The sequence below is a fragment of the Hibiscus syriacus genome, unplaced genomic scaffold (genome assembly GCF_006381635.1).
Source record: "Hibiscus syriacus cultivar Baekdansim isolate YM2019G1 unplaced genomic scaffold, ASM638163v2 tig00116937_pilon, whole genome shotgun sequence".
Lineage (NCBI taxonomy): Eukaryota > Viridiplantae > Streptophyta > Magnoliopsida > Malvales > Malvaceae > Hibiscus > Hibiscus syriacus.
The window spans coordinates 81093-153181 of record NW_024063475.1 but is presented as its reverse complement, the minus strand read 5'-3'; the positions used below and the strand labels follow the sequence as shown (position 1 = coordinate 153181).

Sequence of the window (72089 nt, the reverse complement as noted above, 5' to 3'; positions counted from 1 at the left end):
TTTGGAGTTTGAGACCATGAACTCCAAATACAAGAAAATGATTTCAAAACTTAAAGTCAAAAACGATTTTCTTTTGAAAGCAAAAGTTGATTTTGAAAAACAAAATGAAATTTTGAAAAATGATTTAAATCTTTCAATAATGAAAATTGAAAATTTTGAAAAAGAAAGTTTTGATTTAAAGGTTAAGCTTGAATGCTTAACAAAACAAAAGGAAATCATTTTAAATAATTCATCTAATTTTATAATGACAAAATGCTCACATTGTCATTATCATGGTCAAAAGGAACATACTTGTCATTTAAAGAAAGGAAAACGTTTTAAAACTAAACAAGTATGAATTCCTAAGGGAACAAGGGGCATTCAAACTAACGTTCAAGGATCTAAAGCAATTTGGATACCAAAATCCACATAAATGTCTCTTGTAGGTGTGTGGGAGCAATGGTGATGAAAGTGAAGATACTCAAATGCTCTAGCCACACTTGATATGGAATGGGTAACCTCTAAGCTTATTTTGATTATCTTGCACAATTGGTTGCTCATTTAGTTTAAGCATGCATGAATTTTGATTTAAATAATTTTATGTTTTTCTATCTCATGTATGTTAAAAAGTGTTGTGATGAACATTATCAAAAGTTTTAATGATTTTTCATAAATGTTTGTTCATCAGAATGAATTTTGGTCAAAATTGGTTTTAGTGCTTTATTTTTACAAATTTTAATTTTTGAACTTAATTTAAATTTTTATGCATGTGATTTATTGCAAATGATATCTCTCTAATAATTGATATGAATTTTTCAAATGCATAACATTTTTGGATAGCTTTATGTACACGCACTTAAATACAACAATCAGAATTGCATAAATTATATTAGACTTGGATATATTGAATTTCTTGTGCTACTAACTTGTTTGTTCATATTTGTTGAAATTCAATGTCTTTTAAGTTTCAAGCTTTTAAAGTCCAATTTTTGTTTGGAATGCATTTGTTGAGGGGGAGCTTTGATTTTTCAAATGATTTTATGCTAAAATTCTTACTTACTCTCCATTATTGTTTTGAACCATTAAATTTGAATTATTTTTTATATAACAAAAAGGGAGAAGTATAGGTATGAAAAATCTAATTTATCAATGAAAAAGGGGGAGCTTTAGGGTTTTCCAAATATTTATATTTTTCATGAAATATTTTATTAAAGGGGAGTTTTGCCAAAACAATTTTTCAAATGTCTTGTTATATCAAAAAGGGGGAGATTGTTGAACCATGATTTATAATATTTTGATATAAAAAATGAAGGCAAAATGTTTTTGGACTTGATTGAATTTGTTCAAAGTTTTCAAAAATAATTCAAAGTCCATTAAACTAGAATTTGAGCATAAAACAATTTTATGCGTACGTTGTATTGATATTGTTCTTACAATATCGATACTTCATGAACAATAGTGATACTTTTCATGTGGTATCAATACCAAAGGTAAGAGAAGTATCGATACTTTCTAGGTAGTATCGATACTACAAAGTATCGATACTTCCAGTTGTTTTCCAAATGGCTCAAATTTCAGAATGCAAAATAGGTACCGATACTCAAGGGGTTCCAATACTACTTTACATAGTGGTATCGATACCATGAAGCATAGTATCGATACTGGTCAAGCCCAACGGTCTTCAACGTCTAGTTTATTTAATTATTACAAAGGTAGTACCAATACTCATTAAATGGGCACTGATACTCCCTTTCTAGGCAGTTTAGTAGAAAATTAATCCACAACGGCTCCAAAACACCCCCAACAGCTAGAAACGGTCACAAACTAATTCCAACATATAAAAACAAGTTGAGGACACTTGAATAAGGTTATACAACTCCTATCAAAGCAATCAAACACAAGAGAAGAGTTTTTCATTCTTATTTTCCTTTATCTTGTAAATATTAGTGTTTTAGTGAGCTTAAATTTTGTAAACACCTTCCTTTAATAGGTTTTCTTGTTTACATATTTTATTCCTTTTGTAAAGGGGATTGGTTCTATCTTAGCCTTTGAAAAGCTAGGAACTTGTAAATGTCATCTCTTTGTCTTGAAAAAAGAACAAATTAGTGAATTTGTTAGAAAATCCTAAGTGAGAAGCTTAGGTAGTGGGTGTAGACTTGGTTGAGAAGTTGAACCACTATACATCCTTGTGAAAATTGTTTCATCTTTATACTCCTTACTCCCTAAACTCAAAAAGCCAATTCACCCCCTCTTGTAAAATTATTCGGTTAATCAATTTGAGCTTCATCAATCCCAACAAAATCCATACTTGTCAAGATGCTCAATATAACCTTTCATCTTTAGCACATGTGTACTAACTGAAGAACCCTTAACCATCTTACAATAATACAATTCACTCCCTCTTGGCAAATTATTCAATTAATCAATTTGAGCTTCATCAATCCTGACAATTGGTATTAGATCTTAACTCATTATAAGGTCTAAAAACCTTGAGACAATCCTTAAAGAAGTTGTATCCATTTCCTACACAACCTAGAAGATGGCTTCCACCTCCAGCTTGTTCTACATGAAAGACTCCAAATCGATCGACAATCCTCCATACTTCAATGGAGCCAACTACCATTATTGAAATAAATTAATGAAGCTATTCATCCAATCCAATGATCTTGATGCGTAGGAGATGATCGAGAACGGTTACTCTTCTCTAAAGAAAAAGACAAAGGAGTGGAGTGCCCAAGAACGGAAGAAAGCTCAACAAAATGTCAAGGCCATGCACATTTTTGTGTGCATTTGGTCTCGATTTCTATGAAGATGTTTCTTCTTGTTAAAATGCCAAGGATATTTGGAATAAGCTCGAGAAACTTCATGGTGACAAGAAAGAAGAACCACCAAAGGTAGTGTTCTTAATGGCTCTTAAAGAGCCCAAGGTATATTCTAACTCTAATGAATCCGAATCATATTCTTTTGATGAGTTACAAGATGCATATGTTGAATTATTTTTGGAGTTTGAGACCATGAACTCCAAATACAAGAAAATGATTTCAAAACTTAAAGTCAAAAACGATTTTCTTTTGAAAGCAAACGTTGATTTTGAAAAACAAAATGAAATTTTGAAAAAGGATTTAAATCTTTCAATAATGAAAATTGAAAATTTTGAAAAAGAAAGTTTTGATTTAAAGGTTAAGCTTGAATTCTTAACAAAAGAAAAGGAAATCATTTTAAATAATTCATCTAATTTCATAATGACAAAAGGCTCACATTGTCATTATCATGGTCACAAGGAATATACTTGTCATTTAAAGAAAGGAAAACGTTTTAAAACTAAACAAGTATGAATTCCTAAGGGAACAAGGGGCATTCAAACTAACGTTCAAGGATCCAAAGCAAATTAGATACCAAAATCCACATAAATGTCTCTTGTAGGTGTGTGGGAGCAATGGTGATGAAAGTGAAGATACTCAAATGCTCTAGCCACACTTGATATGGAATGGGTCACCTCTAAGCTTATTTTGATTATCTTGCATAATTGGTTGCTCATTTAGTTTAAGCATGCATGAATTTTGATTTTAAATAATTTTATGTTTTTCTATCTCATGTATGTTAAAAAGTGTTATGATGAACATTATCAAAAGTTTTAATGATTTTTCATAAATGTTTGTTCATCAGAATGAATTTTGGTCAAAATTGGTTTTAATGCTTTATTTTTACAAATTTTAATTTTTGAACTTAATTTAAATGTTTATGCATGTGATTTATTGCAAATGATATCTCTCTAATAATTGATATGAATTTTTCAAATGCATAACATTTTTGGATAGCTTTATGTACATACACTTAAATACAACAATCGGAATTGCATAAATTATATTAGACTTGGATATATTGATATTCTTGTGCTACTAACTTGTTTGTTCATATTTGTTGAAATTTAATGTATTTTATGTTTCAAGCTTTTAAAGTCAATTTTTTGTTTGGAATGCATTTGCTGAGGGGGAGCTTTGATTTTTCAAATGATTTTATGCAAAAATTCTTACTTACTCTCCATTATTGTTTTAAACCATTAAATTTGAATTTTTTTTATATAACAAAAAGGGGAAGTATAAGTTTGAAAAATCTAATTTGTCAATGAAAAGGGGGAGCTTTAGGGTTTTCCAAATATTTATCTATTTCATGAAATATTTTATTAAGGGGGAGTTTTGCCAAAACAATTTTTCAAATGTCTTGTTATATAAAAAAGGGGAGATTGTTGAACCATGCTTTATAATATTTTGATATAAAAAATTAAGGCAAAATGTTTTTGGACTTGATTGAATTTGTTCAAAGTTTTCAAAAATAATTCAAAGTCCATTAACCTAGAATTTGAGCACAAAACTGTTTTTTGGGTACGTAGTACCGATACTGTTCTTACAATATCGATACTACATGTACAATAGTGATACTTTTCATGTGGTATCGATAACAAAGGTAAGAGAAGTATCGATACTTTCTAGGTAGTATCGATGCTACCAGTTGTTTTCCAAATGGCTCAAATTTCAGAATGCAAAATAGGTACCGATACTGAAGGGGTACCAATACTACTTTACATAGTGGTATCGATACCATGAAGCATAGTATTGATACTGGTCAAGCCCAACGGTCTTCAACGTCTAGTTTATTTAATTATTACAAATGTAGTACCAATACTCTTTAGATGGGCACTGATACTCCCTATTCTAGGCAGTTTATTTTGCAGAAAATTAATCCACAACGGTTCCAAAACACCCCCAACGGCTAGAAACGGTCACAAACTAATTCCAACATATAAAAACGAGTTGAGGACACTTGAATAATGTTATACAACTCCTATCAAAGCAATCAAACACAAGAGAAGAGTTTTTCATTCTTATTTTCCTTTATCTTGTAAATATTAGTGTTTTAGTGAGCTTAAATTTTGTAAACACCTTCCTTTAAGAGGGTTTTCTTGTTTACATATTTCATTCCTTTTGTAAAGGGGATTTGTTCTATCTTAGACTTTGAAAAGCTAGGGAGTTGTAAATTTTATCTCTTTGTCCTGGAAAAAGAACAAATTAGTGAATTTGTTAGAAAATCCTAAGTGAGGAGCTTAGGTAGTGGGTGTAGACTTGGTTGAGAAGTCGAACCACTATTCATCCTTGTGAAAATTGTTTCATCTTTATACTCCTTACTCCCTAAACTCAAAAATCCAATTCACCCCCTCTTGTAAAATTATTCGGTTAATCAATTTGAGCTTCATCAATCCCAACAAAATACATACTTGTCAAGATGCTCAATATAACCTTTCATGTTTAGCACATGTGTACTAACTGAAGAACCCTTAACCATCTTACAATAATACAATGCTTTGATAAACTCATACCTTTTTTGTCTTGCCTGTTACTGGAAAATTTTCCTTAAAATTGGCAATCATTTCATAAGATATCATATGTTCAACATCCTTCTAAAGTTCGCAATATCAATAATGCAACAACATCAATAGAGTAATTTGTTGCTTCACGTAAGCATTCTTTTAAGTTTTAGTATTATTCTATGCTAGTTCCTTAAGGTAATGTTCATCTAGGACATAAAGCTTCCTTCTTTTTCTTGAAAAAAAATCTCAAATTTTGATATTGGATATGAAAATCTCATACTAAATTAATATACCTCAAGGATAATCATATTAATTTAGTAAGATAAGATCTATATTTCACTCAACTTTATTTTAGTGATAGCATGACACTAAAATTAAGTTATTTAGGTAGGTAACTCTTACAAATTACATGTCATGCAACTCTTAAATGTTTATGAGATTTTCTACATCATATGTCCTGACATACTTAAATCTTATCTCATGTCATTAGGCCTAAAACCATTTTGATAGCCTAATTTAAGTTAAATAATTTTAAACATATTACCAACACCATTACTCATTTTGTCTCACTAATGTACTTGTACTTTTGTATAATGCATATTAAGGTAGATAAAAGTTTTGACAAGTGTTTTCAAGTAGATGGTATGTAACATGCCTTAGCTGAATGGAATTTATCATTATCTCTTCGTTCTGAAAATATGAGTTTCCCCCTTTATTAATCACAAAATGTTGAGATGTTTCCACCCCAAAAGTGTCGAGATGTTTCCACCCCAAAAGTGTCGAGATGCCTTCACATATTTTCATAATATTTCTCTAGGGGATGTAGAGTTGTCTCGCACTCTAACTGCTACAGCTTAAAGAACCCTCCAACGAATGTTGAGAGGCCTTTTCTCTAGAAATAAGAGTCTCTTCATTACTATTATGAGTGTCGAAATGCCTTTTCTCTAACAAGAGGAAACTAGAAATCCACCATTTTTTTACCAAGGCAAATATGTCTCCGCCTATCCTCTGTATTTCTTCAAGGGCATCAAGTTACCTCTTTTTTGGCTGAGAGTGTAGAAACGCCTCCACTTCACCATAAATATAGTGAATTCACCATAATCATTTTTATGACTGATCAAAGAGAGTCAAGATGTTTCCACTACAACTATAATATTCATCCTTGTCCTTAGGGAGCATCGAGATGTTGTTGTTCTTTATTGTCTCACTTGAACGTCAAGAATCTTCTATTTGATATATAGGCAATGAAATCACTCCAAAATAAAAATTACCTCCTTACTCCCCACAAAAATTAAGATAATAATAGATATAACTATTAGAAAATTTGGACTTAAGTAATTTTCTAAAAGAACTTTGAGGTCCTATACTAAATGCCCAGCATAGAGACACCTCTATTCCAACAACAATTTAAACACTTTAAGGATAAAAAATATCTAGAGCTCATTTGATCAACAAAGAATACAAATAAAAGCATCTACTAGCAGTAATTCAAAAGCAAAAATTAGAAAAGAATCAAAATTTCATTTAAACAAAGATTATTTACAAAAATCCTAACGTCTATTACAAAACAAGGATAAGCCAAAGAATTATAATTAGAAGTCTTTGAACTAGCAGTTAGATCACTGTCCGCGAATTATGACTACAATATATGGTCGAAAACATATGTGCAAGTATACACAATCAAACGAGTAATACAATGATGAGTGAGTATCGTACCCATAGGGATTGGAGGAAATTTATAAGTTCAATCAAAGCAATTTACTATTTCACCTAAGTATAGTTAGTGATGGTTTGTACAAATGAGAATGTTTTGGCAAAATGAATTGGATGTTGGTAGGAATGGAATGATGGTGTAATGTAATATGGTAGCAAATAGAGATGTCGTGGCAAAATGGATGGAAATATCGTGACAAATTATATAGTGTTCAGTGCAATCAAATGAGAATGTAAAGGCAAAACAAAATGTAAATATTGTATTTGATTATCAGGACTTTAGATTCCTCACACAACAAGCTACTACGGGAATGAATGATATGAGTCACTTAGGAAACTTAAGTCTACTTCTCAAGATGATCTTACTTCTATGCCTTATTTTCCTGACAGAGTTTACTAATGGTGCCCTATGCTATCTTTAGTCAAGGAACTCGACAAGTTCAAGATGCCATGGCAAACCTATTGGCGTTAGCAAGTGCAGGGATCCTATAGGTTCAGGTAACAGGATATGTCATGATAATACCCTTTTAGCGGCAACACTAACATCTAACCTCTCGATCAAGCACTACTCATTTTAGTCGATTGAAATCCTAGACTTATTTATAAGGTTGGATTAGGCCAATTACTACCTAGAACCCCTTGCTTATGTGGATCTTCCCTAGTTTCTCTCGAACACTAAGGACATGCTACTTTGTAATACCCCAATATCATATTAGTGACCTTATTGAAAGGATTTAAAAGTTTAAGACTCATTAGTATAAATGATAAAAAGATAAAAAATGATTAAAATAGTGTTTATGACTAATTTGTATAAATGAATGAATAGATAGGCCATTTTAGTCTTTTAAAGGGGAAATGAATTTTATAGTCATTTTTAATAAGGTATTAAAGTGGGAAAATGGGGAAAACCTAAGTTATTTTTCTCTCATTCTTTCCCGTGGAATAGCTATCCTCCATAGCCAAATGTAAGGTTTTATTTGGCTAGTTTCTTCTTTCATTTTTGGTTGGTGTTTGAAGCATTGAGTATTATGGATGCTTAAGGAAGGATTAAATAGGATCAAAACTAAGATATTGATGAAATATGGAAGATTTAAGAAAATGGGTTTTTGAGTGTTATATTAGAATATGAGTTTTTACTGATGTTTATAGTATATTTGACTTGTCAAATAAGTAATTAAGAGATTAGAAGCTTTAGATATGAGTAAAAACATACTAGAAAAAGTGATAGAATTCTTGATTTGAGATGTTCTATAAAGATTGTAGATATTACAAGAGGTTAAATGAAGTAAAGTTAGTCGGGTTAAGTAAAGAAGAGTTTAATAGCATTGTTGGAGGTAAAAGTAAGAGATAAGAGGGAAAATTTAGAAAAAATCAGGTTGAAAATGGTAAATCTAGGTAAGGGTATTGGTACTGATAGAACAATACCGATACTATAGGCTTAAATGGGTGGAAATATGACGAACATTATCGGTACCAATACAAGTAGTATCGATACTGATGGGGTATCGATACTAAAAGGGAAAGTATCGATACCATGGATAACAGAAACCCAAAATGGTATCGATGCAGAAAATGAGTATTAGAACTATAGTGTAGTATTATCGATGGTGAGAGAAAGGTATTGGTACCATAGTATAGAAGTATCGATACCATGGTAAGGGTATCGATACTATTGAGCCTGGAAAAATAAAATAGGTTGAAATTGTTGTAGAAACTGAAATAATAGTACTTTTGAGTATTATTAAAGTATAAATGTTAGGGAATATACTGACATTTGGTATGGTATTTGTCTTTAATGGATGCTTGTGTAGATCATAACCAAGCTCCTGAATCTAACAAGAAAAAAGACAAAGATAAAGTTACTGAATAGTCAGACATCTCTATATCTTATTTGCGAGGATTACGAGGTGAGTGCATTCATTATGTACTTATTTGTTATGATAGTTATGAATGAATGTTGCTTACTATATGTATGGTGATTACCAAATGGCACTATGTGTGCAAAACTAATAAATTCATAATAAGTTTATGAATTTCCATATGGGCACTTTATGTATAAAAAATAATAAATTCATAATAAGTTTATGAATTTCTGTATTGGTAGAGTGTGTGCAACCCACGAAAATTATAATAAGACTATGAATTTCTGTATTGATACTATATGTACAAACTATAGCATTTATAATGAATTAAAAGAGTTAATTGATAATACAAATAATTATTAGAGTAAAACATGTTCTAAAATAAAAGATTAATGGCCTAGCCGTGCATTTGGCAGAAATGTGCCAATTATGCTAGTTAGATGAAAGGTTAAATACCTTTGAGTAAAAGATAAATGGCCTAGCTGTGCATTTGACAGAAATGTGTCAATTATGTAAGTTACATGAAAGGATAAATACATTTGAGTAAAAGATTAATGGCCTAGCTGTGTATTTGACAGAAAGGTGTCAATTATGCCAGTTAGATGAAAGGTTAAATACCTTTGAGTAAAATATTAATGGCCTAGTTGTGCATTTGGCAGAAAGGTGTCAATTATGCCAGTTAGATGAAAGGTTAAATACCTTTGAGTAAAATATTAATTGCCTAGCTGTGCATTTGGCAGAAAGGTGTCAATTATTCCAGTTAGATGAAAGGTTAAATATCTTTGAGTAAAAGATTAATGGCCTAGCTGTGCATTTGGCAGAAAGGTGTCATTATGTCAGTTAGATGAAAGGTTAAATACCTTTGAGTAAAAGATTAATGGCCTACCTATGCATTTGGTAGAAAGGTGTCAATTATGCCAGTTAGATGAAATGTTAAATACCTTTGAGTAAAATATTAATAGCCTAACTGTGCATTTGGCAGAAGGTGTCAATTATGCCAGTTAGATGAAAGTTTAAATACCTTTGAGTAAAAGATTAATGGCCTAGCTGTGCTTTTGCCAGAAATGTGTTAAATATGTCGGTTAGATGAAATGTTAAATACCTTTGAGTAAAAGACTAAAAGCATAAATGTGCCTTTGGCAGAAATGTGTCAATCAAGCCAGTTAGATGAAAGGTTAAATACCTTTGGGTAAAAGACTAAATGTCTAACGGTGCATTTGGCATAAAGATGCCAATAATGCAAGTTGGATGAAGGATTAATTGTTGAATCGTGCTAATTGATATGAAAGATGCCATAAACGGAAATGTATAACCACGCATAATTGGTATTGAAGAAACATTACATAATTGTCATAAAAGGATGCCACAAGTGAAAATACATAACGGTATATTAATGGTGTATAAGGTGTCATTCTTGATAATTATAAAAATTAAGGGACTAATTGGCAGTTTGGTGCAATACATGTGCATTACTTTCTCATTTAACGTACAGAGGGAAAATAAAGAATAATTGGGAAGATTATACGGAAGGATAGGTAGGTTGAACCTACTAAGAATAATTTTGATGAGTGTATAAAAGAAATCTGGTCAAACTGAGAAGGATTTATTTGATCCTTATGGAATATGCGAATTAATTTGTCATTTAATAGTCATGAGATATGTATGTAAAATTTCAGTTTCTTTATAATATTATGTCTCACTAAGTAAATACTTAACGTGTGTTGATTTCACGCGTAGGTAAAAGCAAAGACTAGTCGAATAAGTGGTGCAGTAGCAGCTATCATAAAGCTAAGGTTGACTCTCATCAGTAACGGTAGGACAATCATGTTTATTTTGAACATTTCTGGCATGTAATCAAAAATAATAAAAATGCTTTGGAAATTATATAAAGTAGGGATTTTGGTAGTATATTTCAACAATTGTTTTATGATGGTACTAAATTTTTTTAGTTTAAAATTTCGAAAGAAAATTTTACAGTTTTATAAATGAAAAACTATTTTAAAAGTGGTGTGACATCTATATCTCGTGTACTAAAAGGTATACGAGAGATAGTTGTTACATTTATTGGTATCAGAGCTATAAGTTTAGCCAATTCTCGCTCAAAATCGGGTTTAATTGAATTGAGCAAAAGGATTACATGCCATTAAGATTGTCAAAGTTACTGGTATGTTGTCAATTAAAGTGTGATTGATGTCAATCTTTATTAACTTGAATGTTATTCTTATGTATATCCTAATAGATGTCGAAAACTAAGGACAATGGTAAGAAAGTATATGCTATTGAAAATAAGGTCGAGATCAAAATCGACCCAAGAGAATCCGACATGATTTTAGTATCATGTCGTAGAAGGGTAGAAGCTGCTAGGGATTTTCCTCCATTCTATGGAAGGAATGCCCCAACATTTAACGATGTTTCTGCATTTGAAGAATCTATTAAAAAGTTTGAACCATTTACAAGAGAAGTTGAATCGGAAGAGGATCTAGAGGAGATTTTTGAATCTAGTGATGATTCCGATATTTCTTCGGGTAAGCTTAAATAATTGAGAAATATTTAAGTGAAGCATTAAATTGTTCAAAGTATTGTTAAATTGAGTAAGAGGAAATGAGTAAGCGGTAAATACATTGACCGCTAAAAAATTATAGAAATATGAGCTATTAGTGGATCAACTGATTATGAGTTTGTTTAAGAATAAATGTTAAGTTTTATAGACATAATAGAGTTATTGTTAGAAGGTGATTTGTGGAAATGGATTTTCTACCATTTTATACTTCAATGAATTATTATTTAAAAAGCGATATTAATTCTTGGGAACTTAGAAAAGTGTCAAGTTCGTAATGATAGGAAAATGAGTAAATTTCATTACTAGTGTAATTTTTTCATTAACTGCTATAAAGTTATTGCTACAAAGTTGTCAAGTCTTCTTATTAAATGATGTGGATAATTAGACTTTCATAGTTGAGAGAGAAAATGTTTCAATTGTTCGGGAATATTTTAAATGGATCCAAAAAAAGTTACGCAGATTTCCTCAAGAAGGAAATGAAAGATTATTTTAAAAATAAAAGTATTATATTCAATTTAATCTCGAGTGAGATGATAGTGGTAAACCCTAGTGGGTTATAGTGCAAGAGTGAGCGGGACATGTAGTAAACATTTGATAAAGATTCCAAGGGCTATGATCCTGGTGAACCTAATGGAATTATCATTTGATGAGTAAGATCATATTGGGTATAGGTTGTTTATCTCTAAAGACGATTAATTCCGAAAAATGCAGAGGGTATAGAAATTATAGTTTTTGGTGAGAAAGTAAAATCATCGCTCAAAGTGATATCGATAATGATTATGAAGTAAATGATGTCAGAATTATATATAGCGTTTTATGGCTAATGTGATAGATACTCAATTAATTAAAGTATAATTGTCTGTAAACTTCACAAAATTGGGAATTTATAGATGTCTTTTCAGATAAATTCTTGGGGTTACCTCCAGATCGAGAGGTGAAAATTTAAGGTGATGATTATTAAGGTATTGAACATGTTTTTATGATTTAATATCTAATGATTTAAGTGAGTCAAGAGAATTAGGGGCTCAATTATAAGAGTTGGTTGATCAAAGTTTTATCAGCCTGAGTATTTCATCTTGGGAAAAATAGTTACATTTAGAAGAATTGCTTTCAATAACAATTATTAATCGAACATCAAGATGGTTGTATACGAAGTATGGGAGAAAGGGTTAAACACCATTAGATTAGTTTGAGTTAAAAGATCGAAATCTAGTTGGCTCTAATTTAATTAAAGAAATGGATTATAAAATGAAATTTACATAATATAATATTTTTAAGATCGCTTCCGATTGACAAAAGTCTTATGCTGATCTAAAGAGAAAAGAGATTAAATAGCAAGAAGGTGATAAAGTTTTTCTGAAAGTATCACATTGGGAGGAAGTATTGCAGTTTGGACGGAGTCCGAGAATTTATGAACCTTAAGAGATTTTATCAGTTAGCTTTTGCCTTCCGAAATGGGCAATACCTATAATGTTTTCATGTTCCTTTGCTTATTAATTATTGAACATATTTGAATTATGAAAAAGAACCAATGCAGATCTGGACTCGAGAAATCCAGAAACCGTGTAACAAAACGATTATTCTAGTTGAAGTGTTGTGGTAAAAGCATATAGTCTTTAAATTTGAGGACAAATTTTCTTAGGGGGGGAATTGTAATACCCCAAATATCATATTAGTGATCTTATTGAAAGCATTTAAAAATTTAAGACTCATTAGTATAAATGATAAAAAGATAGGGAAATGATTGGAATAGTGTTTATGACCAATTTGTATAAATGAATGAATAGATAGGGCATTTTAGTCCTTTAAATTGGAAATGAATTTTATATCATTTTTAATAAGGTATTAAAGTGGGAAAATGGGGAAAACCTAAGTTATTTTTCTCTCCTTCTTTCCTGTGGAATAGTTATCCTCCATAGCCAAAGGTAAGGTTTTATTTGGCTAGTTTCTTCTTTCGTTTTTGGTTGGTGTTTGAAGCATTGAGTATTATGGATGCTTAAGGAATGATTAAATAGGACCAAAACTAAGAGATTAATGAAATATGGAAGATTTAAGAAAATGAGTTTTTAAGTGTTATGTTAGAATATGAGTTTTTATTGATGTTTATTAGTATATTTGACTTGTCAAATAAGTAATTAAGAGATTAGAAGCTTTAGATATGAGTAAAAACATACTAGAAAAAGTGATACAATTCTTGAGTTGACATGTTCTATGAAGATTTTAGAAGTTATAAGAGGTTAAATGAAGTAAAGTTAGTTGGGTTAAGTAAATAAGAGTTTAATAGTATTGTTAGAGATAAAAGTAAGAGATTAGAGGGGAAAATTTAGTAAAAATCAGGTTAAAAAATGGTAAATCTAGGTAAGGGTATCGGTACTGATAGAATAGTACCGATACTATAGGCTTAATTGGGTGGAAATATGATGAACTATATCGGTACCGATGCAAGTAGCATCGATCCTGATGGGGTATCAATACTAAAAGGGAAAGTATGGATACCATGGATAACAGAATGCCAAAATGGTATCTATACAAAAAAGGAGTATCGGTACTATAGTGTAGTAGTATCAATACTAAGAGAAAGGTATTGGAACCATAGTATAGAACTATCGATACTAAAGTAGGGGTATCGATACTATTGAACCTGAAAAAATAAGATAGGTTGAAATTGTTATAGAAATTGAAATAATAGTATTTTTTAGTATTATTAAAGTATAAATGTTAGGGAATATGCTAACATTTGATATGGTATATATCTTTAATGGATGCTTGTGTAGATCATAACCAAGATCCTGAATCTACCAAGAAAAAGGACAAAGATAAAGTTATTGTATAGTCAAACATCTCTACATCTTATTTGCAATGATTACCAGGAGAGTGCATTCATTATCTACTTATGTGTTATGAAAGTTATAAATGCATGTTGCTTACTATATGTATGGTGATTACAAAATGGAAATATGTGTGCAAAACTAATAAATTCATAATAAGTTTATGAATTGAAAGAGTTAGTTGATATTACGAATAATTATTAGAGTAAAAAATGTTCTAAAATAAATGATTAATGGCCTAACTGTGCATTTGGCAGAAAGGTGTCAATTATGGCAGTTAGATGAAAGGTTAAATACCTTTGAGTAAAAGATTAATGGCCTAGTTGTGCATTTGGTAGATAGGTGTCAATTATGCCAGTTAGATGAAAGATTAAATACCTTTGAGTAAAAGACTAATGGCCTAGCTGTGCATTTGGCAGAAATGTGTCAATTATGGCAGTTAGATGAAAGGTTAAATACCTTTGAGTAAAATATTAATGGCCTAGTTGTGCATTTGGTAGATAGGTGTCAATTATGCCAGTTAGATGAAAGATTAAATACCTTTGAGTAAAAGACTAATGGCCTAGCTGTGCATTTGGCAGAAAGGTGTCAATTATGCCAGTTAGATGAAAGGTTAAATACCTTTGAGTAAAAGATTAATGACATAGTTGTGCATTTGGCAGAAAGGTGTTAATAATGCTAGTTAAATGAAAGGTTAAATACCTTTGAGTAAAAGATTAATGGTATAGTTGTGCATTTGGCATAAATGTGTCAATTATGCGAGTTAGATGAAAGGTTAAATACCTTTGAGTTAAAGATTAATGGCCTAGATGTGCATTTGGAAGAAAGATGTCAATGATGTCAGTTAGATGAAAGGCTAAATACCTTTGAGTAAAAGATTAATGGCATAGCTATGCATTTGGCAGAAAGATGTCAATTATGCCAGTTAGATGAAAGTTTAAATACCTTTGAGTAAAAGATTAATGGTCTATCTATGCATTTGGCAGAAATGTGTTAATTATGCCAGTTAGATGAAAGGTTAAATACCTTTGATTAAAAGATTAATGGCCTAGCTGTGCATTTGGTAGAAATGTGTCAATTATGCTAGTTAGATGAAAGGTTAAATACCTCTGAGTAAAAGATTAATTGCATAGCTTTGCATTTGAAAGAAAGGTGTCAATTATGCCAGTTAGATGAAAGGTTAAATACCTTTGAGTAAAAGATTAATAGCCTAGCTGTGCATTTGGCAGAAATGTGTCAAATATGATAGTTAGATGAAAGGTTAAATACCATTGAGTAAAAGACTAAAAGTCTAACTGTTCCTTTGGCAGAAAGGTGTCAATCATGCCAGTTAGACGAAAGGTTAAATACCTTTAGGTAAAAGAATAAATGTCTAACGGTGCATTTGGCAGAAAGATGCCAATAATGCAAGTTGGATGAAGGACTAATTATTGAATCATGTTAATTTATATGAAATGATGCCATAAATAGAAATGTAGAACCACACATAATTGGTATGGAAGAATTCCATAAAGGAATATATATATATATATATATATATATATATATATATAGCAGTGCATAATTGGCATGAAAGAATGCAACAAATGAAAATACATAACAATATAATAATGGTGTATAGATGCCATTCATGATAATTATAAAAGTTAAAGGACTAATTGACACTTTGGTGCAATACATGTGCATTATTTTTCATTTAACGTACATAGGGAAAATAAAGAATAATTGAGAAGAATATACGGAAGGATCGATAGGCTGGACCTACTAAAAATAATTTCGATGAGTGTATAAAAAATATGGTCGAACTGAGAAGGATTTATTTGATCCTTATGGAATATACGAATTAATTTGTCATTTAATAGTCATGAGATATGTATGTATAAATTTCAGTTTCTTTATAATATTATGCCTTACTAAGTAAATACTTAACGTGTGTTGATTTCACGCGTAGGTAAAAGCAAAGACTAGTCGGATAAGGGGTGCAGTAGCAGCTATCATAAAGCTAAGGTTGACTCTCATCAGTAACGGTAGGACAATCATGTTTATTCTGAACATTGCTGGCATGTAATCAGAATTAAGAAAAATGCTTTGGAAATTATATAAAGTGGGGATTTTGAAGTATATTTCAACAACTGTTTTATAATGGTACTAAAATGTTTTCGTTTAAAATTTTTTACGGGTTTATAAATGAAAAATTGTTTTAAAAGTGATGTGACATCTATATATCGTGTATATAAAAGTATACGGAATATGGGTGTTACATACTTAGTCATTCTCTCGAACACTAAGCAATTTCCTAAGGAATGGCTACTCTCATAGCTCCTACAACCTTAAGGCATTAAACATCATAAACAAAATAAAAACAACCATCCATTAAAGTAAAACTTAAATATCCATAAGGAACTCCCACCAAATAAGACTAGTTCATGGTGGGGTTCGAATGTTCCAATATACAAAGCAAGAAGTTAATTCATTTTGTACAACCCAAATAAGATAAATGAAAGGAAACAGTAAATGGAAGGAGGAAAATGTTAGGACCGTCGGCGCACCCCATGGCGCAGCGGAAACAAAACTCGACGGTCTCACCAGCGATCCAAGTACTAAAAATGAAATCGGGAGGAAGAGATGCGAATACTTACAGTGGGTTCCTTGAAAAACAGCAAGGAAAGCAATGAATTCTGGTGGTGTAGATCGGTTCGAATTGTAAGCCTCAACGAAATCACGTCTCGGCCTCTACTCAGTTCACCCGATTTAGAGCAATTTTGTTTTCCCCCAAAACAGTTTTGAGAGAAAGTGGCTGAAGGTTTTGTGTGTGTTCTCCCCAAAACGACTGCTAGACCTAACACACCCTTTTATAGCCAAGTTACCCTAGTCATATTAGGGTTTTTATTATTTCAAATTAATTAAATCTATATTTAATTAATTAGAATTTAATAATCCTTTTATATCCAAGTTACCCTAATCATATCAGTGATTTTATTATTTCAAATTAATTAAATCTATATTTAATTAATTGAAATTAAATATTGGGGATTATTAAAATATATATACTTAATTAACTCTAGATATATTTTAGTAACGTACAACAAATTGTACATTTTTGCTCGTTTCAATCTTAGGGTTTGACCTTGTAGGTTCTTGTAACATTAGAAGTAATTATTAGAACAATTCTAATATTACATACAATGAGTGACATCTAGCGATATATCATTGTCACCTAAGTTACAAGAAAATATGATTCGATATATCATCTTGGTGATTAACTCTTTTATGTATTATATCCTTATGTCCTTTATATCTAGAATAGGCACAAGTCTTGGAATAGTCACACTTGTATAGCCCATCTATTGTTTCTTGATTTCTAGAGTAGACTTTAATTAACGAATAGTTTATGATATCTCATATCAACTTAATCGAGCATGGCCATGCGTTTCTAGTCTTACTCAATCAAGTGGCCTATGATATATTTCCTATTATGTAGGAAGGACATATCCTATCTTAATCATACACACCCACTACATATATTGAGATATATTCAATAACAGTCTTTATAGAGCAACCAGTTACGGAGCTTGTTTAGCTGCATCAAAACATACAACAATATATGTTGGGATAGTATTGATCTCAAGTCTGATGATCATACATATATTCATCACCATGAGTAATGTTATGACTGTCACATAATAATCCAAGACATATACTCATGGTGGGTCAATCCAATACATTGTTCTCTAACAATATAATCATGTATTAATTCTGACATCTCTATGTCAATGACAACTCGTTGTCATCAATCAATAACATGTTAGTCTTGAGCGTATTATTATTGTCCATGCCCATAATAATACTTGACTAGGGATCTTTTAATAATAATAATTATGTCATTATATGGACTTTATTATCTTCCAGTTTATGTTAAACACATATATATAACTGAAAATAATAGCGGCAATGCCTTTATTCAATAAAATCGGTAAATAAAAGTATTATTGCAATCATCATATGATTGGTCTTTGGGCATACTCTAACAGAAAAGCCTTCAACGTGCTATGCTGGAGCTCCCCTCGGCCACCATGAACTACCGCAGCTCGCTAGCTCCTCTCGGATGCCTAGCTCGCCACTCCCTCTAGCTTGTTAATGGAGGAACGCCACGAAAAATATGATTGACGAAAAAAGTAGAGACTTTTTTCTCTCTGAATTTTAGCTCAAGGCGGCGTGTTTAAAGTCTCTTTCTCTTGGTGGCTTCATCTCCTATTTATAAGGGGATAATAACCTAGGAATTTATGTTAAAATTCCTTGGATACCATGATCAGTCTCCTTTCACGTGAGGGTTGAGACATATGTGGCAGTGGTCTCCTCTTGGGTAGCTGGGCGTGGACCAGATAGGATCAGCTTGTAGCTCGGCGTGGTCCCCTCCTAGACAGCTTGCAGCTAGGCGTGGTCTTGACATAATCAGCTTGCAACTGGGCATGGTCCCGACAGAATCAGGCGAATCAGGTGGAAGATGTCTTCTACCAGGTGACTACGGTTGAGGACACGTGAAGACAAAGACAGATGGATCATAAAAATATCATATTTCATCCTTTCCACTTCCAAAATGCAGACCGATCTGGTATTTGTATTCTGCTCAGCAGTTTCATCATGTCACGACAATTCCCTTTTACTTATCCTTGCTCCCAAATCCTGCTTATCATCAAACAAAACACCTTCCCCCATAACGCAACAATGTTTACAAAATAAAATGTCGTTACAAAATATATTTCCACCACATGCAACTATATGCTCCTAAATGCATCTATATGATCCTATATGATCCCTTAGATAGTCAATAACTTAAGTGAAAATTCCCTAAATATGGCCTTTTTACAGAGTTATCAATCACCTAAAGTAGTCTCCAAAGGAGTAGGGTTACATGTTGGAAAGCCCTCTACATCAAAACTAGAAGTAAAAAATGTGTCAGTCTCGTCCAAGACATAAGATTTCACACGCTCCTTGAAGTCTTTCCAAACATCCATAGAAGGGTTATAAGGGTTTAAAGACAACTCCTCTTGGGAAATATCCCAGCATCATCAAAGGTTCCACTTCGATATAACTAGGGGTCCAAGAGTTGTTTGAGATGCATAGGCCAAGTTACGCTCACACTTATTCACAAAGCTCTTGAAGCCTCGAAGATTCCCCAAGTCCTCATTCCCCAATTTATCAGCATCAACCTTTGTAGAGAGCAATTGTTGAATCTTTAGATGTTTCTTTCTATTGACGACTCTTTACCCTTTTTGCAAAGGCCTTCTTCATTGTGCTAAAAATGTAGTTTGAAGAAAAAAGAAGAAAACTTTGCAAAAATCTCACATAAAAAACTATGACATACTAAAATCAAGAGAAAAAAAAAGAATTTGAGATTTGGCACTAAATCCTCCTTTAAATAGTCGAAGAACGCAATTCCTTCCCAACGGTCATAACTAATTCCAACAAATTACATTAATAATACAATGACATAGGTATGAGGCTCGAGCTGTTAGAAAGCAACCATCACAACGGTTTCCAAGAAATGACTCATTAAATGCAAAAAAAAAACTTTTGTACATGAGTCTTAGTTCGAGCCACTTTATGCCATTCTATCAATTAAGAGGGGACACATGTTGTACCTCCTCTGGATCTCCTCCACAAAATGTACCTCCACTGCCACTTCTCTGCATATCAAATCCTCCTGAGGAAATCCTCTGTAGATCGATGGCTCTAGAGATTGAAGCTTGAGAATGAAATCCTCTACTGATCAAAGCCTCTAGAGATCTATAGTCTCTGGCCAACATCAATCTCTTAACGTGACCACTAACAGACTCATGTGATCTGCTACAACCAAATATGATATATGACAGTAATATCTACAATCTCTACCAGCCTACAAATAATAATCATGACCTTAAGTCTGACATCATCAATAATGGTCAATATATAAATCTTCATGCATGACTGGAGATAGGAGATTCTCTTTCTCTCTCTAGATATCTGTCACTACATTGTATATCTTCTTTGTGAGATTTGAACTACTTACCATAACTCTTCGTCCAAACTAAAAGGGATTAACCACTAAAAGTTGTACCAACCAGCATTTTCCCCTAAACAATATGAAATAAGGTTAACAATCGTAGTGTAAGCAATCATAGCTTTCAAGTAACAGAAAATCTATTTTAATAATTAATTATTCTACCATCCAAGCTTGAAAATTTGTCTAGTTGAATGCTTGATAGCATGAACTGAATGAATAAAAGATACCACCCACCCTTCATTTAAAGAAAACGAACAAGTAAAAAGAAAAAAATGTATTTAAACTAAAAGATGTCTCAGGTTTCGTTCATAAACTAAAATATATATATAAAGTAAATTTGTTAAAAAAAATAAGAAACCTTTGGATTCGAAGCTAGTAAAGCAAGCCTTCATAATACACAACAAACTGAATGGACCAACTGGGAAGCATCCCACTTGAAAGTTCAATTAATAATAAAATACTAAACCCCCAAAAGAAGAAAGAAGATAATAGAAAGATGTTTAATTGAAGCAACCTTGTTGAGCACCTTATGGGTTTCATTATTATATAGATTTATATTTTTAGTGATCTTATATTAAAATTTTAAAAGAATATTAATAGTAAATTTATTAATATGATTTAATTTTGAAGGAAATAGTTTTAGGTTAGGTTTATAAAGTTCAAAGTATTTTTTATAAAGCGAATATCATATTTGTGTTCAAGATGATAAAAAGTGTGAATTGAAAATTTTGGGAATAACCATCGTCGACGATAATGACTGATGGCGGTCAACAACGATCAACGATGGTGGTGAGCAGTGACCGACGACATATGACTTTGATAAGTTTTGTGGGTTAAATTGATATTTTATTTAAAGTTTAAGGGTTGAATTAGTACTTTATCAAAAGTTTAAGGATTAAATTAGTATTTATCTAAACTTTAGAGGTTAAATTAAAAAGTAATCATTTAACTAACATGTCATATCATCAAACTAACAACATTTGATGTAAATCGATAGCGTAAGTGACAATATTATAAAATAATAATATAAGTTGTCAAAATATTAATTTATTAAAATTTAATGATCAAAAGTGAATACATGTAAAATGAAAAATACCATTCAAAAAATTTACCCTATAACTTATGGAGATATGGAAGAATAAATTAATTAGTGGGAGATGTGGTTGTGTATCGTTTGGTGTATTTGTGGAACCCAATTTCCGCAACAGACAAACAAGGCTTGGATTTGCAAAGACAAGTTGGTTGCTTTATCCAATCTATTTGAGCAGCATGATTGATTTTGGTAATTGTGATTTTTTCCCTCCCAGTTTCAAGGGCCTACTCTTTAATTAATCTGAATCGATTCGTGTTATATATCTACTTTTAGTGTGTGACAAGATGAGTCTCTCAAAATCTTTTTTAAACGATATTAAATTACTCATTACTTAAATCAACATCCGGTAATTTGATAATTGTGCTTTTAAAACATATTTATTTATTTATTTATATTTTCCGTTTAAGGTCATGCTTCCCCTATCCACCCATTATATAGTTTTATGTTTAGTATATTTGTAGTTCATACAATAAATAATACGTTTGAGGGTAAACTAATTATTTAGTCACTCAATTATTCGTACAGTTCTGTTTTAGTCACTCAATTATTATTTTTTTAAACTTATATTTAACATTAAGTTTTGGTTTCATTTTGGCCATCTGTCGATAAAAAATTAACAGAACTGTTGATGTCACATTTTTTTTTGTTTTTCTTAACGATGATGTGATATTACCTTATGGTGATACATCAACATTACCGTTAATTTTTTAACAGCCAATGATCAAAACAAAAGCAAAACAAAACTTTTGATATGATTTTTTTTTTAAAAAGAGTATACTACTCAAATGACCACTTGGCTATGGGATTGGTGTCGATATGACCACCATACTTTTAATTTTGGCAATATGACCATATAATTATTTAAGTAGTTTCAATCAAACCATATGTCGTTAACATTTAACGGAAGAGTTGGCATGATAGTTAATAAAATTATCATAATTATATATTTAGTCCTCAATACTTCCATATTCTATCAATTTAGTCCTAATTTTAATTTAATTTAAAAAATTAACTCTTCAATTAAGAGGTGCCCGCATTTCACTTACCACGGGGAATTAATCCAAGGACCTCTAGTGAGGTTGGTGGCATGCCTCTCCCACTATGGTAAACCTAACATTTGTTTTTAGTTTGTAATTTTTTTGTTTATCTTGTTTTAAATTATGACATAAAAAGAAAATAATAAAAATGTAATAAATAAAGTATATTTCGTGTGTATATATATATATTAAATTATAGGCAATGCAAGGTTTAAAAATAAAAATGATTTAAGTTGTTCTTATTTCTTTGGATTCTCTAAATTATTTTTTTAATATAATTCATGTATAATAATTTAAAAATATTTGTAAAAAAGAAAAAAATAATTTAATTTTAAAATATAACAATATTAAACTAATTTTTATTTTTAAAATCTTGTATTAACTACAATATTATATATATATATATATATATATAATATGATTTATCTATTATATTTTTATTAATTTTCTTTTTATGTCATAATTTAAAATAAGTAAATAAAACATTTTACAAACTAAAAACATATGTTGGGTTTACTTTAGTGGCAGAGGCGTGTCCTGCCCCACCTGGTAGCGAACTTTTCATCTTATTTGTTTTCCCTTTAAACAGGTGGTGACACATGTCACCACTTATTGGTTGAAAAAAAATCAATTAATTAAAATATTATAATTAATTTTTAAAAAAAAATCTCTAATAAGATGTTACACTTTATGATTAGAGAGCTAATTTTTTGAATTAAATTAAACTTAGGATTATATTGATAGAATATGTAAGTATTGAGGAATAAATATATAATTATGCCAATTATGTTAACTACCATATCAACATTTCTATTAAATGTTAACAACATGTGGACGGATTGAAATCACTTAAATAATTATGTGGTCATATCACAAGATTTAAAGTATGGTGGTAATGTCAGCTCCAACCCCATAATTAAGTGATCATTAGAGTAATTTATCCAACAAATAATTAAGTGACCAAAATAAAATTGAACGAATAATTGAGTGACTAAATATGTGGTTTACCCTACATTTAATCATCTCATATACATGTATTTTGGGCAAATAGGTGGTTGACGTGTTAGTAAAATCAGCGATGGATTTAATATTTGTAATTTGTAAAATATTTGAAACTAAACTTATAAATTTATTTAAATTTTGAATCTATTTTTATCCTAGTTAAGTATTATTATTTTCATGTAAATTTTAATTAAATGTTATTATACATTATATATTTAAATTTTAAATTATATATCAAATTTGAATTTGTTATAAATTTGATGATCAAGTTTTAAATCTCCTTATAAATAAATATTTTGTATTTTAACTAAGGCTGTTACAATGTAGTATCTGTTCTAAAGATCCTAAATCATTTGATAATGAAAGCTCAATCACTTTTATAATCTCTGGTGCTCGACCCTAGGATCTCTAGAAATAACAACAATTTCTTTAATCACTGAAATAGCTTGGTGAATCGTGCATAATAAATAATAATTTTAAAATTTGAATCCACAAATTTTAAAAATGGATTTCATTCTGACACGTCACGTGGACCTGCCAAATGTCTTATCTATGCATTGTATTTAACTCGTAGTCTTGTGTCCAGAGGATTTAGGCTCCTTAGAGGATCCGATAAGCAGAGGGGTTTGTCTGAAGATCTTGGCTAACAAAGAGTTGACAGTTTCCAGAGATTATCGCTGGAGGTATAACAATTGTCCCTCTTAGTCGAGGGAATGTCATAAAATTACTTGAGCTGAAACTTATGTTGAAAATTGTAACACCCATTGCTTGATTTTGTTCAATAGTGGAGGTGTCTAAGCACTATTGTTTTCAGGATAGAGTCATGTAATTTCCATTTTAGAAGAGCTTGGTTGGTATATGGGATTATTTTTGTATTTGCAAAAGTATCGCCACACTCGTGCCTAAATAGATTTCAATAAAAGTCATTAGGTCGCAGTTAAAATCCTTAAGTTTTTGAGAAGGACTAAAGACATATTCTTTATATATGATGGTGAATAAGTGTTTAGTGTGAAATGTTACACTAATGCCAACTTCCAAAGTGATAAGGATTATTCATGATCACAATCAGATTTTGTGTTTTGTCTTAATAGAGGTGTAAGCTGGAAAAGTTCAATAAAAGATACAATAGTTGATTCTACGATAGAGGCTAAATAAATAGCAACTAGTGAAATGGAAAAAGAGAATGTTTGAAATAAGTTCACATTTGACCTAGAGGTTGTACCTAGAATATCATATGTTATTGAACTTCGTTGTGATAACAATGAAGCCATTGCATAAGAAAAGGAACCTAAATCTCACCATCGATCTAAGCACATTTTTAGGTGATTTCATCTCATTCGAGAAATTATTGATTGAGGATATGTGAAAATATGTAAAGTACACATAAATGATAACATTATTAATCCGCTTATCAAACCTCTAACACAATAGAAACATGATTATCACACTAGGTATTAAATGTATGAGTGATTGATCTTAGTGCTAGCGAAAGATTACTAGAATACGCCCAAAATCCAATCATGAGATGATTATAATAAAATATTTGTTTTTACATAATATAACACAATGTCATTATTATTTTAATTGTTATTGTGTGTATAAATAAACTGAACTTTAATGAAGTCCTAAGAATAATATGATTATTCTTAAAAGTCCTTAGTCAATTATTATTGTGGCATGAAAAACAATATGTTAAGACTAATGTGTAATTGATTGATGATAAAGTGTTGACAATGACATAGAGATGTCTAAAGTAATACATAAATATGTGTTAGAGAACAACATATTGGACTAACCCGCTATGAGTATAATTTCTTGGATTATTATGATACAAGTCACAAAATCACTCATAGTGATAACTACATATATGATCCTTAAACGTATAATCATCATTTTCTAAACATTGTAAATCACATGCTTTAACATAATCAAAAATGTGACGTTAGTGGTTGCACTATAAAGACTAATGTTGGACATATAACAATCTATGTAGTAAGATATGAGTGATCAACATAAGCTTTGTCCCTCCTACATAATGTGAGTAATATCTTAGGTCGCTTAGAAAATGTATGGCCATGCTCGAATAAATTGACATGAGATATTATAGTTATTTATTTATATAATTTACTTATATATCAAAAAATATTAGATAAACTATACAAGTACGACTGATACATGACTTTTTTCAATCTAGATATAAAATACAAAAGGAATTGATACATAAACATTAATCACATAAAGGTTATGTCAAATCACTACTTCTTGTAACTTAACTATTTATGATATAATGTTAAATGCCACTTATTGTTTGTATTATTAGAATTGTTCTATTTATTACTGCTAACGTTACATGAACCTGTAAAGGTCACACCTTACGATTGAAACGAAGAATTATTATCTAGATTACATGTGTACCAACTTATTTTAAACAAATAAGATATTTAGTTAAAGTAAATATAAATTTGATACACATATTATTTTAACTAAAATAAAATTATTGTAATTATAAATTATCATTTATATATGTATAAAAGAGAAATAATTATTACAATTATAAAACTCTTTAAATATATATATATATAATGAGTTTTATATTTGAAAAATATACAATTATTGTAATTATCAAACTCTTTTAAAATATAATATTTAATTTAAAATAATATATGTATCATAAAGTCTAATTTGAATTAAATTAAATTTTTTAAGGCTATATATAATGACATATGGCCTAGTCGAATTATATTTTTGTGCTAAACTATCTGATAGTTAGAGATCTAAAATTGTTCGCTTCAATGGGATGGACTATATAGAGGTCGAAATGTTATTGTATCAACCTAGAATTGGTATAGTGTGAACGAAACTGAATTCACAACACAACTTTGTAGTTTTGGCTTGAGGTTTTCCAAATTTTAACAGGTAATTTCTCATCTTATTCACCCCGATTCGTTCCTTGTAAATGGATCTATGAAGAGATCGTCGAATTAATTTTTTCACTGTGTTATGGGATGTACCAGTAGTCTCAACAAATCCCTCATCTTCTCAGTACACAATCGCTTAATCTCTTCAGCAGCTTTGGTCCTCTCGACTTGGGCGTCAAAAACTCTTTCTTGATGATTAGTAACTTATATTCTATTTTCTTGTATGAACCCCTTCTCAAACTTAGTGCATCGATCCTTTTTTTTTTTTGGGTGATAGCTAACCCAGAAGTATAGCGGCTCAATCTCAATAAATTTATCTCATAACCAATAATTGATATATCATATTGCTTTAAATCATGAAACGTTTGACTTCGGTCTTGCATGTATCTCTCTTCAATATAATGACTCTGAAAACGTTCCTTAAAGAAATTCAAAGTCAAGAGATCTACAAGAATACTCCTCACAACTAACTACCACCATCTATGATTCCTTCTTCAACATCGAGATTGCTCTCTTTAGTCTCTACTCAATCTAGAGGTCCAAATCATCCATAATCCTCTCGATATCCCCCAATTAATATTCGACATCGGTCGAGGGTCCTCCACTTATACCTTCAAAGGTCAATATCACAACATATAGGAGGGTCTCAAATATCATTGTAACATGCATACTACCTGAAGCTTTGACTACCCTCTGAAACATGCGAAAAGTAACTTTATTTATGATGTCATAGTACTCTTTGTATCCTCATCCTCAACAACGAATTGCTCTCTTTCCAATGAAAGATTATCTCAAGGGTGTGTTTGGTTCGTGGAATCTTAAATTTTCAAGGGGAATGTTTTTTTTCTGGAATTGTATTCCCACGTTTGGTTCATAGAATCTTACATTACCGGGAATACTCTTTTCTCAATAGTAACATTTTTTTGTTAAAATGGTAGGAATGTCATTACCTCCAAATTCTTAGGTAATCTTACATTCCCACCACTTTGGACAAGAATACCCTTGGACTAATGAATTATTTTTATAATGATCATTCTAAATTCTTATTTTTTATATTTTATTCAAAATTATAATAATAATAATAATAATAATAATAATAATATACAAACTGTTGATTTGCTAAAATATTAATAATTTTGAGAATTTAAAATATTTTATATTTTTAATATTCAATATTTTACTATTTATAATTTTATGGGATGAAAAAATAGTAATATTGTAAAAATATAATTATTTAAAATAATATTTTACTAACATAATATTATTTTTTATATTATATTATATATAAATAAATATGATACTTAGGAACATTATTTTAAAAAAAATTTAATATACTAATTATATTAATTATATATTAAATGCAATTTCTCCTCAAAAGTTAGATAGTATAACGATTAAAATATTTTTATGAATTTTCATTAAAATGTTTATAAATTAATATTAAAGTTTAACTTTAAAACAATATATCACAAGGATAATTTGGTAAAACATGCATTCAAGTAATCTTATATTCCTCCAACCAAACAGTGTAATCTTACATTCCTGCTCAACAAACCAAACAATGTAATATAATATTCTCATAGTAATGTTACATTCCAATAACGTTATTCTCAAATGTAATCTTATATTCTGTGAACCAAACGTCCCCTAAGATATAGGAAGATTCATTTGTGACGTAGAAGGGTCTACTCAAGATAAAGGAAGATCAAGAGCCATCAAATCATTCGCATGAGTGAAAGGTTGAGTTGTTCGACCACGATCACGAACGAGTCTACGACCTCGACTAGCTCTTATCGGATAAATTTGTAAGTCTTTATACCATAAGATTAAATCTATATTAAAATTGACATCGGAGTCTCGACTCCATTTAAAATTTATAAAATAAAGTGATGTGATATTTGGTGAAATATTTCCATTTTCCCCAAAATATTTCAATATACAAGATATATATATGAAAATAGATATTATATTTAGGACTCATGCACAGTCCGAGTGTTTAAAATCGAAAACTCTTATACCACTAGATATAACCACTTAGACCCGACATAAATGTTACGGTCAAATATTGTCACTCACATACTCTACCTCAAAAAAATTAAAAAATTTATACTTCATTTGAATAGAGAAAATTAATCGAAAAATTATTTTCATTGACAAAATAACAAAACGTCGAAAGTTATAAATGCATGTAGCATAAGAATTTACAGTAAAGACTTACCTCTACACAAAGTGATGAACCTATAATTAGAAATTATCAGTCTAATATAGATTAAACCTGAAATAAATTCCTCATTTAATAACCATCACTAGAACAACAAAAGTAAGAATGTATTTAGGAAAAAGTGTAATATGATCTATAAAATACATAATTATTTCGGTAAATCAAAACTAGCATACAAGTTATTAAAATAACTATAACTAGAAATCATACTTTTTAAAACAAGTGATGTAATCACACACTTATGGCGATCAAGTTAAATAAAATAAAACAGTAAAATAACACTATTAGGAAAAAAATATGTACTAAACTACGAAGTCGGACAGAAAAGTCTATTGAATGATTTGGCTATCACAGTCAACAACGGTGCTAGACCTAAGTATCAAATAAACCATATTACTATTTTGATAAAAGGGTAAATTATAAATTTCATCACTGAGTTTTACTCTCTCTTATTTTACTCTGAATTTTAAAAGTTTTTAATTTTTTCATTGAACTTCATACATTAGGTTTTTTTGTCACTATACCATTAAATAGTTAACGGCATTAAAATGACACAACTTAAAAAAAAACAAAACTTTCACCAAAACGACGTCGTTTTGCATCTGTATAACGCCGTTAGAGAGAAAACGACTGAGTGGTAAAAAAACCCAATGTATTAAGTTTAGTGAGGAAATTGAAGAGATTTAAAGTACACTGAGTGAAATATGAGAGTAAAATTCAATTACCAAATTTATAATTTACCCTTAATAAAAAAACAAATATGAACTCTACAATGACAATTTACAAAAACATACGAATAATATTTTAAGTGCGAGAATCATGTGAATATACTAAACAACATATTTCAGATTTGGTTGATAATCAAGCAAAACATGATAAAATATAATTCTAAATCAGTTCGTTATCTGAAGTCTATTAAAGTGATTAAAATACTTGGTTATAAATGTATGCTTGGGTCAACAAACTTAATTCAGGACTTTTGGGTTGAAATTTAATGAAACAAACCACAAAAAAGAATCAATACGTCAAAAAAATGACATGGTAAAAGTCCAAGTCAACGCCAATCAAAATCAATGATCAATAGTCCAAATCAATAGTCAATGCTCAACAGTAAACGATCAACAATCAAAGTTAACGATCAACATCTCAATTTGGCGAGATCAGTTCATTTTGGCTAGACGAGTTTAGTGTGGACCGATTTGAGTTGGTTTTGATTCAACCTGGAATTTTAAACCCTAATAAAATGGGCTCAACAAACAAGTGCGTCAAACAAGACGACCCAACAGGCGGCCTGGCTGAAGCAGACTCGGGTACGAGCACTGGTCTGGTGCAAGGTGGGTTTCCATGCGATGGAAGAAACCAACACGCAGAAGCAACGCGTGCGACAATCACTGGTGCTCGAAAATGAACCAAAAACTTTAGAACTGAATAAAATCAATTAAGTAGCCTGATACCTGAGTTGTTTTACGACAGAGAGCAACAAAGAGGTGCATTCTTAAACGATTTGGGTAAACTACCTATTTTGTAACACATCTATTACTTAGTTTCTATTTTGGTCATCAAACTATTTTTTTCAAACTCAAGTTTTTGGTTTTATTTTAGTCACTGCCATTAAAAATTACCAAATAATCTTCGAGTATTAGAACTATAATAAAATCTAATTTAATTATCTATTAGTGTTTAAATCAGTGCACAACAATGAACGAGAGACTTGCTATAAATGCAAAGATTACAAAAGTTAAAAATGTCGATATATCTTGAAAAAAAAACATCGAAGTGCTGAACCTGTGTTCTCCAACAAATATAGATAATCAACTCTTTCCCACGTTCCTAAATCTGTAGGAGACCTCACAGTAAACCAATTTCAACAGTGTGCAACAAACCGGTTCAGTGAGATACTAGCAAACACAATTTCAGAAAATTACTAATCTCAAGTAACCTAATTTTATCATAGGCTTAAAGAAGGCATGCAGATTGGTGTCAAAACCTGTAAACCAAACATTCCCCCTGCTGTTTTTGGCCTTATATGAACTCAAGAAAAGAACGAAGGACTGAAAATTTGTTGCCTTTTTGGATATATGGATGTCCCAAAATATTTTGTACGACTTTCTTTCCGAACTGTTAGATTGTTATTTCAGACCATCCGGCATAAAATGAAAAAACCATCCTTGCCTTAATTCAGAAATGCTTCACTAATTCCTCTTGCAAATAATGAGAAGGGAAAAAAATAAGAGGCAAAAGAATTTTTACTTTGTCACACTCCAATAATTTACGGAGATGCGTGATTGAATTTCGTCGGTAAGCATTCTTCACTGAGTGGTCACGCTTTTTGCAAGATTCCGAGGCTGGTCGACATTGTATCCCCTTAAGACAGTGAGATGATATGCCAGTAACTGCACAAAAAATGCAAAGGGTATGTTCATTAGCATACCAAGAGATAAAAGTTGTCTTAGCATTGTATACTTGAGAAGACTGCAATGGGTACCCTATAGATAGATACCTTGCAGTAGCCAAATATTATATTTAGTTTATATATTTTTTATTCATAAATTTATTATTAATGTAATAATTAAATCTCTTCTTCATGTGTGTGTATATCAGAAGATAAAGGAATGAAGTTGTCTTGTCACTTACAGAATGCATAACGCCCATAATTCAAGTATAGTTCAATATTCATTATCCAGTAAATTGTTAATTTCATGGTAAGAGGCAAGCTAAAATAATTATGAAAAGGATACCTGAAATGGAACTATATTAACCACAGGTTGAAGACAGTCCTCAACCTGAGGAACTTCAATTACTCGACAGCCTCCTCCAGGACACACTGATGCAGCATCTCCTTTTGAACACATTACTATCAAGCGCCCTTTGCGGGCACGTAGTTGCTGTATAACTGACTGCTGCTTGCTGTTAGCAATCAGAAGATGTCAGTGCCAAACAATTGAAAGTAATAAAATAACATAATTTCTCAATAATGAAACCAACCTGAAGCAAGCATCACGGGTAGCAATCACAACAATGGGGAGATTTTCATCAACTAGTGCCAATGGACCATGCTTCATTTCACCGGCAAGTATCCCCTCACTATGCATAAGTGCAACTTCCTTCACTTTTAGAGCACCTTCCAAAGCAGTTGCATAATTGTATCCTCTCCCGAAGACAAGAAGTGACTGCTCAGCAATCAATAGTTTTGCAAGATCTTTCATTTCCTGGTCAAGCTTCAGTACCTCCCTGATTTTATCTGTAAATTCAGAAAATAACACAAAATTAGAAAGCCACAAAAACAAAGTGAAAAGGGGAAATTTTTTAGAATATATATAGAAAAAGGGAACCAGGTTTTAGACTAACTTGGCAGATCGAATAGACCATCTATTATAGCCTCCCTTCTCTCTTGTTTAGAAATTGTGTCACCTCCAATTGCCAAAGCTAACATGGCCATCACCACTATTTGACTTGTATATGCCTGTTAATAACAGCGTGAGTTTTGTTTGTTTGTTTGGTTTTTGTCTTTTGTTTTGTTTTTTGTTTTTTTTTTTTTGCTTAACTATAAAACAAAAGGACAGAGATTCCTTGATCTTGTATTTATTTACCTTGGTACTTGCTACACCAATTTCACAACCAGCATTTATATGAACACCACAGTGTGTATTCCGATCTATTACACTCCCAACAGTATTTGTGATGCCAACACATAAAGCGCCTTTCTCCAAAGCATATTCCAGAGCAAGCAATGTATCAGCTGTTTCACCAGATTGACTCACAAAAACTACTGTATCCTCTCTGTATATAAGACCTTGCCGATCCAACAGATCACTAGCAATTTCCATTGTAACAGGCACCCCTATTTTTCCATATAAATCAAATAAACAAGTTGAAAAATGAAAATAAGAAATTTTAACGTGTACAGAATCATATTTCCCAGACAAATAGCAGTTACCAGACAATTCTTCCATGATGGGTCTAGCAGCTAAAGCAGCATTGTAACTTGTACCACAACCAATAAACACAATCCTTCGGCTTCGCCTAATTGTTTTAAGGTGATCCTTCAGTCCACCCAAAAGAACAGTCTTGGCCTTGCAGGAACCTCCACGTAGAAGCCTTCCTCTCATGGTAGTTGTTAGAGATTCTGGCTGTTCATGAATTTCTTTCTGCATATAATGCTTGTATTTTCCCTTATTTATTTGTTCAACCTCCATCTCAAGAATAGATAATGCACGTTGCACTGATGCAGGCCTAGCAGAACGACTGTCTCCATTTCTTCCTTTGTCATTATTAAACTTTAGGATAGATACATCTCCTTCCTGAAGAAGCCAAGTAGCATGAGGAGAAAATAAGAATTAATGGACCACCATTTCAAAAACTAATAGTATCTGTCATCAGTTAACTATGATTCTATGAACCAGGAGCAAAGATGATGAGCTCAAAAGTTGCAGAGTTTAATTTCCCAGATGGTTGGATTATACTTTAGGGCTGAACTTAACAAAATAGAAGGGAAAAGGGAGCCACAAGGGCCATTTTACTCTGAAAATAAAATATATGATGTAAACATACTTGAATATTCCTATCCATGAGGATAGAATAGGATTAAAGTAAAAAGTCGTTCACTAAGATCAATATCAATCTAATAGATGTTAATGTGACAGTCTGCCATTCTTTGCTTAAATTTGGCATTCTCAGAAACTGGTTACAATTGTAACCAGTCTTACAACTAGTAAACTTGATAATAACAAACATCAAACCAGAAGAGCACAACATTGCAATGGTCAAAACAAAAAGGGCTGTAAATGAGATGAGAAAGATCGCAAGCTACTCAAATACGACTCGGTCAAAGCTCAGTCAATACTAGAATCGAATAGACTCAATTCGAGCTTGAACTCGACTCAAATTCTTACCAAGTAGAAGTGAGCTATTTGATATCCGACTCGAAAAAAATGATATATTAAAATTTTAATTTTTTAAATTAAATTAATAATAATATTAACATTTACATTTAAAAAAAATACAATATAAGGGTTTCATGTACTTAAGGTTCAGGTTCGAACTCGAGTTCGAACTTGATAGGAGCTCAAGTTTGAGCTTCAATCGAGTTCAGTCTGAGAATGTTTCGAGTTCAAGTTTTTTGAAGCTCGAGTCAAGCTTCAAATTTTGATTTCGAGTAGAGCTTGAAAATTTTAAGCCCGTGAGCTTTCGAGTCGAGTCGAGCTCAGCAATAGTTGAGCTCGACTCAACTCGTTTACAGCCCTACTAACAAAAGCGTCCCACTTGGTTAGAAAACCAACTATTGAAATGGTTGGAAACATCCAAAAAAAAAATAGAAACTCCAGAAGGGAAAAAATTGGTCGGCACATCACTAAAACCCTATTGACAGTGAACAAAATTGTTCTCTTGTATGTCTTACTGACAATAGGTAGCAACTATTTATAGTTTACAAGGAATGCCTAGTCTGGGAAAGTTTTAACTACACAATATCATAATTATTGTGTCTTTACAACAGAATATCTTGTTTTTAGTAACAACTTGCATTGACTCGAATATTACGGAAATAGCATTTATTCTTGGAAAATCTACATGTTATAAAAATGTAGGATAGAAAGAGAGGGCAAACAAGGAATAAAACTGAAAAAAAATTATGTGCAGAAAAATAATTGAAGAATAGAACATGAAAATGTTGAACATGGAAATGTTGTAAGATATACCATGCATAAAAAGACAACTAGAATAAGAGAATACTTGCAACTTATCTAAAGGATTAAATGTACCTTAAGATGAACTACTTCACCGTCCTCGATGACAAGAACTTTCTTTGTGTGTTCAACAATTGCATTTGCATCACTTGATAGAAAAAGTTCCTTAGGATTGCTATTTTGTAAGAGAAATTTAGCATCATGGAATGCTGATCCATTGCAGATATCATCATTTTCCTGAGAGAAAGCAATTTTTTAAATAAAAAACACATTAATCTGACAGATAAAGTAATATGCAACCAAAAATAATTAGAAAGTCTGCACTGAATCTGTAATCTTCTACCATTTATACGTAAAACCAAAACCCATTAAAAGTACGTACAAATAGTAAATGGTAAAATGAGAAAGCTAAAACTTTATAAATGCTTGCACTATAGCAAGATTTTTTTTATATAGTTTACTGGAGAGAACAAATTGCACAGTATAATGCAGACACCTCTTGGAAAAAACCTCCACATGAAGGAAGATAAGTCATGCTTCCCTATGTTTCTCGTTTGTACCAAATTGTTAGGCAATTGACACATGAAATCTGTTCCTACAGCTGGTAATGTTGGATCAAAATACTATCAAGAGCGAAAGCATGAAATCCAATCCTTCTAACTTCTTTACAGATGGACCATTCAACTGCGACAACCCAAAGACAAAGCTGCTAGCAGCCATATACTTGAACACCACACCATTAGTCAAAAAGCTAGGTTCATGAACCTGGAGCTTAATCCAAATGGTTCGCCCATTTTCCGTTGGAGGCAAATTTCATCAAGGTTAGAATTGATCCCTAACACCTGTAAATTTCCCTTCCCCAGGCCCCTAAACCGTGGTCTTCATTGTAATAAAAAAGAAAAAGAAAAGAACTTTTTACTTTCAAATTTAAATATGTAAGTGGCAAAAAAAACTAAAATTTGTTTTTTTTTATTCCCTCGCAAAGAGTAAGAGCAACTTGTATGAATCATACGATTAGTGATGGCCAGTTCAACTAAATGTTGCACAACTGAAAAGCAAAATATCTTAGAAAAGAGGATAGATATGTGTTGACCGGTTAAGTAGACAACAAACGTAGGTGATGATCAGAGTGTCTTTCTGGTGGTTTTGGATCTAGGTTTTTGGTGGTTTTAGTTGTACGTGTGTTTACCCTCTGTTGCATGGCTATTTATAATGCCCTGAACAGGTGTCAATTGAGAGTTGTCGTGGCATTGGTGTTGATGGGACGTCTTAGGAAGTGATGGTGTACACTAGTCCTCGGATGCGGCCACGTGTGTTAACACGTGGCCATTAGGCATCGCCCGCAAGATGGGCTTGCGAGGTTGTTGATGGGATACACGCCGATGAGGGTTCGGGAAGGTCACTCTCTATTCGGATGATGATTCACATGGTTTGGCAGGGGGTTCGCTGTTAGTAACAATATGAGAATGGTGTGCACTTGTGCTAGATGTAAGGAATAAAGAGATAAAATTTACAAAAGGTGCATAAAGGAAAATGCCAAGGTTGCAGCAACTGAGGGAAAAAACTGAAAACAAAAACATCTTAAGATAGTATGTATATGTAAAGGGAACACTACACATGCCAATTTGTGCAGATATTATTTAATGAGAATAAATTTCAATAGTAAGGATGAATAGGGATTACTCTTAGACAATTTTCTTCTAAAACTCTTTTCTCCTCTTTTCAGTACATGGAAAAATAAATGTATTTTACATCTTAAGTACATTTAAAAGTAAAAATGGTTTGTACTCATACAATGAGTACATTTTCGAATACAAATAAAACTTTTGTTAATCCTTTATTTAGTTCATTAAAAAGGCATATTTATACTAAATATATGCCATCCAAGTTTTTTTTTTTTTATAGAAGTAGGAGGTCTCATTAAAAACCCCTTTCATATTTATCCCTTACCAAGAGGAAAGGGATACCTAGCGGAAGAAGTTAAAGATTACCTCAGTTTATTGATTTCTCAAAATTACATAATAAAACCTTTACATAACATCCGGAATGTTAACCTCAAAAGATTCAAGAACAGCCTATATAACAGCTAACAATTAACCGATCCTTCATTAGCTAACTTATCAGCCTCCCAATTACATTCCCTAGAAATGAACTTTACTATCAATGCCCTATAGAATATAGAAGATTCAATCTCCTTAATTAAATTACTAAAGAACATAGGGGCAAGACATGGAGAGTGGATCCATTCCACGGCAGTTTTGCAGTCACTTTCGAGAATCAACCTGCCTTTAGTAGACCAGATTGAGGAATAAAAAACTTCAGTTGCTATTTTAATAGCCTTCAACTCTACTAAAGGGGAGGGTCCTGACCCAATACTCTCTGAAAACGTTGCTAGAATGAAGCCATCTGAATTTCTAAGAATACCTCCTATGTCACTAGCCATCACATTTCTTCCAACAGCACCATCAACATTAAACTTAAAAAAATCGACGGGAGGAGGTAGCCATTTAGGAACAGCCGAATTTGGCATCTTAGAACAACGTATCCCATCTGCTAAAAACGGATCAGCCATTAGCGAATCCACTGAAATCTTAACTTGAGGAAACTTTGCTTGAAACCACTTTTGCTAATCTGAACCTAACAGTGAAGAAAAGGGATGACCTATCCAGTACCTTATTCTCAAAAACAATTGAATTCCTATATTTCCATAACGACTATAAGACCACACCTGGAATAAACTCCCAAATCGCTGAATTTCCCACCAAATTAGGCCACGAACAAATGAGAGAAGGGATATCACAATGCAAAGTTGTACTAACATCCCAAATTCTGAAGAATTTACACCATAACTCCCCAGCCACTAAGCAGAAAATAAACAAGTGTTGGACAGTTTCTTCACTCTGTTTACACATCGGACACAACTCGCCATTTGATAAAGGAACTCCCCTAATCTTCAATTCTGATTTAACTGCCAGCTTTTGGTGAGTAACTTGCCAAAGAAAAGTTTCAATTCTAGGAGGAACCATCCCCGACCAAACACGAGTCTTCCAAATAGGGTTCTCCATTTGATCCTTACCTATAGTAAGTCTGCAGGATTTGACCGAAAACAACTCATCTCTTTTCCCGGACTAAGCTAAAAAATCATCCACTGCATCTGTCAACTGAATGTTGTTCAATTTTATCATTAATTTCAGCCATTGTTCCAATTCTCAATCACACAAATTTCTTCTAGTTTTAATATTCCAAATACAGCCATTAGATTCATAACAACCAAAATCGACCACCTTACCCCATTTGTTTGGAGTCAAAGCAAAGATTCTAGGAAACTGAAGTTTCAAAGGGATATTATTAACCCAGACATCGTTCCAAAAAGAAATTGATTTACCATTACCAACCTGGAATGGGATCTTAACCTCTCACCGATCAAATCATTCCTCAAAAAGCTTTTAACTGTCCCTTTCCAAATCCATGAATCTTGGGGACAAAACACCGTACTAACTGACATTGACGAGCAATCTACATTGTGTTTGCAGCAAATCAACTCCTTCCATAAAGTGTCCTCGTTTGCAAACTTCCAAGTCTATTTTCCTAGCAAAGCCCGATTTGTAAGATCTAAATCTAAGACCCCCAGACCTCTATTTTCAATCGGACGACACACCGTTTGCCAATTCACCCAATGGATACGGTTCTTCTCTGAACTGTCCCCCCACAAGAATCTGGCCATCAACGAATTCAATTTCTGACTAACTTTACACGTCAATTTGAAGACGGATAAGTAAAAAATCGGAAGAGAAGACAAAATCGATTTCAAGAGCACCAATCTGCCGGCCAAAGATAGGGTAGAAGCTTTCCATCCCGCCAACCTGATGTTGAACCTCTGTATAACCGGATCCCACAGTCTTTGAATTCTTCTTAGCTCCTAAAGGTAACCCTAGGTATTCCGTCGGAAAAGAACCCACAGAGCAACCTATAGATGAAGCCCAATCTTTCAGTATCTCTTCTTCCAAATTGATTCCATACAAGTGACTTTTCAAGAGATTTAGATTGAACCCGACCATTAAGCTGAAAATTCTCAATACTCTCTTAACATTTTTGACTTGTCCCAGGAAGCGAGGCAGAATATTATCAAATCATCTGCAAATTGAAGATGGGACAACTGGCAGAAATTTTTTGACCCTCCAACCTTGAAACCATAAAATAGGCTTAATTTAACCGCTTTAGACAACATCAAGTGTAGTAATTCCCCTACTAAATTGAATAAAATTGGAGAAAGGTTGCAACCTTATCTCAAACCTTTAGACATCGGAATCTCCTTTGTTGGGGTGCCATTCAGAAGAACAGAGGATAAGCAAAGAGAGATCCACGAACACCATCTCTCACCAAATCCCATCTCCTTCATGATTCTTAAAAGTATTGATCATTCAACTGTATCATAAGCTCTCCGGAAATCTTCTTTTAAGACCACACCTTTTAGACCCTTTTTCCTCCAATAGTTTATTCCCTCATTAGCAATCAATGCACAATCCAACAATTGCCTTCCTGGGATGAATGTGAACTGAGACGAGCTAACAATATCATCAACGCACGAGATAAGTCTCTTTGACAATACTTTAGACAAGATATTATACATATTTTCAACGAGACTAATGGGCCTATAGTCATCCAAATATTCTGGATTTAACTTTCAAAATCAATGTAATGAAGGCATGGTTGACTTCGTGCTCCCATTTCTTCTTCTGATAAAAATTGACAAAGAATTTCATCACCGACTCCTTCAGACTAGGCCAACACTTCTTAAAAAACCCATAGTGAGCCCATCCGGACCAGGCGCCTTATTACTATCCGAACTCGATATCGCTTCCCAAACTTCTTGTTCCATGAATTGCACCTCAAGTCTATGTCATCCAAAATAGTTAAAATAATTAGAAGAAGAATCTTTTACATAAAAAATCATCAATAAAAATGACATCTTAACTAATAATTAACTTAAAAAATCACTGATTATAAAGAGTTTACTTGAATAATACGAACACAACCACCTGTAAGATTAAAAAAAAGATGAGTGAGAGGGTCAGGAAAGTTTTTTTTTTATAAAAGTCGGAGGTCTCATTAAAAAACCCCTTCATAATTGATCTTTTCCAAAAGGTAAGGAACAACTAGCGGAAAGAGGAAAAGAGTACCTCATTTATTGATATGAATTCATACAACAATAAGCCTTCGCATTACAATAGATAAGACTATCCCCTAAAAATGCCAAAAAACTTTCTTAATAAAACTACCCAGTCAACCAACCCATTCTTTAGGTAACTTATCAGCCTCCCAATTACAACCCCTAAGAATTAACTTCACTATCAACACCCTAGACAATACAAAAAGCTCAATATCTTTAATTAGATTACTAAAATACACAGGTGTAGAAGAAGACAATTGTATCCAATCAACAACTGTTTTGCAGTCACTTTCCAAAATCAATCTCCCTTTACTAGACCACACCGAAGAAAAGAAAATTTCAGTTGCTTTCCTAATTGCCTTCAATTTTGCCAATGTAGGACCAGATCCAACACTTTCTGAGAACAACGTTAAAGTGGAACCATTTGAATCTTTAAGAACTCCCCCAATGCCACCAGCCAACCCATCCGTTGTGACAGCACCATCAACATTGAATTTGTAGAAATCCGCAGGAGGAGGAAGCCATTTTTGTACTGCTCTACTCTTTACCTTTGAGCACTTAACACCATCTGTTAAAGTAGGATCAACCATTAACAAGTCAATGGAGATCGAAACTTGTTGAAACTTGGCAAGAAACCACTTAGCTAATCTAAATCTTACAATGAAGAAGAGAGAAGACTTGTCAAGAACTTTTTTCTCGAAAACAATTGAATTCCTATGATTCCAAATAGACTAAAGAACTACACTCGGGATAAATTTCCAGATCACAGAATTAGCCATCAAATCAGGCCAAGAACTAATGAAGGATGGAAGATCAGACGACAAAGTTGTACAAATATCCCAAAACCTGAAAAACTTGTTCCAAATCTCACTAGTAACCGAGCAGAAAATAAACACATGTTGAGCATACTCTTCATGCTAATTACATAACGGGAAAAGATCCCCATCAGATAAGGGAACCCCCTTTTCTTTAACTCTGATTTCAAATCCAATTTTTGATGAGTTACTTACCAAAGAAAAGTTTCAACTCTAGGAGGAACCAACCCCAACCATACACGATTTTTCCAAATAGGGTTTTCCAAATGATCCTTATCAATAGTCTTTCTACAAGATCTCAACGAAAACAGCCCGTCACCATTCCCAGACCAGGATAGAAAATCATCAACTGCCTCAGATAACTGTAGGTTAATTCAATTTAATCATTAGCTACAACCATTTTCCAATTCCCAGTCACTCAAATTTCTTCTAGTTCAAATATTCCAAGACCAGCCATTAGAATCGTAACTTCCAAAATCGACAACCTTCCCTGTTTTATATAAAGACAATGCAAAAATTATAGGAAATTTAATTTTCAACGGGGTATTGTCTACCCAAACATCATTCCAAAAGGATATTGATTTACCATTCCCCACTTGAAGCCTTGAATGAGATCTCAAACCCTCTCCAATCGAATCATTCTTTAAGAAGTTGCTTACAATTCCTTTCCATAACCAAGAGTCATGGGGAGAATATACCCTACTAACTGACATAGTGAAAGGACAATCTTCCTCCGGCGTCAGTTGGACTGTTTTCGTTGACAATCTTAGCAAGAGAGTCTCTAGAAGATCGTTAAGAGATCTTTTTCTTTTCCAAGGTCATGTGGTGAGAGTTTTTATTCTAAATGAGACGAATAATCCAAAGTATAAATCTTCCACGTTCACTTTCGCTAAGTTTGATAATGAAGCAGGAATGAGAAAGGCAGCTGACAATATAAACGGGTCATGGATAGATGGAAGGAAAGTTTTTGTTGGAGTTGCAAAATATCAGAAAGATCGATCAAGGTCTGTAGGCACATCCAAGGTAATATCTAATACTTCAAAGAAGATTACAGAGGAAAAATCTAAACCAAATAAGAGAGTTGAGATTCCGAGAAGTATTATGGATGATAGGTCATATAAGGAAGCTTTGTTATCGAGTAGCCCACAGAGGAGATTTAGAAAATGTTGAAAATAAAAAATGTTAGCTCAGACAGGGGGGAAAGGGAAGAAGAATATTTGGGAGATGCATATTCCTTCTGAAATCTCAAGTTGGGTGAAAAGGTCACTAACGGGCATAGTAAAACAATCTTCCGAATTGGAGTTGTGCAGTGTGCTTTGGCGAAGGAAGGTTTTGAAGTCCAGATAGCCAGTTGGGGATATGTTTGGAAATCTTGTATTATCACATTCAAATTAGATGAGGAGATGAAGGAGGCTTGTCGAGGAGCGAGTTGTTATGGTTCTGGTTCGACAGGTTGGCTCCTTTGTTGAATGAAGAAGGTGTGCCAATGGCTTTCTGTTTAGTGGAGCTTTATGGTCTTCCTCTCTTATGTTGGCAAGAGGATTTTCTGGAAAAGTTAGCGGGAAGGTGGGGGACAATGGAGGGCATACAAGACTTGACAAAGAACAAGGAAGATCTCACGTCAGTAAAAATTCTGATAAGGGTGGCAACCCCTTTTGACGTCTCGGAAGTGATAACATTAGGGTTGTATGGAAGATCCTTCAAGGTGAAAATCAAGATGGGTTCGACTTCAAATTTTTCGAGTTTTTTTCCAAGTTTTTTGCCGGAGAATTATTCCGATGGTAGAGACTCTGCCTTGCAGCCTTTGGAGATGAAAGCAGACAGCCTAAAGTCAAATGACAAGGTAGGCACTGCTCGATTGGTTGAGGATGCACGTAAAAAAGTTGACAAGTGGATGGAGCAGGGTGTTTCTTCCTGTTTTGTCGAAGTTGGTAGAGGAAATTAGTTTCCAAGAAGAAGCAGAGATGGGAAAGGCATTAATGAAGGGATGTCAAATTTTCAAAGTTTTGGCAGTTGTAAAAAGGGTGAGTTTGCAGGGTTGGGCATTAGAAATTTGAATAATTCAAACTCTAGTGCTCAGGCCCAATCAGAGGAAAGAAGTGAGCCCAATTCTCCAATAAAGAAGTTAATTTCTGCTGGCCCAGCAGTTAAAATTTCTGACTTTGGGTTTCCAGGCCATAGGCAGTGTATGGCTTCTTTAAGTAGTTCAAAGGATGCAGGAAAAAAGGGAAATTCACTTATGAGTTATCAGTGGAGGTCGGTTTAGAGACACCGTCATTGAATAAAGTAAATGGGGGTCTGTTGAAGGTATTAATGTGTTGAGCGTAAAGGGTGACTCGCAAAACCATTCAGCAGATTCTTTATCTATGAAGAGTGCTCCGATGGGAAGAAGGATGATAGGAAGTTATAAGAAAGTTTATAGAAGGTCTAGAGAGAGGAATATATGGTTTCGAAATGTGCAGGCCTTTAATTCTGAAACAGAGGGGGATTTAAGCATGCATAATGGAAGAGATATTATTTCAAAATCTACTCAATCTGTTATTCCAAAGGATGATCATAATTCAGAAGAGGACAGTGAATGTTCGAGAAACATAAGTTTTTGTAAGAGAGTTAAAAGGTCTTTGATTATGGATGCTTTAGACCAGGTTAGTATCTTTGCAATTTCATCCTCAGCTTTTCCAATGCAATTGAACGAAGCTCTCGCTACTTGGGAAATAACTAAGATGTTGGGTGTATCTTTCAAAGAGGGGAAGAAAGTTTTTTTGGAAAAAATCATGGAGTTGGAGAAAGGGTTGAGTGGGGATATGTGAGTTGTTAGAGGTTGGGGGAGAGCTTGGTAATATTTTTTTTCTTATGATGTCAAAACTAGTTATATTGTCCTGGAATGTCAGGGGTTTGGGGAAAAAAGAAAAACATCGAGCTGTTCAAAAAATGGTTTATGAGAAGAAATCTTTTCTTTTTCTGCAAGAAACAAATGTGGAGGTTTGTCCAAGTCTCTATTGAAAAGAAGTGGATTGAATATTCTGCAAGGTCATGTTGAATCTCCAGCAGAAGGTTCCTCAAGTGGCTTATTAAGTTGCTCGGATGACGGTGTTTTTGAGGTAAAGATCAGTATATACATAGGAGATTTATTGCTATTTTTGGGAAATTCAAAATGAATCAGTTTAGGTGTGGTTTTATTAATGTTTATGGTCTTTCAGTGGAGGAAGAGAAAGCAGGCTTTTTTGAGGAACTTTGCTTGTTTCTAAATGGTTTCACTACTCCTTTTTGTGTGGGAAGGGATTTTAATGCCTATATATCAGAAGAGGAGAAGGAAGGTAAAGCTCAAAACATAAATTCTATGGAGATCTTTAGGTAATTTATTCAACAAACTGGCCCAATTGATATACCTTTAATTGGGGGAAGATTTACTTGGGGAAATAACTGGGAAGACCCCACTGTTATCAGATTGGACAGGTTTTTGTTGAACATTAATTATTCTTTTTCTTTTTCGGATATCACCCAGCATTTACTTCCAAAGTCTATTTCTGATCATAATGCAATTTTACTTGAGAGTGGGGGAGCTAATTGGGGTAAGAAACCTTTCAAGTCGTTCAATTATTTAATGAATGAGGAAGGGTTTGATGAGCAGGTTGTAGAGGCTATTAAAGAATGCAAGAAAGTTTAGAGAAGATCGGGTATTCTGAGTATCATCAGAAGCTCCAAATCAGCTATAAAACATGGTCTGATAGGAGAGATCAGTTTCCAGGTGTTGTTATTTCAGATTTAGAAGTGAAGATTCATCTATTAGAAAGTGATTTACAGAAACAACAGGCTGTGAGGGGCACTGACGTAGTATCAAAATTGCGTTCCTTGAAAAATGAATTGTGGAGATTATACAGGATTGAGGAACAAGTTTGGTGGCAAAATTCAAGAGTGAAATGGATCAAAGATGGAGATCAAAATACAAAATTTTTTCATACTTGTGCCACCATCAGGAGGAGGATGAATTATTTAAAAGCTCTTAAGGTCAAAGATGAAATATTTTTTGATCCGCTTCTCATCAAATCAAGGATCTGAGATCATTTTTTGAAACTTATAAAGTTCGGTCAACTTTGGAAGTGGATGATATCAAGCTGAATTTTTCCAGAATATCCTTGGAGCAGAGCCTTAGCTTAGAAAAGATGTTTACGGAAGAAGTTTGGGAGGCTCTAAACTCATGTGATAGTAACAAAGCTCCAAGCCCTGATGGGTTGAACATGGGGTTTTTTAAAAGGTTTTGGTCCTCTTTGAAAGATGATATTCTGAAAGTTTTTCACAACTTTTATTTGGGAAAAAATTGGGAGCATAGTATTAATCATACATTCATCACTCTCATTCCAAAGGGTTCTAACAGTGGTGGGTTAGATGATTTTAGACCAATCAGTTTAGTAGGAGGGATGTATAAGATCCTTCGAAGTGTCTTTCGAGAAGACTGAGAAGTTGTATGAATGATGTTATTAGTGCTTCGCAATTTGTTTTTATTCATGATCGACAAATCTTGGATTTCTCTTTTATTGCCAGTAAAGGAATTGACTTTTGGAGGAAGAAATGATTAAAGGGTTGTGTATTTAAGGTTGATTTCAAGAAGGCTTATGATACTGTAGATTGGGATATCCTTTTTAAAGTGATGGTCAAAATGGGTTTTGGAACTAAATGGTGCAGCTGGATTAGAAAATGTGTTACTTCAGCCTCGGTATCAGTTTTGGTTAATGGTGTGCCAACAGAGGAATTTCCAATGGCAAGGGGTCTTAGACAGGGTTGCTCACTTTTCCCACTGTTATTTAACTTTATAGAGAGCTCCTCAACCTATTGCTTCTCAAGACGGTTTCTTCGGGTCTATTTTGTGGTATGTGTTAGGTAAATATGAGGGTTTTTTTATTTATCTCATTTGCAATTTGCAGATGACCTCATTATTTTTTGTAATGCTTCCAAGACGCAAATTTTAAATGTCAAGAGACTTTTACGAGTTTTTGAAGTTATGTCCGGTCTTCAACTAAATCTCAATAAAAGCAAATTATTTGGCATCAACATTAGTGAGGAAGAGGTCAAGGAGTGGGCGGGTGACATTGGTTGTACAACTGGTTGTTTCCCTTCTGATTATTTAGGGAAGCCGCTTGGTGCCAACAAGAACTCTGATGTTTTGTGGGATCCGGTTATTCAGAAATTTTTCAAGAAGCTGGCGGGTTGGAAGGCAAAAACCCTGTCTTTGGCCGGGAGATTGGTTTTATTAAAGTCGGTATTGAGTTCGTTACCTACTTATTTTTTGTCTATGTTCAAGATTCCTAAAGCAGTCAATTCAAAGTTGAATTCAATCATGGCCAAATTTTTATGGGGAGGAGAGGCTGAGTTCAAGAAAATTCACTAGATCAACTGGAAGACAGTGTGTAAAGCAAGAAGTTGTGGTGGTCTGGATGTGTTGAATCTTAATTTTATGAATAGAGCTTTATTAGGGAAATGGTCTAGGAAATTTGCTAATGATAGGGGATCCATTTGGAAGAAGATGATTTGTTCTAAATACAATATGAACACTAATATGTTATTTTTCAACAACAAATTTCCAACAAATGCTTCATGGCTTTGGAAATCTGTGGTCAATAACCATTTTAAAAAAGATCAGTTCGGTGCTAAGTTTCGAAGCTTGTTTCAAGTCAAAGTGGGGAATGGGGAGAGTATTCGTTTCTAGTTTGATAGTTGGGCATCAGATTCTCCTTTGAAGGTTGTTTTCCCGAGATTATTTGCTCTTTCTTCGAATAAGTATGGGATCTTAATGGAGTATGGTGAGTTTCAATCAACAGAGTGGTCTTGGCATGTTCAGCTGAGAAGAAATCTGTGTGATTGGAAGTTGGATCAGTTTTCAGATTTATTGGTTGTCATTCATAAAATTATTCTCTCCCAAGAATCTAGAGATGGTTTGCTATAGAGAGGGAATGGGGAAAGTATTTTTTTTGTCAACTCTTGTATGAAGCTTAGTTATCATGTTTCGACTGACGAGAATTTTTTAAAGAAATTTATTTGGAAGGGGTTGGTGCCTCCTAGAGTGGAAACTTTTTTATGGCAGATGGCACATCAAAAATTGGCAGTAAAGTTTGAATTACAAAAACGAGGGGTTTCGGGAATTGTTGACATTTCATGTCCTCTTTGTAAAAGTAACATCAAATGTCTCCCATTTATTTTTCTACTGCAGGGTGGCGTGGTCCCTTTGGAATAAGTTTATGAATTTTTGGAAACTAGGTTTGGTTCTTCATGATAATGTTTAAAGCTTTTTTCTAGCTTGGAATGATTTGGTGCCTTATTCCTCTATATGGTCCTTTATTTCGGGAGTTGTTATTTGGACTATTTGGAAATTTAGAAACACTGTTGTGTTTGAAGGAAGGAGCTTTGAACAGATTGAGCTATTTTTCATGGCTAGATTCAGGCTAGCTTCTTGGTTTTTAGCTAAGTTCAGGGAAGTTGATATTTCTAAAGACTCCCTCATTAGTGATCCTTCTATTGGAGATTTATGCTCTTCTTCTAGGAATTCGAATTTTAAAATCGTGCCTTGGGTTCCTCCTCCAAAAGGTTTTCTAAAATTGAATGTGGATGCGGTTGTTTGTGGAGATTGGCAAAAGTGTGGTATAGGTACTTTATTACGGAATGAGGTTGGCGAGATGAAGGGTTCTTTCCAAGAGGATTCAGGTCCTGGTCCTATTTTGATAGAGGTTCTAGCCATTAAGAGGGGTTTAACTTTCTTTTTTTCTACTCTTCAGAGGTTCAAGAATCGATGGATTGTTGAATCTGATAGTAAACTAGCAATGGATTAGGTAAAGAATTTAGATAGATGTCCTAGTGTTTATCTTTATCTAGTCAAGGATATTGTTGTCATGTTAAGAGAATTGGAGGGTTTTATCAGATGGGTTGATAGATCAGCTAATATTGAGGCTGATAACCTAGCAAAGGCTGGAATTGGTTAGTTTTGTTGTTGAGTTCAGGGTGTTTTGTTTGAGTATTTCGGGTTGTTCTTTGTAAGGGCCTTGGATGTTTTAAACATTATGTAATTTTTCAGTTATTAATGAATTTTGAGGCACTCTTATCCTTCTTCCATTGATAAAGGAACACCTTTCGATGTCCTTTCAATCATGAAGGAGGTTTTTAACGAGGCCTCCACTTCTTTAAAAAAAATACGAACACAACCTGTAATCTTTATCAATAATTTATTCAAGTATTGAAAATCAATTTTAATATATAGTACAAGTCTTGCATTCCTTAATTGATATGGTCTACCCACCACCTTGCATCATAATAAGCAATGTTCTCTTTCTCAGTTCTCCAGATCTCCTAGCTTTACCCCTTTCAAAACCCAAAATTTTTTAATTTTGATTTTGATAGATTTGCTGAAAATGAGGTGTCATATGCCTCATTGGGTTCTTAAAATCATATTCATGAGTCCTAGAGTTGGTTCGCTCCCCACTGGAGTAAGTTGGACTACTTTCATCAACAATCTGAGTAGACGAGTCTCACAAAGAGCCTTATGGGAGTTTTTCAGTCACCATGAAAAGGTAATCAAGGTCTTCATCCCCTCGTCAACAAGAGGCCACAGAACATAGATTCCACTTTTGCTTTTCTTCACTTCGCGTGTCAGAAAGACTTTTTGATAGGAATAAAAGGCCTCAATAAAACCCCCTTGGTGATTAACAAGTCAGAAAGACTTGTTGAAAGCTATTGAAAAGGTGAATAATGCTCCGATGGACGAAAAAAGGGTAATGGTTGGGATTGCAAAATATAAGAAGGTTCATAATCATAAAGAACTTACTGGTAAAGGTATTGAAGGGTCAAAAAGGCATTCAGAGGAACTTGTCAAGAGTTTCGAAGAGAGGAATTTTTTAATAAGTTCAAAGATGACAGATCGTACATGGAAGCACTAGTCAGCAATAGTAGGAAGCCTGACTCCAGCCCCAGTTCAGATAGGTGGAAGCATAACAACTTTGAAAGGTCTAATCAGAACAAGAGTGATTCAAGGGGAAAGAAAAGTCTGATGAATGTCTTCATACCTTCGAAATAGAATCAAATGGATTAAATTTTCTTTAATAGGCATAATCAAATCATCCTTTGATAACGAGTTCATTTAGAGGGCTATTATGAATGATGGTTTCAATGCAAATGTGGCTAGATGGGGCTATGCAAAAAACGCATATATTGTCTCGTTTTCTTTTGAAGAGGAAAGAAGGCATCGAAAAATAAATTTGAAGAGTTAAACTTTAGGTTGATTGGCTAGCTCTATTGTCCTCGGAGGAAGGAGTGCCTTTGGCGTTCTGCTCGGTCTCCTTGATTGGAGTTCCTCTCAACTGTTAGAGTGAAGCTTTATTCTCCGGCTTGGCAAAACGTTGGGGTTTTGTTATTAAAATTCAAGAGGAGGCTCTTCAAAAATTAGATTTAGGTGTAGCTAAGATGATAGTGAGGGTTGCAAGCCCGTTTAACTTCCCCAAGTTTGTTACTATTCTTTCGAATGGTAGACCATATGTGATCAAGGTCAAGGTAGACATGGATGAGGCAAGATCCCATGTTCTGTTCAGTCATAATTATGAGAGGTAGTCAATTGATGTCTAGGAGGAAGATTCATCGAATAGTAATAGGAGAGGCGAAAATAATCAAGTGGATCAGGAAGACCATCAGTCAGCTTTGGCTTTACAGGAAAGGGTCAAATCATGGTTGCAGGACAATGAGACAGTTGGTTGTCTAGGGAATGTTCCCTGTTTTAATTCCACAGGTGGATCGAGGCAGAATACAATAATGGTTGAATCAAAATTTGAGCCGAGTGATTATGTTACCCCAACATGCCAGGAAGATGTCAATCTAGGCTGTGTGAAGAGAGAGAGAATAATTAATTGTATTTCCTTCTCTGTTGGGCCTGTAAATCCTCCTTCTATTGACGGTGGACTTACTTTGTTAGATGAGAGGGGTTACTCCAGCCAAATAATTGTTGAGAATATTATATTTGGGCTCGAAGGGTTATCTAGGTCCAGGAATATTTCTGTCAGTGAAGGTGGAAACAACTCCAGACTTTCTAGGAGCCTTTCGAAAAGAGCAGTCAATCTAGTCGATGGCCTTGATCGATCTCAAAGTAGGATTATTCGACATCAAAGGTCCCCTTCCTCGAATCATAGTCAGTCTGAAAGATGTGTTTCAGTTGGGAGGAATGATAGTGGGATTTTCGACAAAGTGTATAGAAGATTTAAAAGTAACAAGGGTACGTTTGTCGTGGATCAGGGTAATAATTCCTCTTCTTTTTCCCCATAAATATTTGAGGATATAAAGGAGGCAAATGCTACATAGAATGTAAGTAATATGCTGGGCCAGGAGCTTTGTTGCAATATGATGAAGCAATGGCATCTCACTCAAATTTCTTCTTCCAAGAAAGGACTCTCCAAGTAAGAACTCTTCACCTCTGAAAGTTTGGAAAAGTTGAGATCAAGGTCCACTACATCATAGTTGGCTTCCAATTGTATGCTTCTTTGAAAAATTCGAAAACACATGGTTTGATTTGATTGGGTTCAAAAATCAGCCTGTCATTTACTCTCAAGGACTTAAGTGAATTCATCATTCCTCTATTCGAAGCACACTGGTGGAAAAATCTTGAATTTCGGTCACCATCTTGTATCCACTTCACTCTTGAGGTTTTATACGGGTAAACTATGCGAATAGTCCATTTTGTTTAGAGTCTGACCGACTTTGGTCACCAATTTAAAAATTAAGACTAAATAGTTCCTCACATTATCGGTTTGTTAGGTTTAAGTCCCTCTTCTATTAATTTTCATTAACCCCTTTTGTTTAAGTCCCTAACATGGTTGAAGGACTAAAATCAATTGTGGTTAATAGTTGAGGGACTAAAATCGAACATATCAATAACGTTAGGGACTAAAATTGAACATATCGATAACGTTACGGACTAAAATTGAACAGATCGATAACGTTATGGACTATTTCCCCATAATTTATAAATTGATGACCAAAATCGATCAGACCGAAAACATAGGGGGGCTATTCACATAGTTTACCTTTTTGAAACCATATTTATTTTTAAGTTTTATACAAATCCCAAAGTTTCGTATTTGCTTTCGCCAAGGAATCCAACGAAACATAAAGGGACCTATGTTGTATGCTAACTCCATATCTGGAATGGACTTCTCTAAATATGAAATTAAACCCGACAATTTGAGATGCATATCGTCAGAACACCTCTTGATAGCTGCCTTTGATCCTTTTAATATGCTTACAATTCCCTCCTCCTCTTGCCCTTCTTCAGCTCCTAAAATTCTCACTCCATCATTTCTTTGAAACCATCTTCCTCTATCAGATAACTAAACAATTTAAAAGGTTTAGATCCAAGTTGATCCCGCTTTTTTCTAACAATATAGCATTATGGTATGATTAGGTTTTCGAGAGTAATACTTGTGACATGTTTGGAAGAACAACCAAGAATCTGATATCCAACAGAAAACCATCAAGCCTAAACCAAAGGGACTATTTGCATAGTTTACCCGTTTCAGAAATCAATATTGAAGTGGATACAAGATGGTGACCGGAATTCAAGATTTTTCCACCAGTATGCTTCGAATAGAGGAAGGATGAATTTATTAAGTCCTGGAGAGTAAATGACAGGCAAGTTTCTGAACCCAAGCAAATCAAATCCTATGTTTTCGAATTTTTCAAAGAAACATACAATCAGAATCCAACTATTGATGTAGTCGACCTTGATCTCATCTTTTCCAAACTTTTGGAGGTGCAGAGTTCTTACTTGGAGAGTCCTTTCTCGAAAGAAGAAATTTGGGATGCCATTGCTTTATTAGAATGCAACAAAGCTCCTAGCCTAGATGGTTTGAACATGTGCCTTTTCAAGAAATTTTGGTCGAGCCTTAAGGACGATATTTTGAAGTTTTTCAGAGATTTTTCTTAGGGAATAAGTGGGAAAATGAGGTCAACCATTCTTCTGTCACTCTCATTCCCAAAATATTTAATCTAGAATGCTTGGAGGATTATAGGCCTATTAGCATAGTTGGGGGATTGTATAAGATTGTGTCTAAGTTTCTTTCCAAAAGGCTTCGAATGTGCATTGACTCCATTATAGGTCCCTCTCAATTTGCCTTTATACCGGGGAGATAGATCTTGAATTGCTTTTTTATAGCAATCGAGGGCATTGACTACTGGAGGAAGAAGGATCTCAAATGAATTGCTTTCAAAGTTGATTTTAAAAGAACATACAACTAGTTGATTGGTCGATTCTTTTGAAAATAATGGAGCATATGAGTTTTGAGCAGAGGTGGTGTTCTTGGATTTCCAAATGCATTCCATCTGCCATTATCTCTGTCTTAGTGAATGGTTCACCCTCAGAGGAAATCAAGATTGCTAGAGGGCTACGTTAAGGTTATTCTTTGTCTCCACTGTTATTTAATTTGGTTGGGGAATTATTGAGTCTTCTGCTCACCAAGGCGGTCAATTTGGACATGTTTAATGGTTTTGTGATTGGAAAATCTAAGAACTCATTTAAGCTTTCACACTTGCAGTTTGCTGACAATTTGTTAATTTTCTGCAACGCTTCAATAGGTTAATTGAGGAATGTTAAGAGAGTTTTACTCATCTTTGAATTGATGTTTAAGATCCAATTAAATCTCACTAAGAGCAGAATATTTTGTATTAATGTAGAAGATGGTGTTCTCAAAGAATGGGATACTTCTATCGGTTATTTGGTAGGTGTCTTTCTGGCGGAGTATCTTGACCTTCCACTTGCAGCCTAAGAACTCGATCTCATTATGGGACCCAGTGATCCAAAGATTTTATATGAATTGGCGGGCTAGAAAGCAGCAACCCTATCTCTAGCTGGATGAGTTGTGCTTGTGAAATCAATATTAAGTTCCTTGCCTATATACTTCTTAACAACCTTCAGAATGCCTTCCTGCGTTCTTAAGAAATAAAATTCAATCATGGCTAGGTTTTTATGGGGTGGTTCCACCGAGAAGAATCGGATTCATTGGGTCATATGGTTGATCGTTTGCCAACTTAAGGATTATGAAGAGTTGGGAATTATTAATCTTAGTCTTATGAATCGGACTCTTTTAGGAAAATGGACTTGGAAATTTGCTAGTAAGAACGAAACGTGGTGCAAAAGGGAAGTGTGCAGAAAATACAACATAGACAATAGGTTTATCTCGTTGGAAAATGCTCTAACCTCACAAGCTTCTTGGTTATGGAGAGTAGTGGTTAACAACTGCTTGAAGAATGATGCTTTTGGTTTATGTTTTTGCAATCACTTACACTTACAAGTTGGCAATGGGGGAGTCTATCCTCTTTTTGCAAGATATTTGGTTAGGCAGTGTCCCTTTGAAAACTTAGTTCCCAAGATTATTCGCTCTTTTTGTTAACAAAGGTGAGAAAATTGCATAGTTTAGAATTTTGAACTCCTCGGGTTGGTGTTAGGACATACAAATTAGGAGAAACCTTGTAGATTTGGAAACGGATCAGTGGGTTGTGCTAATGTCGATGCTGTGTGATGTTAAAGTTGGGCCCAAGATCATCCTTGGAAAGAAAATTTAAAGCACGAAGAACAATACCTGAGTAGAAGATTAGTTGATTTTGATCTTTTCCCTTTCAAACTAAAAGTTCAAGTATTCTCTCCGTATAACTTTGGCTCTCCTCTAATCTGTACTCCAGGTTAGTCATCTGATTCTCAAAGCCTCTTTTTTACTCTTCCCATCCATCTTTCATCTGATTTAACTGACTTTGAATAGGTTCTGTTTGCTCTTGCATAGAATTCAGAGTGGTATTTTTTGCCATTACTAAGTCTTCTTTTGCCTTCCTAACTTATAGGTGGATCAAAACAAGCCTTGCATTGATTACCATTTGTCACAACCTGAAGGTGTGACCTTGAATATTTGCTGAAAAATAAAGGATTCTAGAAGATAGAAGAAGAAAATATTAATGATAAGCAAAAGATTCCATTAAAAGTTTTCCAATTTAGCTCTTTCATCAGATTCTCTGTAGAAGGACGCTAATCCCCTATTTTTAACATGTCTTCTATTTTGTCTTCATTTGCTCTGTCTTCGGCTCTAGCGTACTCCTTTCTGCATTGGATCAATTGTTGGGCTCATCATCCGAGCTTTTATCTACCTTGGTTGCAGAGGGTTGGTTTGCTTCAGGAGTCATTTCCTTTACTTCTATTTTTCTTGGTTGCATTAGGTTAATCTGCTTCTTACAGGCCTGGTTGTCTTGGGCCACTTCATGTTTTGTTGGTCTACTTCATTATCATTAAAAGAAACGTTTTTGTTTGTTCCACTCTTCACAATCCCTCCCTTTTCCTCGAATCCTCTTTCGATTTGCCCTAATTTGCAAATTCCTAATTCCGTAATCCCTTAAATTTTCCTTTCTCTACCCACGACCATACAGGTCAATCCCATGCTAATTCCTATCATGAGTTTGAAATTAGAGGATGAAACTAACCCCCATCAGTTGCTTCTTTTCCTCATTTGTTTCTCCTCCTCTCTTCTATTTTTCCCAATTTAGTCATCCTCAACTCTCTTACCCCTCTACGAGTTCCTTCTCCTTCTACCTCGATCATTACCTCTCTCTCTAGCTACCTCTTTCTTCTACCCATTAATGTGGGTAGAATCTCAAGAAAAAATGTTTCCTTTCATATACAACACTTTTTTGGCTTCTAAAAAGGAAAAAAAATCAAGGAGTAAAAATCAAAGTCCAAGTCCCCCAAGGATGAAATCAACCCCTATTAGTTGCTTTTTTCTCCTCTTTTCCTCGTTTGTTTCTCCACTTCTTTTCTTATCTTTTTTTCAATCTAATCATCCTCTCCCTTAGCCCTCTACACTCTATAGTCCCTTCTCCTTCTAACTCTATCACTACCTCTCTCTCTACCTTCCTCTTTCTTTTGCATAACTCAATCCTAATGTAGGTAGAATCTCCAAAAAAAAATATTGCTTCCTTTCATATACAACACTCTTTGTTTTGGTTTCAAAAAAGAAATAAAAAATCAAGTAGTAATCAAACAAAGTTTAAGCCCGCACCTGTTCCCTTCATACCTTGATGATCAAAATTCATTTCTCCAAGATAAGTTCTTAGAATTGATTATTGGATTTAAAAGAATAAGACATAATCATTTACCTACTTGTAGCACAAAAGGAACCCAAAATACTTTTCAATAGTAAATTAACTTTAACACTGAAGCAAATGATTCTAGATATATTCTATATCCTAAGAGCAATAAAGAATCCTCCAAAAACATTAAATTGTCAATGCTTTAAGTCTTGAACTAAAGAAATTGTTTTCAATAAGATGATAATACTAAAGTGAAGGCAAATTATGAGAATATCAGAAAACAAATCAAAGATGAATTATCTAATAAAGGTTTTCTAAATAAAACAACACAGAGCAAAATAACGCAAATGAATAACCAAACTGAACCTAAAGATTTCAATAAAGCAGAGGCTAATCAAAAGGAAAAAATGGCACCTACCAAAAAAAACTTATACGCACAAAAATTACAAAATGTATTCTTTGGTGCAGAAATCACGAAATAAGAAGCTCTGTTCGTAATAGTACTTACTTTGACACCTAAGAGCAATGGACTACCACGCTTGCAAGCAATAAGCTCATTTGGGTAATGTGGACTTTTGAAAATAAGGGCATATGCTCCCTCAAGATGCCTCATAACTTCAAGTACTACTTGACTGAACGTGACAGTCTGATCACCTGAAGAACATATAAAAACACAAAAGTGCATTTGATTGAAATGTCTCCCCAAGCACGTGAACAAAAAGCATTTTCAGTAAGATATTAGACTAATTGCAAAGATGTACTTGGAAAATAATGAAGGCAAAAGAAACATGTAGATTGTAACCAAATAAGATATGTATTTTACTATATATTCTAGATGTATTTTATGTTAATCTTCTTAAAATATAAGTTAGATGTCTATTAAATAATTTAGATAAGGACTTCTACGTAAACACTAAATAGGACTCTACTGTTGTAAACTCAGCCATTTTAAACAGGCTGATTATTCAGTTTTATACGTATGAGAAAAAAACAGAAAAAGAGAGATTCTCTTTTACATTAAACTCCTCTTCTTCATAAAACTTAATGGTACCAGGTTACGTTTTCAGTTTCATAAAAACGATTCTCTCTTTTTCATAAAACTATTCAGTTTCAATGCTGAGTTGTCTTTTTCTCCTGTTCTCTGACTACAATATATGCTAATTGTTGTATATGAATGTGATATACTCCATGTCCCACTTATGTTCAGCTTCTTTGACTCTGCTTTTCCAGCATCCTCTTCCGAGCCATTTTGAGAATTTGATGTATCCTAGCCTACCTATGTGCCGCAAAAGACAAGATCTAGTTTAACGTTGAAGTTTGCAGGACTCCAAGGCCGAAATATATAACAATAAGATTCCATAAAATAAGTGGCTGGTTTAACCCCTTTCCCCAGAACCTCACCAGCCTTCTCAGTATTACATTTCTCATACTTGAGCACAACTAATGACATTTGTAATTCGAGGAGATCATGTTGCTATAATACTATCATAATCATGGTCCAACACACCATTATAATTATTGATTTACATGCAAGCATAGTGGCAGAAACTAGTGAACGATCACTGCACCTGTTATTGCATATCATTATAATTGATTTACAGCAAGCATAGTGCAGAAACTAGTGAACGATCACCTGCACCTGTTATGCATATCACATCAAAAGTATCAAGGGAAACTCTATGCACTAGGACCTTTACTTTGCCTCAAAAGTATCAAGGGAAACTCTATGCACTAGGACCTTTACTTTGCCTCAAGTACAAGGCACAAAAGAAGTGCATGTAACTACGTAGTAGGACTAAATATTAAGTGCAAAAGCACTGGTATAATGCATTTGTGAAATTGCAAGGTTGCAAAGCAATAATCATTATTGAAAAAATAAATTACCTTCTTCATTTGCTTTGTCAAAAACAAATTTGGCAAGCTTTGGTATCTCTTTCAAGGCCTGAAAATACATACATCACACAAACATATATATCTCAAAACTAGGCTATTAGGTATAAAAGCTGCAGACAGATTTCTAAAAAGCCATTAACTGATGAAGCTAGCAGTTCTATAGCTACATAACCATCTTCAGATAAAAATATTGTCTTCTTGCACCCTAACCACCCATTTACAGTTGTCAGAACCAAGCAGTATGTTCAACTACCAACATTAAGCCATCAAAACAGTTAGAGAGTTGAAGAAGCACCGCAAAAAAAGAATGAAGATAAAATATCAAAATGTAAAGGGTTGCAAACTGTTTTTGACTTGCTGAACCAAAAAAAAAAAAACTGTTCCTACTCTCTACCTTTTCTCTCTTTCTCTGTCTTTATCTTCTTTACTCAGAACATCAGTAAAAATTGATAACTTGTTAATAGGTTTGGTCCAAAATTTTCAACTCATGGCTCTATTCACCAGAAAGAAACCAAAGGTATCTACTTCCAAATTATCAATAAAAAAACGGATGGGAGAAAAAACAGAAGAGCAGCGCTACAGGCTAGAGCAATACCTACCATTTGAACTTAGTATATACTCTGTTATTCTCTGGGTTTCCATCTTATTAATTCATATGTGCGTGTGACTTAATTCTTTAAGAACATAAGCTACTTCAGTCACATTATTTAACATGATTTATTCTGTCTCAGTGGCATGGGAAAAAAAGGAGAATGCGAGAACAGAGGAAGAAGATGAATAGTAGAGAAAATGAGCTACAGGCTAGAGCAATACCTACCATTTGAACTTAGTATATACTCTGTTATTCTCTGGGTTCCATCTTATTAATTCATATGTGCGTGTGACTTAATTCTTTAAGAACATAAGCTACTTCAGTCACATTATTTAACATGATTTATTCTGTCTCAGTGGCATGGGAAAAAAAGGAGAATGCGAGAACAGAGGAAGAAGATGAATAGTAGAGAAAATGAGCACTAGTGGTCATACAAACATAACTAGAATTATCTATCAATTTCTCTATCAGTTGCTTACCTTATTCACTTTTAATATCTTATGTTCTTTGAAAAAATGTTAAATAAACAACAATTGCAGCATAAAAACCAGAGTTGCAAATCCATCAAGAATGCTTAATCGAGTCTAGTTTAGAAAATGAAAAAAGTCATTGAAAATTTAAGCAAACCTCATAATTAGTGATAACACCATTGTGAACAACCAAGAAGTCATTCCCAGAACCAGAAGTCTGAGGATGACTATTCCTTGGAGCAGGCTCCCCATGAGTAGCCCATCTGGTGTGTGCTATACCAGCATGAGTAGTAAAGGATTTGTCCAAGTTCAACTCTATTGCAGCTACCTCTGAAAGGACCAAACCACCATTAATTCAGCCACTGGAGAAAACATTTTTACTTTTATTTATTTTTTTATTTCTAATATTAACAAACGACAGAAAAGAGCATGGGACAAGTCCAGCTTTTTTCACTCGAAATGAATTTTTCTCATAAGAAGTGATAATTACATTGTGAGAAACAATTAAGTTGACATTTTAAAAACAAATCATATACTTCCATTTTGATTCAGTGATAAAAGTTTTAATTTGTACCATTTAATTAATAAACTTACATTTCAGCTTCACATAATTCTGTGTAAATATATATAGAGGAATGATCGAATTACACACTTACAAAACTTTATAAATAACTAATATTTTAACAACTCAACCGTCATATCTTACGTTTTATTCACTAAATTTGAGTAAATTAAAAATGTATAACTAATTCTTTAATTTAAAATTTTCACTAAATTTGAGTAAATTAAAACTGTATAACTAGTTCTTTAATATAAAATTTTCAATCTTAAGTATATAGCAATAAAAGCCAATAATTTCGATCAATAAAATTATAGAGATATCATATTGATTTGAAATTTACTTGCATGACGCATTTAATTATTTGGCTAAATCTAAGGGTCCGAGAGGCAATAACATCAATCATACAAAAAGTTAGTAAAGAATATAAAACTAATTACAGTAACAGCATCCCTTCTTTTCTTTTAAGTTACGACTACTACCGGACCGGCCAAACCTGTCCCTACAGGCCTAGCTTGACCCAACCCGGTACTGAGAAACGGAGAAATTCAATATAACAGATTAAGATGTGAATATGAGAAGGTTTTGGACCCGACCCGGTTAATAACCCAGGCTCCCACCCTTTTCGTAGAAACCAACCGAAAAAATCCAAAACACCAAATCATTGAAATAGAAACCGTGGAGGTAATAGGTTACCTTGGTAGACAGATTTGACGAGGGACTCGATATTGCCTTCCTGGCGAAAAACGAGAGGGGGAGGAGATAGAAAATTGTCGGAGGATGATTGAGCGGTGTTTGGAGAAGACGAGAAATCATTGTCGATGGAAATTCCAGCGGAATCGTAGCCTCTGTACTCGAGACGACGAAGGCCATTGAAGAGAACTTGAAGAATGTGCCTTCGTTCTCTGTTCACGTTGTAATTCAAATACGCAAATATTCCACACATTTTTATGAATCTTGTTTCTTCAAATTCTCAATTGCAGAAATAAATCAAATTTCTGAGGAAAAGAGGGAAAATATGTCTTGGGTTTTTCTTCGATCTCTGTTCCTAAAGATCAGAGGTGTACACTTTGACTTTTGAACTTGTTGGGGTAACTACGACTTTAGTACCTAAATTATCAATTTTTTTTGTTTTAGTATCTAAATTTTCAAAATCATACTTAATATTTAGTTTTTATTCATTTTAGTACTTCGCTGTTAAAAATTTAACAGGTTTATTACCTAAACTATTATTTTTATTCATTTTAATACCTAAACTTTTAATCTTATTCAAAATTTAACGTTAAGTTTTTAATAGGATACTAAAAATGAAACAAAAACTAAACGTTATGTATGATTTTAAAAAAATTGAAAGTTTAGATACTAAAATAGTATAAAACTTATAATTTAAGTACTAAACATATAATTTACTCATTTTTTGGCATAAAGAAGCATTTAGTCCTCGAATATATCAATTTTTTTAAAATTTTGTCATTAATTTTTAAAACAAAAGTTCAGGATAATTTAGTCTACACACCTTACAAACATTGTTGTTTGAACCCATGATTTTAAAGAACATTTTTACCACTTACACTATTTAATGGGTTCGATTCTTAAACTTTTTCACATTAATCTTTGAACTTGAATATATAATATTTTTAGACTTTTTTATATAACATAATCTCATATCATATTAGGAAGATATTAAAATTGTTGGTATAAAGTCTATAATTCGAACCTATTGAGTGTCTTAGTGATTTTAAAAGGGATATTATTCTCCCTTAAGGTTTAGATTTAAGCAGATGCATCTGTAAGGTGTGTATTATTAATGAATGAAATAAATCTTGAATAGATACTACCTCATATCCACCCAATTTATCAAAGAATACAAATAAAGAAAATTCAAGAATTATAAAAAAGGACAAGTTCATAAATTAAAGGGTAAACTACAGGTTTAGTACTCAAACTATCGGTTTTGTTTCATTTTAGTACCTAAACTTTTATTTGTTTCAAAATTATATCTAACATTTATTTTTGTTTCGTTTTGGTACCTCATCATTAAAAATTTAGCAAAATTGTTGTAACATGGTACTTTCTTATGGGTAAATTATATCATTCATCACTCAACTATCTTTTTACTCCTATTTTGGTCATTGAAGTTTAACTTTTTTAATTTAATTAATTAACTTTCAAATTACTCCTAATTTAATCACTCTAACGTTCAAATTTTAATTTTTTATTTTAGTTATATATTAATAAAATAATAATAATAAATTTCATGCAAAAAAATTATTAGTAAAATAAGGTCGAGTGATTAAAACATGAGTAATATGAAAGTTGAGTAGTTAAATTAAAAAAATTTAAACTTTAGTAACCAAAATAGAAGTGAGAAGATAGTTAAGTGGTAAATAATATAATTTACCCATGAAAACTGCCAAGCGCAACAGCTCCTTTAAGTTTTGAACTTTGGTGTACTAAAATGAAACAAAAAGTAAACCCTTTTATGCATAGTTTTGAAACAAATAAAAGTTTAAGTATTAAAATAAAAAAATGATAATTTAGATATTAAACATATAGTTTACCCTAAATTAAATTATATATAATGTGAGATTTAATTGGGTGCAGCTACGTGGCTGATTAGCGGGAATGACATTATTGTTATTTTGTTTATATTTGAGGGTACTTTGCCCGTATAGAAATTTTTGTGTATCTCAAGTACTTGGGTAAAATACACAATAGATCAATATATTATGTGTAAATTTATAATTTGGTTATCTCATTTCAAAAACTAGTAATTAAGTCATTCTACTCAATGAATATAATAATCAGATCACTTTATCGTTAAGTACGTAACAGACATTAACTTTTTAATTATAATAAGATAACTCTATTTATAGATTGTAACAATTAAATTATCACATTTATTGATTTATTGAGTATAACAATTATGTTTCTCAAATGTAACTAAAAGGTTAACATTCATTACAAATTAAATAGTAAAGTGACATAATTATTGGCAAAATTAGCTCAATATTGTGGGCGGCAAAATCTATTGGCCCAATATGACGATTCACAAATTATTTTGTAATCTACAACATTTATTATAGTATAAGGAGAATTGATATTATTTTTTTAATGACCTCATGTATGCGGGCTTAGTAGGGCCTAATATTATATTATTTATTTGAAACTCTCACTTTCACATGATGAATTACTTGTTTATATTTAAAAAATAAATAAAATATTTATTATTTTATTTTTAAATATAAAAATAATATACTTGTTATGTCTACATGATGAGTTCCTTGAGATGATTGTTTGGTTTTCAAAATTTCTAGCTATGTGACCATTGAGTAATGGTGAAAATTCAAATAGTCATAAATAACTAGTTCAATGGAACTCGTCATTTTTGAATTGTTTTGCAATTATAAATAGGGTTTAGGTTGTTTATAATTTTATTGTGTTTTATTGAGAAAAAAAGTTATGTGAGAAAGAATTTGAGATTGGAAGAATTTGTGAAAATATTTGATGTAAGTTTATAACTTACCATATTTTTTATTATTTTTCTTCTTATATTGTTAAATTTTTGAATTGTAATATTAATTTTGGTAATATTTTTTGTAGATTTAAAATATCTTCATGAGGAGAAATGTTACATCTTGATGATGTTTAGATTTTCTCTTGTCCGCCCAATTCAGTGAATTTTTAAAAAATTTAAATGCTCGAATTGTTAATGTTGTTGTTTTTGAAAATTTTATTAAATTTTAAATTTTAAAATGTAGGAAAAAGATTGAACCATTCACCATCGAGGAATTTTAAGTGAAGAGCCACATGATCAAATTGTCCCCATCTACAACAATTTGGATTGTATACTATCGAATTTCTTCGTGGTTTTAAATTGATGTCTACACTTATTTTGGGTTGATTGAATATTGGAGATCTGAAACTCATATGTTGTGGCTTATCAACTTGGTCAACATTGCTGAGACATAACAATTACAAGGTATACACTATTTGCAAGCATTTGTTGGGAAATGCAACAAAAAAATGAAAAGAATGAGTTGCGGATAAGAATGACATTGTTGGAGAATCATTTTTAAAGTGAATGAAAAGTCAACCGAGAAAGAGGTCATCTATGCAACCCGAGCATATCTTCTATAATTAATTGGATGGATATTTTTGTCGGAAAAATCTAAAAATATGGTGCACACTCAATATCTTCCTCTGTTGGAAGAATTTACTTATAGTCATACATATAGTTGGGGTTCAATGATTTTGGTGTTTTATATCATGAACTTTACAAAGCAACAATCATGGGCTTGGTGACTTTCATTTTTTTACACCAATTACATATTCTCCAGATGAATTTTCTCTTGCTGCAAGGTAACTTCTCGAATTTATATTTTAAAATTTTAAAATTATTAATGAATTTGGTATTTTAGAATTTTTGAAGTAATAATCGAGTTGATATGTTTTATTTATAATGTTATTTAGGTGGCGATATAGAATGAAGATTCAAGGTTGATGGTGCATCGAAAATAGATGTATGAATGAGGATCGATTACGTCGTATATATACGGTAAAGTTTCTAAAGTTTTTTATAACAATAAAATTTAGATAATTTATTTTATTTATTTATAGTTTGATTGGATGTCATATTATGACTTATAAATCTAGTAGTTTCTACCACCATTGTTTTATCACACAACGAAGACATGGTGCGCCGTAATTTCGTTGCTCTATTTTGTTATTATTGAGGTTATGTCGCTGATAGAATGTTGAGACAATTTAACTTTAATCAGCCCATTCCAACACAAATATACAACTTGGAAGCTCTCTACAAAATTGATGTCTGGGGAAAGCATAAAGAAGATTGAATGATGATTCATGTTGGATATAGACAAAATTGGAATAATGGGCATTTAAATTTACTTTTTCGTTCTAATATTCTAGATGATGATTTTGACTTCACAAGATCGTTGTACCTTGAAAATTATGAAGTAAATAGAAACCATATTTAACAATGTCGACTTATAGGGATGAATGGGAACAAATGAAGGTAAAATATCCAAAGGGATGAAATCATCATCATCACCATCATCTTCTTCGATGTATGATGCATCTCAACCAATTTATGTTGAGAGCTTATATCCTCCATTCTATGCTTCAATGGAAGCCTGACCCTAATGGGAAAGGGGTTCACGGGATCCAATACCACATGCTTAATAATTTGGTATTTTGGGACAAAGTTTGAGGTAATGACATTGATGATGGATACAAGTACCTTAAATAGTCTAACATTGTCACCCAGAGGTGAAGATCAAAGTGATGGAATGATGTATAATACATTGGTTCAAGAGGAAACAAATGAAGAAGAAGAAGAGAAAGGTGAACGACCACGAAGAAATCGACGAGCCCTACAACATTATCATTCAACCACGCCCAACGAAAATATAAGTACTTTTGAGTTATTGCATTTGGTAAAATAATTTTTAAATTATTATTTTGTAATAAATTTTTAATAGAAATAAAATTATGAAATTATTAGAATTTAATATTTGTTTTATTAGAGGTTTCAAAAACTTAAGTGTTTAAAAAATAAAATGACTTGAACATATAAAACCAAATATCTTGAAAAAAAATTAAACAAAGAGAAAATTTGGAGTTTTGGGTGTAGAAAACATAAAAAATAATTGTTGAACTATCAAGCTGACAATTTGGTGATCGATATGATTAACTTGGTAAAAAACATAACATAAACTTTGACACCTGGTTTTACAACATCTTAATCTTCATAGTCAATTGACTCGTCATATTTTAAGTTTAGTTCTTCAATCCTTTGCTATTTCTCTTGTTTCCTCATATATATATATATAAATTTTCAATTCTTGAAGTTAAGCGTCTATATTATCAAATGTGTCTTGTGATTTAGAATTTGAATTGAAATGAGCTATTTCTTGCTTATGATACTCGACATAAATTTCAACATTACTAATCAAATTGATAGTTTATTTTTTAATCATTCTATTAATAATTGCATCATTGTTCAGATAACTTATTGATGACTGTTATGGAACTAAAGAAGTTGGAACCTAAAGTTTAATAATATATCGTTGAATTTGGATTAACTCCCATCTTATTTGAAATTACATTCATCGATTGAAATATTTTAATGTCTACGTCAAAAGTACATATTGAAAGATTTTCCCTTATAGTAAATGGTTGTGAAATTTTTGCCACAATAAAGTGAACAATGAGGAATTTTAGGATATTGTGAATCAATTATACAACCAACATTATATATAGGCAATAATTATAAAAAAGCATGACAGTTGTTATCACCGTTTTTTACTATATTCTATTATTATTATTATTATACTACTATTATTATTTATTAATATATATTACTATGATTATTTTTATTTATTATTTTACTATTATTTATTATTATTATCATTATCATTTAACTATTAGTTTATTATCATCAATTATCATTTATTATGTTGTTAATATTATTATCATTATTATTTATTAGTGTTTTATTATTATTATTATTATTATTATTATTATTATTATTATTATTATTATTATTTCAAATATATCAAACCCATTGTCACAACCCAATTTAAAGAAAATTAGAAATAAAATAAAAGGTTAAAAAATTTAGAATTTATTTGGTTGAAATTTTAGGACTATATTATAAAATCTCGAAGTTGGCAGACTGTTTTAGGAAGTTATAGAAAATTTAGGGACTTGAACTCAGATTTTACAATTTTTATTACCCAATGAAATAAACCCCTCGATCGATTAAACTCCAAATTTCCCCCAAATCAAACCCAATCCCTAACCCCCAAAAATTCATATCCCCATCGACCATCTTTACCTCTCAATCCGCCACCTTCTGACCACCATTCGTCACTCCGACACCACCAATAGACTCACCGTCGATTGGTGACTCAAATATGACCCCTATTTCGTCGTGAATCATCCCGTTCACCGTGGAGGAGCTAAGAAAAAGCCCGTCAAAAAACCATGTCGTCGAGTGTATCTTCAGCGATTACGGTCACCTACTATGTTGTCTCGCCTCACCGCTACCTCTATTGCATTCACCAGTTTCATGCAAGCAAAACCCAACCGGTTTCGTTCTTCATTGATGTGTTGTCCCTGACCGTCGTTGGGGGTAAGTTCGATTGAATATTCCGGTGATTGTTGGGCTTATGTTGTTGAAATTGAGGGTTGATATTGGCAATTTGGAGTGAGTAGAAGACATGGGAGTAATCGACGGTGAAAATGGCCTCTTTCACCGCTGTACGCGCCAGCAGTGTGCATGGTGGTCTCCATACAGTCCAGAAATTTATGGAACCGGGTTGACCCGACCATGACCTGACCTGAACCATTGATTGGTCTAACCATTAACTTTGACCGCCTGACCGTTGACTTTGACCAAAAAAATAAATTTTTTTGAAAAGTCCTATTTTATGTTTTTCGACGTCCTGGGTCCGATTTTGAAGTCCGTTTTGCCAAATTCAAATATGAAAGCCTCCAAATTGACCATCAAATCCAAATATGCTTGTGTAATTAAGTGTTTTAATTTTGAAATAATTAAAGTAAGACTTAAGACTGATTAATTGTTTTTATTTGAAGGTACTCGAGACTTATCTGATCACTTGCTAGCTCGACCCAGCTCTTCTCGATCCGCTAGACCTCGTGAGCCGATAGTCACTCATATGAACTGTGAACTTTATGAATACCCCGATTAGAATATTACTTCGACATTAACTCAGTTTACTATGAATTAGGTCCGAGCATTGTAGCAGAGCGTGACGAGGCCAGTGCTAAGTAGATTTGTTGTTTGACCTAATTTTACGATGTGTGTTCCCTATGTGTTACCCGATTGTTTTATCTGATTTGAAATATATTTCACTAAAATTATGATTTATTGGTTGATGGTTTATGGACTATGACTTAATGATGCATGATATTGAATATTTATTTTTGCTAGAAAATATAATTTTGTCAAATACGGATCATGTAAATTACTGCTCTTTATGTGAACTATTTTATTGAAACGTTTTCTTTGGGTAAGTTGGAGAATGGAGGTTCACCTCTGATCAAGCTGTTAAATCCTTACGGACCTAAGATGACCCTTAGGTAGGCTCTGCGGCCCCGAGATCTTTCTTGGATAGGCCTTGCGACCTTGAGATCTTTCTTAGGTAGGCCCGTGGTCCCCGAGAACTTTCTTGGGTAGGCTCTCATGCCCAAGATGCTCCCTTAGGATGGCTCCTTATATCTAATGGTTTTAAGGTAATCCCTATGGATGTAGTTCTAGGGGACTGCATATGGTGTACAAGAGGAGGTAAACTACGAGTTTTAAAAACTTATGCTTTATCAGAATTTCCATGATATTTTACTGGACTATTACTCGATTGCTTTACACATTATGTTTTTATTGCACTATGGGACGTACTAAGCCCTAGCTCACTTTTCAAATTGCTTTACCCATTTTCAGATACTTTTCGATAGGCAACCGAATCAGGCACTCGGATGATCAACTCATTTTTGAAAAACTTTTTGTTGTAATATTTTTATCTTCCGAAGTGCTTTCAATTATGGTGGCATGTGCCTTTATTTCGAAGTATTTATTTTATGATGATGTTTACTACTTTTTCTACTGATATTCAATTTACCGTGCTTCAGATTTATGACATGTTTTGTTTTACTTAGTCACTTTTAGTTTTAAATTTATGAGTTGGGGTTTTATCGTTATTTATTATACTTTTATAAATGTTATTTGTAATATGATTTTTAAATGATCAAAAACGTTTTTTGGAAAATGTTTTAAGTATTTTTAATGTAATCTGTTAGACTTAGTCGAAACGTATAGGCTGGGTCTAGAGGGTTTCATTTTATTGGTATCAGAGTTTTTGGTTTTTAATCCTCGACTATAAATGGGTCCCACATAAAATTTTAAACTATTTTGAAAACGTTTTACGAAAATTTATATAAGGTCATGTCACCCATTTTTACAAGTTAAATGTGTCCAATACTCCAGTGCCAATCTAACCTTAAGTTTACCTCTTGTAGTGAATTAGAGATCTTCCTCAATGAGTGACAGACGAGGTCGTCGGCCTAGCCGTGGGCGAGGTCGAGCTGCTAGATTTACTGACCCTATAGATGACACTACTATAGACCCGCCACCTACTACCGAGATAAATATGATGACCCCTGTTAGAGGAGCTCCAAACTCTAGTTCTGAGACTACAAGAGTGGTGCTAGATGAGACTCTTGGTATACAATTTCTGCAACTGATTCAGGGCACGGTTAGAGCTACTAGTAATGTCCCTAAGGTTTTAATTACTTAGACCCTGATTGTTAACAGGGTCAGAACTTTTGGAGGTCCGATTGGAGGAGCTCCTACTGAGGCTAAAGATTAGCTTCATGATACATAAATATGTATGTATCAATTGGGTTTGGACCCAGCGAAGATATATCTGGGAGCTGTTGCGATGTTAGATGAGAATGTCCACACCTAGTGGGAGTCTGTAGTCAGTAGTGTCCCAAATGATCGTTTGACTTGGGATTTCTTCAAAGAGTTCTTCAGGAAGCGTTTTCTAGGAGAGCGTTATTTGGCTGAGAGACGACAGTAGTTTCAGGACTTGGTGCATGGAGATAGGCTAGTCTTCAAGTACGAGATGAAATTCTTGAAGGTGTTAAAATATGGTATTAGTCTCGTTCCCACTAAGAGGGATAGATGCCACAAGTTTTCTCTTGGACTTAGATATGAGCTGCGTAGGCTGGTTGTGAACCACCAGGATGAGATATTTGATGTTTTGGTGAGTAGAGTGAAAGATACTGAGGAGGTGGATGCTTTAGCTCCTGATAGAGATCTTGTTGATCGGGAGTGACTTAGGAAGTCTTCCGGCCCTATTGAGTCTTCTGCATGTCATGGGAAGAGGACTCATACTTCGTTACCCCAGAAGAGCAATATCAGTTCTAGGCTTGCAGCATCTCTACCCCCAGCTGTTAGTCAAGGTGATTCTTCGGGTCTATCTCAGGTACTTCCTTGTTACTATTGTGGTAATCTACATAGTGTCGTAAGAAGATGGGTAATTTCTTTCATTGTGGATCCAGTGGCCATTTCTAGAAGGACTGTCCACATCTAGCTTCGTTTGATCCAGAATTGTGCACGTTCTCAGGCATCAGTTCAGACCCCAGCTAGAGGTCATAGTCAGGGAAATACTTCTAGATCTGCATCCATGGCAGTTAGTAGAGCCCGACCCCATCAGTTTTAGAGTCTAGACAACCAACTCTGGTGTATGCTACCAGACGATGGGATGACAGATATGAGCCATAGGTTATTGCAGGTATATTTACCATTTATTCTGTGACATACTTTGAATTACTAGATAGTGGCTCCACCCACTCCTATTTGTTGAGTTCATATCCCGAGACCTTTAGATTCTGATTGAGGACATCGAGAGTGTTGTTACGGTTATGACTCCAGTAGGACAGTCAGTGGTTGTGAATAAGGTATTATGGTATTGTCCTTTGGAAGTTCAATGTCAAATTTTTCTCGCCGACCTTATGGAGGTTTCTTTATAGGAGTTTGATTTAATTCTGGGATGGATTGGTTGAATGAACACAAGGTCAAATTAGATTGTGAGTATAAGAGAGCTACTTTGAAGACTTCTGATGGATGGACTGTTGTGTTAGTTGGTGAGTTTCGTGGCTATCACTCTAATATAATATCAGTTTTGGTTGTCGATCAAATGATTCGAAAGGGATATGAGACTTTCATTACCTGTATTTTGAATGCAAAAGACTCTTTGTCCAAGATTGAGGAGATTCGTATAGTTAGCGAGTTTTCAGATGTCTTTCCGGAGGAGTTGCTAGGGTTACCTCCTGATAGAGAGGCAGAGTTCGAGTTTGAGACTTATCCCAAATCTGTACCTATTTCCATGGCACCTATCGCATGTCTCTGAAGGAACTTAAAGAGTTAAAGGTCCAGTTGAAAGAATTACTTGATCGAGGTTTTATTAGACATAACACCTCAGCCTAGGGAGCTCCAGTCTTGTTTGTGAAAAAAAGGATGGATCGCTGAGCCTATGCATTGATTACCAGAAGTTGAACAAGTTGACGGTTAAGAATAAGTACCTATTACCCATGATTTATGACTTATTCGATCAATTGTGAGAAGCTACTATAAATTATAAGTTAAGGGTTCAGATGTTGTGAAGACTGTCATATGCACTAGATAAGGCATTATGAGTTCTTGGTGATGTTGTTTGGTTTTGACGAATACTCCCGCAACTTTTATAGACATGATGAATCGTGAGTTCCAGTCATATTTGGATCAGTTTGTAGTAGTTTTCATTGATGATATTCTGCTCTATTCTTAGATTGAGGCAGAGCATGACGAGCATTTGAAGATTGTTCTGTAGACCCTGAGAGAGCATCGTTTGTATGATAAGTTGAGCATGTGTTGAGGAAGAATGTTCTGTTTGACTGGGGCGATGCACAACATAAGAGCTTTGAGAAATTACAGATGGTTTTGAATCAACCTGAGCCCAGAAAGGATTTTACAGTGTATAGTGACACTTCACACTATGTACTTGGTTGTGTTCTTTTGCAGGAGGGCAAAGTAGTAGTATGCATCCTGTCAGCTATTCCTACATCAGTGTAATTACCCAATCCATGATTTGCAGTTGGCAACAGTGATCTTTGCTTTAAAGATCTGGAGACACTATCTTTATGGAGAAAAATGTTACATTTTTACGGATCATAAGAGTTTGAAGTATCTTCTGACCCAAAAGGAACTTAATCTGAGGCAACATCGTTGGCTTGAGCTTCTGAAAGACTACGATTACATGATTGATTATCACCCGGGTAAAGCTAATGTTGTTACATATGCTTTGAGTTGGAAGGCAATAGCTGATTTGAGGTCCTTAATGGCAAGGATGCAATTATATGATGATGGCACTCTTATAGAAGAATTGCAGGTTAAGCCCACATTGGCTAAGGAGATCAAGGCCAAGCAACCTCTTGATAGCTCTTTTCTCCCCATCTTTAAGCAAGTGGAGCAGGGGACGACCTAGAGTATGTGTAACATCCTCAATACCGGGTTAGTAATTAAAGTGTAAAATTTTTAAATTCAATGACCAAATTAAATAAATTGAAAAAAAATGAAGGAATTAATTTAAATATATTGTGTAGGATGAATTAGTAAGTGAAGGAGAATGAAAGGGGCAAAAAGGTCATTGATTAAAGGATGGAATAAAATAATAATTTGGGGTTATTTTATAACCTTGCGGAGCATGTGTTTTGGAAACAAACGTTTCTAGAGATATTTCTCATCTCTATCTTCTTCTTCCCCAAACGTGAAACCTAAGCTCAAGGTAAGAATCTGAATCTTGGTTGTTTCTTTAATTTTTGGTTTAGTAATGAAAGTTTGATGTTATATAAGCTAAAGGAAAGCTTATATGACATTAAAACAACAAGATAAGTGTTTTAAAGATGGATTTGAAGAATGGGTTTTTAGATGAAATTTTGATATGGATGAGTTTTTGAAGTTTGAATAAGATTTTTGACTTGTCAAGAGGTTAATTAAGGAATATGGAGTGTTAGAATTGGATTTAAAACATATTGAAAAATTTGGTATGATTCTTAGCTTTAAGAATTTGAATGAAGCATTGGAGATAATAAGGTTTGTTAATGATAGAAGTTAGTTAAAATGGTTGTAGTTGAATTTAGTGGTATGAAAGAAGTTTTGTATGAGGAAATTCAGTGATGGGTTGATGAATTTTTGGGTGAAAATTTCCAGAGCGTAATAGGGGAACCGATACCCCCACAGTAGGGAACCAATTCCCCCTAAAGGAAAAATAAAATATTAATTCCTTAAATTTGTTTAAGCTATTAGAGGTTAATTGCAAGGTTTAGGATTTTGATAATTGTCTCAGAAATTATGTTTATGTAGATATCGAGCCTAAACGAGTTCCGGAACAAGGGACAAGTAAGATCGATCGAGGAAAAGGCAAAGAGATATAAGTGAGTGCATATGCATAACATGATTATAGAAATATATTTTGTTCTAGACTTGTGATAAGTCTAGATTTTATATTTTGATACATGATTACATTCCGTATTATGATACATTATATGAATTCATATTATATACATTATGTGACATGAATATGCAGGAAAAGTTATATGAGTTATGTGATAAAGGTAAGAATTTACATGTCTACGCGATATAAACTACGTGAAATGTAAAAGCCCATGTTCTGTAGATGAGAACTATAGGTATAGTTGGCATGCCAAGAGTAGAGGGTCTACACGGTCATTCGGGACAAATTCTATGTGGTCCCTCGGGACATATATGTATTCTTTGGAATATGTATGAGGTCTTTTGAGACACCTACTTGATCCTTGGTATATGTATATGATTCTTAAGGAATTTCTATGTGGTTCTTATGGACAATCTTACATGACACTACGGTACATTTCTACGCGGTTTTTGGGACAAATTCTACGTGGAACTTCGGTGCAAATTTATATGAGCTGTGGTGACAACATAGTGCACACCCTCACAGTACTCACATACCTCGGGTTCTCAGTATTGAACCTACTGAACTTATTATATGAATTCATGATGGTTAAATTGAGGAGATTATTGATAAGGTACATTGTTATGCAACTTACATGGATTGCATAGATGTTTTCATTATATTTCATCTTATTATGGCACCATTATTATATTTCATTGTTATTATTATTATGCCTCACTAAGTCTATGACTTAACGTGTAAGTGATTTACACGTAGGTTCAGAAAAACAAGAAGATCAATCTTAAGAGCAATAAGGCAGCATATCATCATTTGAAGATCAGATCAGAAGAACCTTACAAAGTATGTATGTTTATGTAATATATGTGTTGGTATGTTAATAGAGTTTAGTATGTATGCTCTTATCGACTTTTGAAATGTTTTAAACGTATTTATGAAAATGGTAAATGTGTAGAAAAGAATCAATTCCCTATTAACAATCTGGAAAATTTTAACATTTAGGTACTATAGCAGGGTACTGTTCATGGTACTGTTCATTACTGTTCACGGTAGTGTTCATACCATATTTTACTGTTCATAAAAGTATATTTTCTTAAATTTGTTATAACAAACACAATTCAACAATATATGATCGTATTTTCTTAATATAA

At 33.2% G+C, this 72089-nt stretch overlaps 1 protein-coding gene across 1 annotated transcript; it reads right to left on the bottom strand.

The window, feature by feature from the left end:
* Positions 1-30626: 30626 nt before the first annotated feature.
* Positions 30627-58942, bottom strand: LOC120187996 (glutamine--fructose-6-phosphate aminotransferase [isomerizing] 2-like). Its single transcript, XM_039191567.1, has 12 exons — positions 58595-58942; positions 57497-57669; positions 56269-56326; positions 54893-55038; positions 52229-52233; positions 34381-34540; positions 32559-32922; positions 32212-32462; positions 31970-32084; positions 31607-31862; positions 31360-31528; positions 30627-31014 (listed from the first exon to the last, which is right to left on the bottom strand). Exons 1-12 carry the CDS (start codon positions 58842-58844, stop codon positions 30931-30933), a joined length of 2031 nt encoding a protein of 676 aa, XP_039047498.1. The 5' UTR covers positions 58845-58942; the 3' UTR covers positions 30627-30930.
* Positions 58943-72089: the final 13147 nt, after the last annotated feature.

Coding starts and splice junctions, on each gene's coding strand:
- LOC120187996 (XM_039191567.1), bottom strand. CDS start 58,844: ATGTGTGGAATATTTGCGTATTTGAATTACAACGTGAACAGAGAACGA. Junction 56,327..57,496: donor GTGTTATCACTAATTATGAG/GTTTGCTTAAAT, acceptor ATGTATTTTCAG/GCCTTGAAAGAGATACCAAA. Junction 31,015..31,359: donor TTAATATAGTTCCATTTCAG/GTATCCTTTTCA, acceptor TTTTTTGTGCAG/TTACTGGCATATCATCTCAC.